The 60,948-nt window shown below is 44.9% G+C and overlaps 1 protein-coding gene across 1 annotated transcript; it reads right to left on the bottom strand.

Moving 5' to 3' along the window:
• Nucleotides 1–436: 436 nt before the first annotated feature.
• On the bottom strand, nucleotides 437–32,911 carry MMP23B (matrix metallopeptidase 23B). Its single transcript, XM_044278282.1, has 8 exons — nucleotides 32,444–32,911; nucleotides 17,274–17,389; nucleotides 14,941–15,080; nucleotides 14,437–14,604; nucleotides 7,875–8,039; nucleotides 7,685–7,795; nucleotides 6,234–6,360; nucleotides 437–1,434 (listed from the first exon to the last, which is right to left on the bottom strand). The coding sequence occupies exons 1-8, from the start codon at nucleotides 32,576–32,578 to the stop codon at nucleotides 1,260–1,262; spliced, it is 1,137 nt and encodes a 378-aa protein (XP_044134217.1). The 5' UTR covers nucleotides 32,579–32,911; the 3' UTR covers nucleotides 437–1,259.
• Nucleotides 32,912–60,948: the final 28,037 nt, after the last annotated feature.

The following is a 60,948-nucleotide window of genomic DNA, read 5'->3' as shown; positions in this document are numbered from 1 at the left end:
GTCATAGGTACAAATCTGCTGACAGATGTCCTTTAAGAACAAATCCGCAGCAGAAATTGGACCTGCGGTGTAGTTTTCATATCTGCAACATGTCAATTTATGCTAATGATTTCCACTCCAGATTTCACCCTTTAGAATGCACAGCGTCAAATCCGCACCAGAAACGCAGTAAAAAACCTGTAGCGGAAATTCTAGCCCTGTACTGTTACTTCTGTGTCGAGTTCTTAATGCTTGTAAGGGCTCATGCACACAACAATATGTATTTTGCAGTCTGCTAAACACAGATCTGCAAAAAATACGGATGATATCCGTGTGCATTCTGTATTTTGCAGAACGGAACAGCTGGCTCCTAATAGAAGAATCCTATCCTTGTCCGTAATGTGGACAATAATAGGACATGTTCTATTGTTTTTGCGGAACGGACATACGGAAAAATAAAACACACAGAGTAACTTTTTTTTTTTTTTTTGCGGACCCATTGAAATGAATGGTTCCGCGTACGGTCCACCAAAAAATGGAACTGACACGGAAAGAAAATACGTTGGTGTGCATGAGCCCAAAGTGTGGGGGTCGGAGCCTGAGGATCCTGTACTCGCTGCCGTAATCTTAAGACTACACTTGTTGTTTTGGTTTCTTAGGGACATTGCTTGAATCCAGATCACCATCCAGATCAGTGTCCACACAGACGCAAAAATAACTGCTGCTATTGAAGCCAGTTAAGTTGTGAACATTGATTAGGATGGCGATTGGGATCCATGACGTTATTTTGCTTGTTCACTGCCAGAGTGATAGGAGACAAATGATATGTGTTGTGTGGATCCCTTGTGTCCCCGTTCACAATGCTTACAGTCCCATTCCATATCATGTTACCGCATCCTTAGGCCATTTGTAGCTCTTCAGCTCCTGGGAAGTTGTGAAACCCTGTAGTGTCTCAGGGGTTAAGAATCATGAAACCAGCTGTTCACTATAGCTCAAGGCGCTGGTCTATGGCAATGTCAATAATATTCATCAATCCACCCCATTTAGGGGTTTTGTATCTTCCTAGCAAATGTATGTTTCTGTAAGGGTAATATGTGCAAAGCTTAACAACGTAAAAATACCCTCAGTAGATAGAAATGCATTGCATCATCACCAAGCATTGACAGGTTGACGAATCAACGTAGAAAAATGGCTACTGTCGAGAAACAGTGATGTGTGCATATAGTCCGTCAATCCATTGGTCCCCTGTTGTCCAAAATTCTATGTACCTACTGGATCCCTCACATTTGTACTTTTATATTCCATGAGTAGGTTGTCAGCACCCGATCCCTCTTCTTCACTATGCAGGTGTAGAGGCCTTCATTGATGGCGTTGGCGATTATACTCATGTGGTCATCACTGAGGAACAGATATCCAGGATATGAGTATTCCAGGAGCTCATTGTCTTTGTACCAGCTGTAGACATAGGAAAATAGGTAACAGCAATATTAGCTGGTCTTCATGACCATATAGTTTACCCCTTCAGGACCCTGTGATTTTTAATTTTTTGTGTTTTCATTTTTTTACTCTCTGCCTTACCGAAGCCATAGCTTTTTTTATTTTTTGTTCATATAAACATACAGTATAGACCAAAAGTTTGGACACACCTTCTCATTCAAAGAGTTTTCTTTATTTTCATGACTATGAAAATTGTAGATTCACACTGAAGGCATCAAAACTATGAATTAACACATGTGGAATTATATACATAACAAAAAGTGTGAAACAACTGAAAATATGTCATATTCTAGGTTCTTCAAAGTAGCCACCTTTTGCTTTGATTACTGCTTTGCACACTCTTGACATTCTCTTGATGAGCTTCAAGAGGTAGTCACCTGAAATAGTTTTCACTTCACAGGTGTGCCCTGTCAGGTTTAATAAGTGGGATTTCTTGCCTTATAAATGGGGTTGGGACCATCAGTTGCGTTGTGGAGAAGTCAGGTGGATACACAGCTGATAGTCCTACTGAATAGACTGTTAGAATTTGTATTATGGCAAGAAAAAAGCAGCTAAGTAGAGAAAAACGAGTGGCCATCATAACTTTAAGAAATGAAGGTCAGTCAGTCCGAAAAATTGGGAAAACTTTAAAAGTGTCCCCAAGTGCAGTCACAAAAACCATCAAGCACTACAAAGAAACTGGCTCACATGCGGACCGCCCCAGGAAAGGAAGACCAAGAGTCACCTCTGCTGCGGAGGATAAGTTCATCCGAGTCACCAGCCTCAGAAATCGCAGGTTAACAGCAGCTCAGATTAGAGACCAGGTCAATGCCACACAGTTCTAGCAGCAGACACATCTCTAGAACAACTGTTAAGAGGAGACTGTGTGAATCAGGTCTTCATGGTAGAATATCTGCTAGGAAACCACTGCTAAGGACAGGCAACAAGCAGAAGAGACTTGTTTGGGCTAAAGAACACAAGGAATGGACATTAGACCAGTGGAAATCTGTGCTTTGGTCTGATGAGTCCAAATTTGAGATCTTTGGTTCCAACCACCGTGTCTTTGTGCGATGCAGAAAAGGTGAACGGATGGACTCTACATGCCTGGTTTCCACCGTGAAGCATGGAGGAGGAGGTGTAATGGTGTGGGGGTGCTTTGCTGGTGACACTGTTGGGGATTTATTCAAAATTGAAGGCATACTGAACCAGCATGGCTACCACAGCATCTTGCAGCGGCATGCTATTCCATCCGGTTTGCGTTTAGTTGGACCATCATTTATTTTTTAACAGGACAATGACCCCAAACACACCTCCAGGCTGTGTAAGGGCTATTTGACCATGAAGGAGAGTGATGGGGTGCTGCACCAGATGACCTGGCCTCCACAGTCACTGGACCTGAACCCAATCAAGATGGTTTGGGGTGAGCTGGACCGCAGAGTGAAGGCAAAAGGGCCAACAAGTGCTAAGCATCTCTGGGAACTCCTTCAAGACTGTTGGAAGACCATTTCAGGTGACTACCTCTTGAAGCTCATCAAGAGAATGCCAAGAGTGTGTAAAGCAGTAATCAAAGCAAAAGGTGGCTACTTTGAAGAACCTAGAATATGACATATTTTCAGTTGTTTCACACTTTTTTGTTATGTATATATTTCCACATGTGTTAATTCATAGTTTTGATGCCTTCAGTGTGAATCTACAATTTTCATAGTCATGAAAATAAAGAAAACTCTTTCTGTACTGTATGAGGGCTTGTTTTTTTTTGTGGGACAAGTTGCACTTTCTAACGGCACCATTTAATATTGCATACAATGTAGTGGGAAGCTGGAAAAAATTCCAAATGAGGTGGAATTGGAAAAAAAAAAGCAATTCCGCCATAGTTTATGGGTTTCCTTTTTAGGATATTCTCTATGTGGTACAACTGCCCTGTTACCTTTATTTTTGGGGTCAGTTCAACTAGAGCGATATGATATCTACAGTTGCAAGAAAAAGTATGTGAACCCTTTGGAATGATATGGATTTCTGCACAAATTGATCATAAAATGTGATCTGATCTTCATCTAAGTCACAATAGACAATCGCAGTCTGCTTAAACTAATAACACACAAAGAATTAAATGTTACCATGTTTTTATTGAACACACCATGTGAACATTCACAGTGCAGGTGGAAAAAGTATGGGAACCCTTGGATTTAATAACTGGTTGAATCTCATTTGGCAGCAATAACTTCAACCAAACGTTTCCCGTAGTTGCAGATCAGACGTGCACAACGGTCAGGAGTAATTCTTGACCATTCCTCTTTACAGATTTGTTTCAGTCCAGCAATATTCTTGGGATGTCTGGTGTGAATCGCTTTCTTGAGGTCATGCCACAGCATCTCAATCGGGTTGAGGTCAGGACTCTGACTGGGCCATTCCAGAAGGCGTATTTTCTTCTATTTAAGCAATTCTGTTGTTGATTTACTTCTATGCTTTGGGTTGTTGTCCTGTTGCAACACCCATCTTCTGTTGATCTTCAGCTGGTGGACAGATGGCCTTAAGTTCTCCTGCAAAATGTCTTGATAAACCTGGGAATTCATTTTTCCTTCGATGATAGCAATCCGTCCAGGCCCTGATGCAGCAAAGCAGCCCCAAACCATGATGCCCCCACCACCATACTTCACAGTTGGAATGAGGTTTTCATGTTGATGTGCTGTGCCTCTTTTTCTCCACACATAGTGTTCTGTGTTTCTTCCAAACAACTCAACTTTGGTTTCATCTGTCCACAGAATATTTTGCCAGTACTGCTGTGGAACATCCAGGTGCTCTTGTGCAAACTGTAAACGTGCAGCAATGTTTTTTTTGGACAGCAGTGGCTTCCTCTGTGGTATCCTCCCATGAAATCTATTCTTGTGTAGTGTTTTACGTATCGTAGATTCGCTAACAGGGATGTTAGCATATGCCAGAAACTTTTGTAAGTCTTTAACTGACACTCTAGGATTCTTCTTCACCTCATTGAGCAGTCTGCGCTGTGCTCTTGCAGTCATCTTTACAGGACGGCCACTCCTAGGGAGAGTAGCAGCAGTGCTGAACTTTCTCAATTTATAGACAATTTGTCTTATAGTGGACTGATGAACAGCAAGGCTTTTGGAGATACTTTTATAACCCTTTCCAGCTTTATGCAAGTCAACAATTCTTAGGTCGTAGGTCTTCTGAGAGCTCTTTTGTGCGAGGCATCATTCACATCAGGCAATGCTTCTTGTGAAAAGAAAACCCAGAACTGGTGTGTGTTTTTAATAGGGCAGCTGTAACCAACACCTCCAATCTCATCTCATTGATTGGACCCCAGTTGGCTGACACCTCACTCCAATTAGCTCTTGGAGATGTCATTAGTCTAGGGGTTCACATACTTTTTCCACCTGCACTGTGAATGTTTACATGGTGTGTTCAATAAAAACATGGTAACATTTAATTCTTTGTGTGTTATTAGTTTAAGCAGACTGTGATTGTCTATTGTTGTGACTTAGATGAAGATCAGATCACATTTTGTGACCAATTTGTGCAGAAATCCATATCATTCCAAAGGGTTCACATACTTTTTCTTGCAACTGTATATAGTTTTATAGTGTTTTAATACTTTGGAAAAAAAATCTTTTCATTGCCGTATTCTGACCCTATTTACACCTGCGGAGCTGTGTAAGGGCTCATTTGTAGCTTTTATTGATACCATTTTGGAGTGTGTATGACTTATTGATCACTTTTTATTCCAACTTTTTTGGGTGGTAAAGCGATGAAAAAACAGCAAATCAGACATTTAGATGTTTTTTTTGTTATCCTGTCCACCCATATTGGATAAATATGTTTATATTTTAATAGTATGGGCATTTTGGGACATTGCGGTTCTAATGATTTTTTTTATAGTTTATTTTTAATATGGGGAAGGGGAGATGATTTTAATGTTAAATATTGTTTTTGTTTAACCAAATTTTTTTCCTTTTTTTATTTTTTTATCTTATTCAATTTTTTTTATACTTTTCACCATTTCAAGTCCCCCTAGAGGACGTTTACTTGTGATCATCAGCTCGCTTGTCCCATAGACTGCAATACATTTCCATTGCAGTCTATGGGAGGTTCTTTATGTTCCCATGGAACCCATTAGGAACATAGCTTTGGCAGACCTCGGAGCATTCAGAAGGCCCAAGGCTGCCACAACAAGCGAATAGATCCCTCAATCTCAGCGACGGGGAGCCATTCGGGCTCCAGGAGCGCATCGTTCTCAGGGAAAGCCCTTTTGAGATGCGGTGGTCACAATTGACCATGACATCTAAAGGGTTAAATGTCCATTATCGACAATCACAGACATTGCCTCTGGGTGTCTGCTGTGTAAAACAACAGGCACCCGGCGGCTATGAGCGGGCACTATGTTTAAAACCGTGAATTCCGCTGTACATGTTCAGCAGAGGTCAGGAAGAGGTTAAAGGGGTTTCGCCACCATTAAACATCATTTTAATTCAGCATGAAAAACTATTTACTGGTTCTAGTTTTATTAGAAAGAGATTGTTAGCTACTATGTACTACTCGTTGCCAACTAGTGTACATTGAGACAGAGTGAACTGGCTTATGGGGTCTCCCACTCCCACAGATGGGGCAACCCTTCCGATCTGTGGAGTAATATATAGAAAATAGCCATAGGCATCAGAATAAGATCTAAAATGAGTTCCAGCTTGATTGATAATAGATGATTATTTAGGTTTGGGGTGGGTTAAAAAAAAAAAAAGAACAGCTGTATTATATAATATACTTACTATACTTTGCCTTTCTTATGGATAATCTTTTTTCCACATCTGAAGGTTACATTTCTGCCTTCTGGAACCAAGCGCACTTTGGTTCTGGGTGGTATTGGTGTGGGCATCCGTGTTGGGAATGGGAAGTCTAAAGTGTACATTAATAAACAGCTGTCAGGTGCAGGATATCTACTAGATACATTGGTCAAAAGACGTAATCATCTTGTCCACCAGCCGGTATACCAGGGTTTCTAAACTCCGGTCCTCGGGACCCACCTACCAGTCATGTTTTCAGGATTTCCTTAGTATTGAGCAGGTGATATAATTAGTGTCCATGCATCAGAACTTACCAGAGGTATTTATTCTGTGGGATATTCTCAAATCCTGACCGGTCGGTCCGAGGACCAGAGTTGAGAAACCCTGCTGTATAGCATTATATTTATTATGTTCTTCAGAGCAAAAAGCATGCTTTTTTTTTTACTAAAAGTCTAGCTTTTAGCCAAACCAGTCTTTAGCTGACATCTAAGGCTACTTTCACACTAGCGTTCGGCTAGCGTTCGATCGGATCCGTTCTGAACGGATCCGATCATAATAATGCAGACGGAGGCTCCGTTCAGAACGGATCCGTCTGCATTATTTTAGCAAAAAAAAGCTAAGTGTGAAAATAGCCTAGTACGGATCCGTCCAGACTTTCAATGTAAAGTCAATGGGGGACGGATCCGCTTGAAGATTGAGCCACATTGTGGCATCTTCAAACGGATCCGTCCCCATTGACTTACATTGAAAGTCTGGACGGATCCGCACGGATCCGCACGCCTCCGAACGGCCAGGCGGACACCCGAACGCTGCAAGCAGCGTTCAGCTGTCCGCCTGTCCGTGCGGAGGCGAGCGGAGCGGAGGCTGAACGCCACCAGACTGATGCAGTCTGAGCGGATCCGCCTCCATTCAGACTGCATCAGGGCTGGACGGCTGCGTTCGGGTCCGCTCGTGAGCTCCTTCAAACGGAGCTCACGAACGGAAACCCGAACGCTAGTGTGAAAGTAGCCTAATGTATGGCCACTTTAAATCAGAGTTGGGAGCTAAGGTGGCTGCAAGTTATCTATAGATACAATCGTCTGTTCACTGTCAGTAGTGAGAAAGTCTGGTGGCCCCATTCCAGGTTTTGTCATGGGACGCTCCGGTTCCTAGCTAAGTTCCTTAGCATACTAATTAATTTTAACCAGAGATTTTCTGTGTTTTCTAGTGATTACTTGTTTAATAGTGATGAATGTGTGTATTAATCAGTCATGTCATGAAGTTATGAGTCATAGGGGTCCAGCTCATTGGACCTCCACTGGGTGGATTCTGTTCCATGATCAGTCTTGTATGGGCTGTCACTCTCCATCCACTGAAGTGAAATGTGAATATTAGAACATCTGTTGTCAATATATGAAATGTGACAGCTTCTGAAACATGGAATGATATTAAGATACCATAGCAGAAGTCACAGCTGTACGGACAATACTTCTTCATAGGCTTCCTCCTAGAGTCACAGTATCCTTTATGTGCCCAGCTGGCACACACCAAGTATCTGTCTCTGCATCCTGCAAGAAAAATAAAGAAGAATAATCATACCAATCCAATCTATAAGAGATTTACAGAACGTGTGTAATGTGTACACACCGTACAGACTGTGGATTCCCCACACGTCATCTTGGGAGATAGTGTTTTTCCCAGTCAGGGTGGCATTAATGTGCATCAGGGCGTTGCTGTTGAGAGAATGCATCAATCCCAGGGAATGTCCAATTTCATGAGCAGCCACATGGACCAGGTCTGTGAGCCACACTCCTACAGAGAAAGGACTCGGCAATTAGAAGATTTCTAATCATTACACCATATCTATGGGATTTTCTTCCCAAACAGAACATTTTTGCATTCAGCTTATTAGACAAAACTATTAAACTAAATGTCTTACGCCAGACAACTTATTTATAACAAGGAACACAAGGTCACGTGCCTAAGGTGTTAGGAAGAGAGGGGGGGGGGGGCACTTTTCAAAGAGAATTTATACATTATTTTATTTCTTGCCCCTTAGTGCTGCTGCTGGGTAACTATTTAGCATCAGCAGGTATGGAGGGAGGGCAGGGCCTCAGCAAGCTACTGCAAAGGCCATGTAGGAGGATATCTGAGAGGGATGCTGCAGCACTGTAAAACCAGTGGAGAGCTGCTACCCCATGACTTCACATCAGGTCCTGCTCCCAGTGTAATTCGGTACATACATGTCTGGCAGGGTCACACAGCATTATATATTATTATAATGCCATGTGATACGGCCAGAGGAGCAGAGGTCACAACTGGAAATCATACTTGCACATAAAGAAATAAATACATGTATAAAAATGTCTTTCTTGCAGGCAGAGAGGAGCTCTTTTCTCCCTGTCTCTACCATCTTTGGCTGGAGACTGACTGTGTGCACCAGAACAGTTCATTAAAGATTCCTTTCAACAAAATGGCCACGCTCACTGTGTAGACAAAGTATGAAGCCAGTCCCTTTCTCCTAAACATCCTGGCTCATTGGCACTAGCATCAGAGGAGAGAGGAAGGAGAAGAAGTCATGGCTGCAGCCTGAGAGAGCTATTGTCACGGCAGTGTCACAGTCTGTGTGGTGCGCCGTGACATGTTGCCCTGCATGCCGTTGCCAGGGGCAACGTGTAGTTATTGGCATGTGTGTGATCTGCTCCTGTTTCCCCTGTTCCTTCCCTGGCTGGTGTGTGAGAGGTTAACCACCTTTTGGGATGTGGCCACTTGGTGTTTATATTGCCTGTGGCTGGCAGGCTGGAGTCAGTTGTCCTCCAGCTTTGGTGTGTGCTGGAGCTTGCTCTTGTCCATCTTAATCCATCCTAATCCTTGTCCTACCATCCAGGTCCGCTCATACGGTGAGGAGTTAGGGCAAGGATTAGGGATGCAATAGGAGGTGACCTGCTCCCTTATCCCAGCGTCTGGCCTAGTTGCTTTTCCACCGGGTCCACATTGTACGGTGGGGAGTTCTCCTACTCCCCACCGTGACAGTATGTTTGACAAGGTGGCCCTCAAGCACTGGGCAGATGGAATAAGCTGGACAAGAGCAAGCTCTAGCACACACCAATGCTGGAGGACAACTGACTGCAGCCTGCCAGCCACAGGCAATATAAACACCAAGTGGCCACACCCAGAAAGATGGTTAACCCCTCACACACCAGCCAGGGAAGGAACTGGGGTAACTGGAGCAGATCACACACATGCCAATAACCACACGTTGACCCCTGGCAACGGCATGCACGGCAACGTGTAATGGCACACCACACAGAGACCGTGACACTGCCGTGACAGCTATGCACTGTTTTTCTATTTTATCTTCTTTGGTCTGCAATTGTGATATAGGACAGGAGAGGAGCAAGAAAAATAAGGAGATTATGTTACAATTTGTCTGTTCTTTTTATTTGTTTTGATTACATTTTAGTGTCCCTTTAAGTGCAAAGTGGGCGGCTTGGTGTGTGTCCACTGTGGCTGTATGGGTTTAGCATGCACTCAGTGTGTGTGTGCAATATGGATGTGTACATATATGTGTATGTACTGTGAGTGACATTTATTAGCATGTCCCTAACCAGCAATGAAGACGTGGGTCACAGTTGGGTGCATTTTTATCGTGGGGTCCTTAACCTGCCACAACTGCCCAGAAAGGAGAAAACTCTGAACTCAGCAGGTTAAACCCGTGCCTCAGAGATCTAAGGTTTAACAAAATCAGGGAGTTTCTTCTTCCTTGTGCTCCATGATGAAATGTCAGGTGTTTGTGGCTCACTGTGGCAGCCATGGGCCACAGTGTACTAATCACAGGCGCTAATTCCAAAACACTATTCAAGCGAACAAATGACCAATGCTATCAAAGTGCTGGGAGTCTGTTAAAATAATTTAAAAACTTAACCTTACCTCCCCGATCCAACACTGCCGCTCAATCCTCTTACCTGGGCTGCAGCCGTGACGTAATGTTTTATCTGCAGTGGTGACATCCTGTATACCACTGCAGCCAATCAATGGACTCCAAGCAGAATGTCATGGCTACAGCTCGACTGAGAGGACGGCTGGATCGGAGGGGTATGGTTACGTTTTTTTATTTTTTATTATTTCAACAGACTCTCAGCACTTTGTTAGCATTGGTCATTTGATGGAAAGGAGAGGGCTTGCTAAGGTAAAGTTTTCTAAGTAATTTACTAGGCTCCCAACACTCAGAAAATGTCTTTGAAATAGTGCCCCTCAAAAATAAACTCCTTTTTCCTTAGTATTTTACCTTTTAAAAAATGTTTTGTACTGATGCGAGGATGACGTGTTAGTGAAAAGTGTTCTTCAGGCTACAGGTATTAATGATTTATCCGGGCTGATCCAGAGCGATAAACCATTCACGGTACGGAATATACAAAAAATAAATAAAAAAAATGCCTTCATTCATGTGTGTGATGAATAAATGCATTAAACCAGAGGTAGGCAACCTCCAGCACTCCAGCTGCTGTAAAACTACAACTCCCAGCATGAACACTTGCTCTGCTCTTCTAAGATCTCACATAGAAATGAATGGAGCATGCTGGGAATTATAGTTTCACAACAGCTGCAGTGCCGGAGGTTGCTGATCACTGCATTAAACGGATGGTTATGTAAGAGTAGAATGGCTGCACTCCAAATACCGAGTAATATACCAAAAAAGGAAGGATTGAGCAAAAAACTAATTATGAAATAGGTAAAAAACATTTATTTAATATATCCCTAAACTAACACAAGACACTTGATAAAATGAGTCACACAGGACAAAACAAGGACACCGGAAAAGCCAAAAATGATGATAATACAAAACAGTAGAAGTATCCATTAACATTTATCCAAATGTCCTGAAAGTTAAAAGGTTCTACAAATCACAAAATCAACATAAGTGATACAAGTGATGTAATAATAAATTGAAAAGGCTTGCTGATACCACAAATTGGTCGCTCCTGCACTACCAAGATAATGTTAAAGGGAATGTGTCGCTGACATTTTTTTCTGCAGTTAAAAACAGATGCATTGGCCAATAGAAGCCTGGTCACGTGACTCTTATCAGCTAATAGAAGCTCACAGGCTCCACATACACACAGTTTTACACCAGGTTTCCATAACAACCCAGTCAGCTTTAAAGGGGCAGGGCGCTGTGGATGACACTGTTAAGGAAGCGCAGTGCTGTGGCGGTCACAGTTCAGGGGGCAGGTAGGATGGCCATTCAGGCCACCCTCAAAAGATGGACTTAAAAACCCTGCTCCCAGGTCCAGCTAAGCCACGCCCCTGATTCAGTTAGGCCACGCCGCAGCCAATGGGAATTGAGAAAATAAAGGTAAAAATCAACTTCTGTCAGCTGCAGGGGTGGGAGGAAGGGTGACTTTCTCCCTGCAGCTCACGCTCAGACAGCACCGTGCTGCTGTCAGAGAGTGAGCTGTTCAAAAGGACATCCCTGTGTCCGTCCAGGCCCTGCGCCAGACGGAGGACAGGGAGTCTGAAAGCCAGAGTGTCCGGCCTAAAACTGGACCTCTGGCCACCCTGGGGCAGGCTGCTGTGGAGGTAACATTTAAGGGGATGGTCCGCTATGGAGGTTAATGTTAAGCAGCAGATTGCTGTAGAGGCCACTGTTAAGGGGACGGGGTGTTGTGGATATCACTGTTAAGGAGATGGGGTACTGTGGAAGTCACTAATAAAGGGACGGCCGCTGTGGAGGTCACTGTTAAAGGGGTGAGATGCTGTGGAGGTCACTGTTAAGGGGGCAGGATGCTGTGGAGGTCACTATTAGGGTTGGCGCTGTGGAGATCTCTGTAAGGGGGCAGGGAACGGTGGAGGTCAAATTTAAGGGGACGGTCTGCTATGGAGGTCAGTGTTAAGGGGTGGGGTGCTGTGGCGGCCACATTTAAAGGGAACGGAGCTCTGTGGAGGTCACTGTTAAGGGGGCGAGTTGTTGTGAAAATCACTGTTAACGAGACTGGGTACTGTGGAGGTCACTAATAAAGGAGCGGCTGCTGTGGAGGTCACTGTTAAAGGGGAGGGCACTGTGGATGTTGCTGTTAAGGGGGCGGCGTACTATAGATGTCACTGTTATAGTGGATGCTGTCGATATCTTTTAACGACAGACATTAAATGAAATAGATGAAACATACCCGTGCGAAGCCGGGTCCTTCTGCTAGTCTGTGTATAAAGGTGATATGTGTTGTTCCAGTCCTTCCTATTAGGCCTCATCCACACGGGTGTTGCCGGTCGTGGCCTGTATTGCGGCCCACACACAGCGGGTCTGCAATATGAGGGCACTGTCCATGTGCTCACCGCAGCACGGATGCGGTTCCATTCAACTTGTTCTATCTTTTTGCGGTGTGGACGGATCATGGACCCATTCAAGTTGAATGGGTCTGGATCTGTCGCGGCAGCCGTACGCATGGTGCCCATGCATTGGGGACCACAAGTTGCGGTCCCCAATGCACGTAACGGCCGAACAACCTCGTAATCAAGAGGCCTAATGATAGGCAGATAAATGCAGCAAAGTGACATGTACAAATGAAAAAGTAAGCTCCAGCTCCCCAGTACGGTTTTTGTACCAGACAGACCAAGAAGTGGAGCCAATTATTAGGCTTAATGGCCAGTTCAAAAATTGCAGGATTTTTTTTTTTTTTTTATATAGGTATTTCCATGGAAAATTAAAAATAACGTCACCAAAAATTCCTTAAAATTATATTAAACAAAAAATGTCATTTAAATAATAGATCATTTTTTTATGACACATTCTCTTTAAATGGACAGTCCCTGACTATTAACCATATGATGCATATAATCCTCAATATTGTATAACAAAAAAAGTAGCAAAGTGCATGGATAGAAAAGGGAAAGAGACATCAAATAAACAGCATGACTACATCCTCCTAATGGCTGGCTGACATCCTCCCCGACACACATTTTGGCTAAAGAGCCAGCCAGTATGGGTATGTAGCCATGCTTAGGCCAGACAGGGTATCAGAGGACATGAGACTAGATAAAAAAAAAAAAAATACAATGCATAATCATAACCTATGAAGTTGTTTCATAAAAGGTCAGGTTGGCAGCAGGAAACCTATTTCATGTCTCTGGAAAATATCACTCAGATTTGTCGTCTTCTTTTAGTTCTATGCAAATTTAAGTGCAACCAGAAATATGGTTGTGGCCAAACACTTTTCTCATCTGGCTCCAATACTGCATGCAGGCTAAGTGACTAAGGCCTCTTTCACACTTGCGTTGTCCGGATCCGGCGTGTACTCCACTTGCCGGAATTACACGCCGGATCCGGAAAAACGCAAGTGTACTGAAAGCATTTGAAGACGGATCCGTCTTCAAAATGCTTTCAGTGTTACTATGGCACCCAGGACGCTATTAAAGTCCTGGTTGCCATAGTAGTAGTGGGGAGCGGGGGAGCAGCATACTTACCATCCGTGCGGCTCCCGGGGCGCTCCAGAATGACGTCAGAGCGCCCCATGCGCATGGATGACGTGTCCATGCGATCACGTGATCCATGCGCTTGGGGCGCCCTGACGTCACTCTGGAGCGCCCCGGGAGCCGCACGGATGGTAAGTATGCTGCTCCCCGCTCCCCACTGCACTTTACCATGGCTGTCGGGACTTTAGCTTCCCGGCAGCCATGGTAACCATTGAGAAAAAGCTAAACGTCGCATCTGGAAATGCGCCGAAACTACGTTTAGCTTAAGGCCGGATCCGGATCAATGCCTTTCAATGGGCATTCATTCCGGATCCGGCCTTGCGGCAAGTGTTCCGGATTTTTGGCCGGAGCAAAAAGCGCAGCATGCTGCGCTATTTGCTGCGGCCAAAAAATGTTCCGTTCCGGAACGGAAGACATCCTGATGCATCCTGAAGGACGGACTGTCCATTCAGAATGCATTAGGAAAATCCTGATCAGTATTCTTCCGGCATAGAGCCCCGACGACGGAACTCTATGCCGGAAGACTATAACGCAGATGTGAAAGAGCCCTAAGACATTAGAACTTTTTACCAAGTCCTACATATGTGGCCTCCAACCAGTGACTCTCTAGCTATCGGGGCATGCGGAGAGTTGTAGAGTAACAACAGATGGAGAGACACCGGTTCAAGAACACTGGTCTACATCTTAGACATCTTCTCAAAGCTTCATACAAAAAAAAAAAACACACACACACAACCAATACCTTTTTTCCAGCTGAATCTGGTGTTTCCCAAAAACCAGTATTCACTGTCATCAAAATGTATCTCCCCAGTCTGTGGAAAGTAAGCGTGAGCCAACTCCCCAGTCGTGCCGTCAAAGCAGTAATGAATACGAGACTCCAAACAGTCTGTGTGATTGATACCATAGAAGCCTGATAAGATAGAAAACAACTGTGTAAGTTAGGGATTGATAATCTACCACATGCTATGCCTAAAGCTTCCTTAGGAAGCATTCCTTCCCAAGAAGCGCCTGCTCGTCAGTGGAGGAGACCACAGCTATTACATGCAGTGATCTCCTCCAGTGTATGAGGAGCAGTTAATGCCATTGCTTGTGGCTCTTCCATTGGTTAAAATGATCAAATAAATCATTGTAAAACTGTCTGAGCAAATCTGTGTCCTCACAATTTTATCAAAAGCTGAAAGCTGATGGATATGAAACGTCATGCCCATAAAGTAATGTGATTTATATGATCGAGTTATCAACATACCAATCTTCATATCACTTTCTTGGTCTGCTGGGACTTCCTTGAAGTGGAAGGGCGTCACTTCACTCCACATGCGGTATGCTTCTGCTATGCCCTTTCTTGTATCACTCTCATTGATTATATTTCTTGGAAATGACACAATTCTAGTAAAACCATAAAAATTATGAATATTAGACAAATATTTCAAATGCTGTGTTGACTTCTGCAATCATTTTTTTTATATTGTTCTATTGCAAAGTTCCCCAATCTGTGGCGCTCTCCAATTGTTGCAAAACTACTACTCCCACCATGTCCTGACAATAGCAGACTGTTCTAATGCAAGAAAAAAACAAAAAAAAACTTGCGAACAGTCTTATGGTGCAGCTCTTATGGCCTGCAATTGGTCCATTCTGTCTGTCCCACAATGTGCCTTCAGGTTTATACCAAACAGAAACCTTTTTGCAGAATTTTGTGGACTGTAGTCATTTTGGAGTCTTTAGTCTGGAGTTTTGTGGAGTGTTTAATATTGATGCCCTATCCTCAGAATGGGTCATTAATATCAGATCGGCGGACCCCTGCCGGACATCTGTGTGAGGAGGCCACGGTGCTGTCCATTGGATAGCGGCTGTGCTTGGTATTGCAGCTCAGCAACATTCAACTCAGCTGAGCCTAGGCCATGTGACCTATGATGGTGTCTTCACTGGCCTAGGGAAAGGCCGCAGCACTCACTAGAGCCCCATGGCCTCTTTGTTCAGCTGATCAGCCAAAGTGCCAGGAGTCATCCCCCCACCAAACAGATATTGATGACCAATCCTGAGAACAGGTCATTGTTATGAGACTCTCAAACAACCTCTTTAATAATTTCTGCTCATTGTCACAGGACCATTATAACCATTGTCATAAGACCTTTACAAGAAGTAGATTTTGTTCAACACTGGGAACCCCTTTAAAGACCAGCTTTCAGTAGATGCAGCATTAATACAAATAAATGAATATAAAATTATTGACATCTTAAAAATAATTTTAAGTCTCAATAGATACTGAGATTAATCTCTCTCTGGTCATTAAGCTCTACATTATACACATTGTGGAATATGAGATAACATTCCTTCTATCAGATCCAGATGTCTAAAGAGCACCTTCTATAGAACATACATGTTTCTTTCTTTAAAACATGTCTTCCAGATCTCCTTCCACAAAAGCCTCTATTAAAGCGTTAACCTCACACCACTCACATACCGTTAATGACTGGATATGCCATATTTTTTAACAGTGACCATCTGACCACTGGTTCCAGGTACGGAGGTCTCCACATGTGTGGCCGCTCTTGATTACAGCAGACAGGAGATAAAAAATTAGCTGCGTGAGCTCACATGGCTGCAGGGACAGACAATCCTCTCTTTCTACAGGATACAGATGTTAGACATTGGGTTTGAGGAATTTGATTTCTCCGTCACTGTTCCACACTATTACTCAATTAGTCGATACTAATGAAACCACATGTAGCAGTATCACCAATGTGCTGCTGTCACTAATCACAATAGCATACCGTTTTTCCACAGTTTTTTGGCCACAACTGCACATCAGCTCGCTACTTATTGCCTTACCCTATTAAGTGCATTTGGGGGCTATTTGTAGTCCTAAATATGATGGAATTCATTGCAACTGCTGCTACTAACTCATTGGGGGTCTTCAAGAGACAAGCCATTATTTTAGTCGTAAAAATAGTTGCATGTCCCTTTTTTGACTGGCTGTGCAACAATATTAAGTTGAACAGCCAGTCTTAAAAAGTTTGGGATAGTTGGGCGGGCGTTTCAGGAAATGGGTACATGTTAGTGAATAACTACACAGCCTGGAGCTGGCGTCAGGGGTGGACTGGCTATAAAACCTACAGGGAAATCTCCCGGTGGGGTGATGCTCAGGGGGCTGTCTGAGCCCTTCTCACATATTCTGGCCAGGTACATAATGATCTGATGCTCTCCTCGGCTGACTTAGATTAGGTAAATATATCATGGAGGTGCACACCTAGTCATAAACTAGTCTACTTCTCCGGCTATGCAAGGGTTTGTAAATGTGCCCCATTGTATTACAGCACAGTCTGTTCATACAGTTTGGCTTCTTTATTGGCTTGCTTTGCGGGAGCATGTGCCGCTCATTGTTCTTGTGCAAGTACTTTTTATTACCTCTGGAGAGCTGATAAAGGGTGAGGTTGTCTGCAGAGAGAAAAGCCCAAAATGGTGAGGCCGCTTTGTTGAGAGGTCGGATTACAGTATAAAGGGCCACTGGAGCTTTCCATATTGTGCATGCAGGCACCTGGGTCTTCTAAATATATTATATATAGAAGTGTCTTCCCATACCTGTATGTCAAATTGTAATGGTCCCATTTCAGTAGTCCAGGTGTCAAGGTGTAGCGCTTCGCCCTTAAGTGATACGGCAAGCGAAGAACTGGGACTGGAGCCACCACCGAGTCTACCTTAGGAAGAGTTAAAATATTAGATACAAGAGCTTCCATGTAAGAATAGTCATGTGTAAAAGGTTTCTGCTGCCCAGCCCCAAAAAAATTAATCACAAGCCATAACTCTCCCTTTTCCCTAAATTTGTTCGCACAACTTTAAAGGGACACTGACAGGCCTTCTGAGCATAATTAGCTCTTTATATGCCCCCTAGGTCTTATAATAAGTTTCCAATTCATATAAGTATTATCCCTGTGCGCATTGTAAAACGTTAAAAATAATCTTTATAATAACCCGTCCTTTCTGCCCAAGGGGCGTTCTTTGTGCCGCATTTGTGCCCAGCCGCCTCCCAGCTGCCGGATCCTTAGACACGCCCATCTCATTAGTATTCACTTCGCTGGGCGGTATTTTCCTGTCCCAGACATTCGGAGATCCTGCGCATGCGCCCGGCACCCTCGCTCGCCGGGATCACATTGCGCCAAGTGAATACTAATGAGATGGGCGTGTCTAAGGATCCGGCAGTTGGGACGCGGCTGGGCACAAATAACGCCCCTTGGGCAGAAAGGACAGGTGATTATAAAGATTATTTTTAACGTTTTACAATGCGCACAGGGATAATACTTATATGAATTGGTAACTTATTATAAGACCTAGGGGGTCATATATAGAGCTAATTATCCTCAGAAGGCCTGTCAGTGTCCCTTTAAAGGGCATGTTTTTAAAGGGAACCTGTCACCTCCAACAAACATCCCAAGCCGGCAGCAGTACCTTAGAGTAGCCAGCAGCGTGTTTTTAACGATCATTCTCTTCCTGCAGGAAGTTGAAGCAAAAGCTGTAAAAACGATCTTTAATCCTCTGCCCGGCACGCTTCTCTAGTCACGGGGGACAGCGGCCTCCTTGCTTCAAGTCACGGTAACCACGCCCCCTTCCCTGCCCCTTCCATGTGACTGACAGGCGGCAGTTCGGCAAAGCCAGCTGAACTGTTGTGCATAAGCGCTGTCAGTCACAGCGAAGGGGCAGGGAAGGGGGCGTGGTTACCGTGACTTGAAGCAAGGAGGCCGCTGTCCCCGTGACTAGAGAAGCGTGCCGGGCAGAGGATTAAAGATCGTTTTTACAGCTTTTGCTTCAACTTCCTGCAGGAAGAAAATGATCGTTACAAACATGCTACTGGCTACTCTAAGGTACTGCTGCCGGCTTGGGATGTTTGTTGGATGTGACAGGTTCCCTTTAAGGGCATCTGTCAGCAGATTTGCACCTATGACACTGACTGACCTGTTCCATGTGCTTTTGGTAGCTGGAGGTATCTGTGTTGGTCCCATGTTCATATGTGCCCGCTGAGTAAAATGTATGCAAATGAGCTTCTAGGAGCAACAGGGGCGTTGCTATTACACCTAGAGGCTCCGCTCTCTCTGCAAATGCCGCGCCCTCTGCACTTTGGCAGTCAATGTAAAAGTGATCATGCCTGGCCCTGTCAGAGTGCAGAGGGCATGGCAGTTGAAGAGAGAGAACAGAGCCTCTTGGTGTAACGGCAACGCCCCCGTTGCTCCTAGAGGACTAATTTGCATATAATAAATCATCATTTTTCTCAACAATGCAGCACATATGAACATGGGGCCATGATGTCTTCAGCTGCCAAGCGAACATGTACCAGGTTGGCCAGTGTCATAGGTATAAATCTGCTGACAGCTGCCCTTTGAAGCCCCTTTACATTGCTCAATTGAGCAGACGAATGTTGGGAAGGAAGCGTTCCTTCCTGACAATCGGCTGTTGGTCAGTGAAGGAGACCGCTATATCTGCATGCAGCGATCCCCTCCTCAGTATGGAGATGAATGATCGCTAATGCTATCGCTCGTCCCCATACAGAATCATTGTTTGCCCACAGCAGAGACTGTTTAGATACTACTGTCACGTATCGGGGACCAGACCGGCCCACCGCGTCACGTGACAAGGGTTGCCCAAACCCTTCAGGCCGATTCACCTCACGCCCTCACACGCTGTTACGCTCTATGCCGGGCCGTAACTTGAGCATAAATCGCCACCTGAAGCCTGCAAACACACCAAGCACTAATACGAAACTTTTACTGCCACCACCTGCCCGTTATAAGGCCGACAGGACACCCCTGAGTGTTCCACTCGCAAGCAGACACCCACACGGTAAAAGCCTCACAGAAAAACAGCATACAGCCTCAGACTGCACACACACTCTTCATGGAGCTAACAGGTTCTTAAGGATACAAGACAAACCATCAAACTTTTAGGTTTAATGTATAAAAAATGGACAGCACTTGGTTACAAAAAATGACTAACAAGAGACATACATAAATGGCAAACAATTGTAAAATAAAAAGGAGAAAACAAAGAAAGTTCTGATACTTAGCAGTTGCGTGGTAAAAGTCTTTTCCTCCCAGGAGATATGGGCAGAGTAATGGGGCACAAACCAATTCGATTGGATCTCCCAGTTTGTGACACCAAATATCCCAGGAATTATATTTTTATGTCTTTCCTCCAGAGGCAGGCCTGAGGGGGCTTCTCCCTCACACCTCTGACTGATGCAGCAGTCGAAAAAAAAAAATAAATACTGCGCAGGTGAACTCTCGCCAGTGCATGCACAAGATTTTGGCCTCTTTCACACGAACGTGATGATTGGCTCCGGATGCGTTCAGTGAAACTCGCACTATTTTGAAAGCAAGTTCAGTCAGTTTTGTCTGCAATTGCGTTCAGTTGTTCAGCATGAGTGCAATGCGTTTTGATGCGTTTTTCACGCGCGTGATAAAAAAAAACTGAAGGTTTACAAACATCCCTTAGCAACCATCAGTGAAAAACGCATCGCACCCGCACTTGCTTGTGGATGCAATGCGTTTTTCACGCAGCCCCATTCACTTCTAAGGGGCCAGGGCTGCGTGAAAAACGCTGAATATAGAACATGCTGCAATTTTTTTTTACGCAATGCAGAACTGATCAGGACTGATGCGTGGAAAAAAAAAAAAAAAAACACATGTACACAGTGAAATGAATAGGTCAGGATTCAGTGCGGGTGCAATGCGTTCACGTCACACATTGCACCTGCGTGGAAAACGTTCGTGTGAAAGGGCCCTTTAGGTGTAGTCTGGTTGATGCTATCTAGGTTGATGTTTACTAGGGGATGCTATCAGCGAATAACGGATTCAGATGCCACCTCATATACCTGCATCCTCTGAACATGCCTGTGTCTGCTTCTATTACTGGTTTATGGTCCACATTTGCAGAGATCTTTGTTTTTAGCCCAGTTCTGTTATAGCCTTGTGTTTAAGGCAGGCCTGGAAAACTCTGATGTCGAACACTTTCATTCACGGAAATCGTGACTCAGCATAAAGCCTGATATCTGGAATATCATTCGGAGCAGAGAGGAGAGGCCTTGCAGCGGCTTCTACAAAACTGATTCAGTCTTACATATGTGCTACAGGCGTCCCATACACGTGATTTATGAGCAAGATCAGAGAATTCCAAGCAAAGCCAGTTCCATGACAAGTCTTAGCATCATTTCTTGTGCAACTGTTTCGTCCTTCTTGTTGCATAAAGGAAAATTCCTTCAGAAAGAGGAATATTCATCAATAGTCATAGAAAACACATTTTGTTTATTTTTTGTCTGATTTTTATTTTTCCTCCCAGCATCTATATCACCAAAAATGAAATACAAAATAGTGTAGGAGTCAAGGCAGATGAATAAAATTCCTACATAGTAAACTATTGCCAGTTTATTGCTGCTGTGAGGGGAAGATGTTATCTGCAAAGTAAGCCATTTTATAATAGTAGGTATAGAATTGGGATAACCGTATAACAGTTCTCTTGATAGACCTAGATAAAGATGCCCACAGAAGAGCACTGCATTGATTAATGTAACGTTTGATGCTGTTAATGACTTACTACAAGAACCCTCTCTCTGGCCGCAGTGATGGTCTGACTGAGAGAGTTAGGTGAGGTTATTTTACCGTGCTAAAATTCCAAACAAGGAGGGGGTTAAAGAGCGAAAACAGGAAGAAGAATATATGGAGCGACTTTCAAAAAATATATCCAGTAAACCATTTACCAATTTTTTTTATAAAAAAAAATACTTAGAATAGTCACATATAGGGTGTTAATAAGTGACAAAAATGTAGGAAGTGTCCCTTAAAGTAAGAAGGTTAAAAAACAAGTCTGTGCTGTTTGGACATTTAGGGGGAAAGTTCCTCTGCACAATCCTCATCATAGATTTGACACATACTCCACAAGGACGTGCACCAGACTTAAATCTATGGCAGCCTTCTAGTTGTCAGAGGTTTCTGTCTTCATTCAGGCCAGAAAACCGGCATGAGTGAAGATATAAGTGTAGTAGCCCAGAGAGACACTACCACTCCTACATTCCTATTGCTAGCCTGTTTGCCACCATTGTATTGGTGTGCACCAACAACTGTACCACCACTACCAAAGTGTCATTTTGTTATATGCAAAAACTGTTATGTTAATGTAATGTGCCTGGTTGTCCAGTAGGTGGCAGTGTATTTGGCAGCAGAAGTAGGCTGGTCTTGTTTCCTACCAAGGGAGGGGTCGCAGGAAGCTGTAGGGAGTTGAAAGTTGGAGCGAGAGAGTGAAGCAACATGGTGTTCTGAGGGAGCGTTTTCCACTCACTGCTGCAGGAGCTTTGGGGAAAGTAGCTCAGAGAGCAGCCCACTCATATATAGAAGGACTTAGTACCTCTGCCGAAGACCCCTACTCAACAGAACGGGTAGCAGGATACCTCACACTCATAAGAAACAGCAACTGATGCTGATGGAGACCAGACTGAAGCCAGAGAATAGCACAGCAGAGAGTGAAATCAAAGTATTCCGTTTTACCTGCCAGTTTACTCTTAGCCTGCTGGAGCCAAGAGAAAAATCAAGTACTGTTTGGATGACACTTGTTTATTTCAAGTTTATTTAAGTACAAATCATTGAACTTCCCCAAGTCTGGACTCCACCAACTACCCCGGGGAGTGACAGTATCCAGATAGGAGCACAGTGACACAAACCATTAAGGCTGCATTACCACTCGGCATTCCTAAACACTGGGACCCGATTTCCCCTGGGAGGCAGCCCGTTGCACAGGTACTGGGCATGCTTGCTCAAATGGTGGTCACCCAGAGAGGAAACCAAGTGGTTGCTAGGTGACCACTGCATTTATACTGTGCAAGATACATTATGGATATAGTTTCAAGAAGAGAAATAAACACAGATACTACAAAGGTATCTGATATTTTTTATACTATGTGTGTAGTTATTGAAGAGGAGTTCCACTTTAAATGGGAAATTTAAGGTTTTCTATGTCAAGGACCCCCATAAGGAGTAAGGCCTCTTCCACACAGTCAGTGACTTCCAACAGTGATTGTGTGCCAAAACCAGGTGCGGGTCAAAAACACAGAACCGGTGCAAATCCTATCTCTGTGTAGACTCCACTCCTGGCTTTGGCTCACGGTCACTGATAGAAATCACTGATCAGACACTGACCAAACACTGACTGTGTAAAAAAGGCCTAATAAGGCCTCGTGAATTCTGATACATCAAGCAGAAGTGAGGAGAAGGAGAGAGCAGACAGTTTATGTGCATTACTACTTCAGTGATGTCATCATTATCTTGGCACTGCACTCTGCCAGAATTTTACGGCACCTGTCGAGCTGTCGTTTCTCTTTTCCTTTTTCTCTCCTTAAATAAGTAATAATTGCTTGTCTCTTACTGGGGCACTGACACAGATCTTCAGCTCTGCAATTTCCACTAACATAAACATATCAGGGACAGCTCAGTCTCATCCAGCTGTGATTTCCCTTACAAGGGGATTACGTAATTGGCTGTGCGGAAACAGATTGCACATTCCCACTCATACGGACTAATTGCCTGATGAGCTTCAACAATACTATACAGCTATACCGTGCTCACGTAATACCTCTGACGCCTGTAATGAGTTATCGGATACAATACATTTTGCCATTGTATCCATTAACTTCTTATAGTGGTTCAGAAGATGCCACTGTTCATGTAAGTAGGACTAAGTTGCAATACCAGTCGCAGCCCCTGGACGAGAGTGGCGCTGTCTCTGTTATTGTCTAACCTTATACAGACCCTTTTAAATAGCACTGTGCTACCCCTAAAGATTTCTATTTTTCCATTTTCTATAAACTGGCCCTGACCTGCATACAGTGGTGTCTGTCCAGCTGAAACCTGGCATTTTTGCCACAAAAGCAGCTGAACACCGTATAAAGCAATGCCTAGATACTGTGAGGTCTGTTACCCTGATCCTCTGTCAGATCAGGGTACCAGATTACCAGTGCGACTGTAAACAAAGCCTAAGCCTGTTGGGTTGCTGTATGAAAGACTTTTGATGGAACCATGGCAGGTGCAGTATGTTGTACATTAGGTATACTAGAACAATATCCTAAAAAACACAAGCTGAGGGACAGACAACCATTGTTAAAATCCATCTCCATTACAGGTTGTGACCCTGGAATAAAATAGGTCAAACCACCAAAGCCCACAGATCTCCATCGTTTAAAGCAAGTGTTTGGTATGGCCATCTTCTTAGCTGATCCTAGGAACTTGGTTCATTGACCTGAGGATATGCGCTACTTAACATGCAGATGCATCATAGTCAATCTTGCAACAAGTAGCTCCACCATATACCATAAATTTATATCCACAAAGTAATAAAAAGAATAATGCCTTTAAAGAAACTGTTTTATGGTTAGGTAGACAAACTACCAGATGGTGGAATGGTCTCTATGAGATTTGAAAGCAAATCCAACACTTGAAGTGATCTCATAAATCTAACGTTTTCAATATGTATGGAGCTGTTCCTGAAAAGAGATCTGCATGTTCCTGTACAGTCAGTAATATCACAAGGCTGTGCATTGCAGTCCATGTTATTCATACCTGAAGGCAATAACATCACCAGTAAAGGCAGAATAAGAACATCTCTGTTGGACTTTTCAGTGTATGAACCAGATCTGCTACGTCTGCCTGATTCCTTCACTCCACCTTTTGGCCTCATGCACACGACAGTTTTTTTTCACGGCCCGCAAAAACGGGGTCCGTGGGTCCTGTGATCCGTGACCGTTTTTTCGTCCGTGGGTCTTCCTTGATTTTTGGAGGATCCACGGACATGAAAAAAAAGTCGTTTTGGCGTCCGCCTGGCCGTGCGGAGCCAAACGGATCCGTCCTGAATTACAATGCAAGTCAATGGAGACGGATCCGTTTGACGTTGACACAATATGGTGCAATTGCAAACGGATCCGTCCTCATTGACTTTCAATGTAAAGTCAGGAGTCCCTTTACTTTCACACTTGTGTTCATAATGCAGACGGTGGCTCCGTTCAGAGCGGATCCGTCTGCATTATATTGTTAAAACATTTCTAAAGTGTGAAAATAGCCTCAGACGGATCCGTCCAGACTTTACATTGAAAGTCAATGGGGGACGGATCCGTTTGAAAATTGAGGCACAGTGTGTCATCTTCAAACGGATCCGTCCCCATTGACTTACATTATAAGTCTGGACGGATCCGCTTGCCTCCGCACGGCCAGGCGGACACCCGAACATAACTTGAAGCGTCCCCATCACCATGGGAACTCCTCTATGTTAGAATATACTGTCGGATATGAGCTACATCGTGAAACTCATTTCCGACAGTATATTCTAACACAGAGGCGTTCCCATGGTGATGGGGACGCTTCAGGTTAGAATACACTGAAAAACTGTGTACATGACTGCCCCCTGCTGCCTGGCAGCACCCGATCTCTTACAGGGGGCCGTGATCAGCACAATTAACTCCTCAGGTGCCGCACTGTAAGAGATCAGGGCTGCCAGGCAGCAGGGGCAGCCCCCCCCCCCTCCCCAGTTTGAATATCGTTGGTGGCACAGTGTGCGCCCACCATCGGGCCCCCCCCTTCCTCCCTCTATAGTTAAAAATCGTTGGTGGCACAGTGTGCGCCCACCATCCCCCCCCTTCCTCCCTCTATAGTTAAAAATCGTTGGTGGCACAGTGTGCGCCCACCATCGCCCCCCCCTTCCTCCCTGTATAGTTAAAAATCGTTGGTGGCACAGTGTGCGCCCACAATCGGCCCCCCCCCTCTCCCTATAGTAGTAACAACCATTGGTGGCAGTGTGTGGCCTCCCATTCCCCCCCCCCCCCCATCATTGGTGGCAGCGGAGTTCCGATCGGAGTCCCAGTTTAATCGCTGGGGCTCCGATCGGTAACCATGGCAACCAGGAAGCTACTGCATCCCTGGTTGCCATGGTTACTTAGCAATAGTACAATTGTAGAAGATTCATACTTACCTGCCTGCTGCTGCGATGTCTGTGACCGGCCGGGAGCTCCACCTACTGGTAAGTGAAAGGTCTGTGCGGCGCATTGCTAAAGAACTGTCACTTACCAGTAGGAGGAGCTCCCGGCCGGTCACAGACATCGCAGCAGCAAGCAGGTAAGTATGAATCTTCTACTGTGGTGGGGGCGGGGGGGGGGGGATGGGAGGCCGCACACTGCCACCAATGGTTGTTACTACTATAGAGAGAGGGGGGCCGATGGTGGGCGCACACTGTGCCACCAACGATTTTTAACTATAGAGGGAGGAAGGGGGGGGGCGATGGTGGGCGCACACTGTGCCACCAATGATTTTTAACTATAGAGGGAGGAAGGGGGGGGGATGGTGGGCGCACACTGTGCCACCAACGATATTCAAACTGGGGAGGGGGGGGGGGGTCTGCCCCCTGCTGCCGGGCAGCCCTGATCTCTTACAGGGGAATATGATAGTACAATTAACCCGTTTAGGTGCCGCACCTGAAGGGGTTAATTGTGCTATCATATCCCCCTGTAAGAGATCGGGTGCTGCCAGGCAGCAGGGGGCAGTCTTGTACAAAGTTTGCAGTGTATTCTAACTAGAAGCGTCCCCATCACCATGGGAACGCTTCTGTGTTAGAATATACTGTCGGAAATGAGTTTTCACGAAGTGAAAACTTAGATCAGAAAAAGCTTTTATGCAGACGGATCTTCGGATCCGTCTGTATGAAAGCAACCTACGGCCACGGATCACGGACACGGATGCCAATCTTGTGTGCATCCGTGTTCTTTCACCGACCCATTGACTTGAATGGGTCCGTGAACCGTTGTCCGTCAAAAAAATAGGACAGGTCATATTTTTTTGACGGACAGGATACACGGATCACGGCCTCGGCTGCAAAACGGTGCATTTTCCGATTTTTCCACGGACCCATTGAAAGTCAATGGGTCCGCGAAAAAAAACGGAAAACGGCACAACGGCCACGGATGCACACAACGGTCGTGTGCATGAGGCCTTTCACTGCACTGATCTCCAGAGGGCGATGGCCTGAGGGAGTACACGTGACACAACATCTCATCAGGGTCACTACAACTCCCATCTTCTGCACCAGCTCCTCAGGGACTTGCTGCACATACTCTTTATTAGAGATGAGCAGTTTTGAAAAATTTGATTCAGCAACTCAGACGAAGTTTACCAGTGAAGAACAGTGCAGCCAATTAGCCCGCAGCTGCCTGTTCATTTAATAATGAAGACTGCACTGTGTAGTCGGTCTCCATTGTTAATGGCCACGCGGCACCTTTAATGTACCTTTAATCCGGGGCTGTATCCACTTCTCCAACCCCAGCTCTCTCCTGCCCTACAGGTGGGAGCACTTCTTCTGCCATCTGCTTTCCCTCCTTTTCCACATCATCTAATATCGATGAGAATATGTTATCAGAAACATCCAGCTCCTCCTCTCTCTGCATCTTGCTGACTTTTCTAGGAAGTAAAGCCAGCAAAAGATGAGGATGGTCATCAAGACCTGCCCCCCTACGGGGTGCAGACTAGATGGTATTGGTTGGCGTGCTGGCACCAGAATAATAAAGGCGTCAATCTTATTGTTATTGAATTACATATCTTAGTTTACGGCTGATGTAGGAATAAGGAAATGTAGGAATACATAAATAAAACTGACACAGAATAAGTCTCCCTGCAATCCATCTCCAATATTCTTCTACTAAAAGTTTTCAGCATCACTGTCCCTAGAGCATGAGTGCTTTCTCGCATCTCTCCCAATGGCGGAGACCGCGCGGGATGAGGGTTTTATAGGACTGTGACATCACAGGGGATGACTGTCTGCGGATTGGCTGGCTGCACGGCATTATGGGTGATTTTCCCGGGCTTGTCTCCTCTACACTTTGTTTCGCTTTGTAACACATGCAGTCGTCATTTTAGGAAAACCTGATTTGTTACCACAAAGTGCAAGCAAATTTGGATTTGTTTCGAATTGGAGTTTTCCAAAACTTTGGACCAAATTCTGCTTCGAATGCTTTGCTTTGACCAACATTACTCATTATCATAAAACTATCTGCAAATCTGATCACTATTGACAGAGCTTTTCACTTAAAGGACTTCTGTCACCCCACTAAACAGATTTTTTTTTTTGTGTACTTATAATCCCTGTCCTGCGATATTGCTATACCTTATGTTATTAATAATTTCCGTTCAGTAGATTTAGCAAAAAAATTACTTTTATGATATACTAATTCCTTTTCTACCAGCAAGTAGGGCGTCTACTTGCTGGTAGCAGCCGCAGAAAACCGCTCCCTCCTCTTGTTGATTGACAGGGCCAGCCGCGATCTCCTCCTCCGGCCGGCCCTATTAATCAACAAGAGGAGGGGGCGGTTTTCTGCGGCTGCTACCAGCAAGTAGACGCCCTACTTGCTGGTAGAAAGGTAATTAGCATATCATAAAAGTAATTTTTTTGCAAAATCTACTGAACGAAAATTATTAATAACATAAGGTATAGCAATATCGCAGGACAGGGATTATAAGTACACAAAAAAACAAAACTGTTTAGTGGGGTGACAGAAGCCCTTTAATGGCCTATTTGCGGTCTACAGAACAACCCAATGTGTCGGCACATGACATGGCTACAGGAGAAGACTTTCACAGAGATCAATGGAGTAGTTGCCGCTGATGGGTTGTCTGGGCTTTACTCAGGATAGGCCATCATTAGCAGAGCTGCGGAAGTCCACAACGCCCCAACCCTGACGATCAGGTGTTGCTGCTACACTGGAACTACACAGCTTCTTGTGGTGGACAGTGTTCATCACTGCAGCACTACTCCCATTGAATGTTGGACCCCTGCAGACCATCACTTAGTAAAGCCCGAACAACCCCTTTAGAGCGCAGTAACTGGGCAGCACAAGTACCATTAACCATTTATAATACTGGTGTGGGTTCTTTCTTGTGGGTTAGGGGACTTAACCAACTGCCACCTGCACATTCCCTTTAAATTTGCTGCTGCTACTGTTAGTATGGACTTAAAGGGGTTATCCCATGAAAATATATTGCAATATGCATGTAATAAAAATATTGCCTTTTTTTAATTACCTTACATTTTCCTCGCTGGTAGTGTCCCCTGCTTCTTCTCTCTGAAATTCTGGTCCTCGTTATCCAAAATTCAGAAGTGGACTACGGCCGAGTTCACACTTCGGTTATTTGGTCAGTTACTTCCATCAGTTAAGGCTCATTCAGACGGCCGTATGCCGCCCGCAAAAATGCGGATCAGTTTTTTTGCGGACAGTTCAGCATGTACGCAAAAAAAATGGATTGCATTCCGATTTTTGCAGATCCATAGACTTTAATGGGGCTACGTCCTGATTTTTATTGACAAGTTTAGGACATGTTTTATTTGTTTTGCGGAGTCGTAGAACGGAAGAAAAGGGCCCCATAGAAGTGAATAGGTCTACATTTCTGTGGACAGCATATGGCCATCTGAATGAGCCCTTATTTTGAGCCAAAGCCCGATGCGTGTCAAAAATACAGAACAGGTGCAGATCTTTCCATGATACCAGTAGGCTTCATTACTGGTTTTGGCTTACAATAACTGATGGAAATAACTGACCAAATAACTGAAGTGTGAACTCGGCCTTGCATGCTCAGTAGCTTCATCCTCTCAGTGTCGGCATAATCTCGAAGGCCCCTTTCACACGGGCGAGTTTTCCGCAAGGGTGCAATGCGTGAGGTGAACGCATTGCACCCGCACTGAATCAGGACCCATTCATTTCTATGGGGCTGTTCACATGAGCGGTGATTTTCACGCATCACTTGTGCGTTGCGTGAAAATCGCAGCAAGCTCTATATTGTGTGTTTTTCACGCAACGCCGGCTGCGTGAAAATCGCAAGCATCTGCAAGCAAGTGCGGATGCGGTGCGATTTTCACGCACTGTTGCTAGGAGACGATCGGGATGGAGACCCGATTATTATTTCCCCTTATAACATGGTTATAAGGTAAAATAATAGCATTCTGAATACAGAATGCCTAGTACAATAGCGCTGGAGGGGTTAAAAAATAATTTAACTCACCTTAATCCACTTGATCACGCAGCCGGCTTCTCTTCGGTCATCACATGATCCATCACCATGGTAAAAGATCATGTGACAGACCATGTGATGACCGGAGTGATGTCACCACAGGTCCTTTTCCTGCACACAGCAAATAAGAAGACAGAAGAGAAGCCGGGCTGCGCGATCAAGTGGATTAAGGTGAGTTAAATTATTTATTTTTATTTTAACCCCTCCATCCCTATTGTACTATGCATTCTGTATTCAGAATGCTATTATTTTCCCTTATAAACATGTTATAAGGGAAAATAATACAATCTACAGAACACCGATCCCAACATTCAGATTTTTCTCACGCGCGTGAAAAACACATTACAATGTTTTGCACTCACGCTGAAAAATCGCGCATGTTCCCGCAACGCACCCGCACCTTTTTCCGCAACTGTCCGTCTGAAAGAGGCCATAGAGAAGCAAGTGAAGCAGCCCACACACCTTTCATTCAGTCATCCCTTCTAAATTCATAGAAATCTCTAGCTCTATCTCTCTCTAGACAGTGGAGAAGACAATGGGGGAGCATTATAAGCTATTCACTAGTGGAATCGCTGGGGCCGTGTGTGAGGGACTATTTTCTATGCGGGAGAGGAATGGGTTAAGAATAGCTGATTGCAATGCACTCCTGGGGGATGCAGCTGCTTGATTGTTATGTGGGACCAGCTGCTGCCCACCCACAGAAAGGGAAGACACAGAAGCTGCAGATAATATGAGTAATCAAGAGACAACAGGATACTGAAGAGCAACATTTCTGCATTCCTATAGTTAAGACCGAAACGGTGTGCATGACTCCAGATTTCTTTATTTTTTATTTTTATGTGGGATACCCCTTTAACTTCACAATCATGATATCTTGCAGGGCCTGGGCGATCCTGCTCATGGTTGCTATAATCGTGCGCTTAGTTGTCTGCAATTATCTAATATTGTCTTATATCCCACAGTACAGCAGTTCAGGTTATAGGGCAGAGGAGGCTCAGGAATCCGAGAAGATTGGCGCAGTGATGGCCGTCAGCGCTATGTGACTGTTCCTCCGCTCCCTGCATTCACAGCACAGGGGTGCCAGAAATAACATCTATCCTCTGCTGACGATGTCATTTCCTGCAGCTGTTCTCCCCTATTACCAGACTTCTTCCTCTGTGTAACTGCTCAGAATGCAATTCCCTTCATAGCCTCCAAAGGTCGACCCAGCTGTGTTGGATTTCTTGTAACTGTCGCTGCGATCCCATGCATGTCTATGGGATGACCGCTACTCGGCGATCCTGACCATGACAGGTGTTGCCGTATAGCCCTAGCCTAACGGCTCATGCACACGACCGTATGTATTTTGTGGCTTGAAAAACACGGATCCGCAAAAATCCTGGATGACGTCCATGTGCATTCCGTATTTTGCGGAACAGAACAGCCGGCCCCTAATAGAATAGTCCTATCCTTGTCCGTTATGCAGACAATAATAGGACTTGTTCTATTTTTTTTGCGGAAAGGACATACGGAAACGGAATGCACACGGAGTAACTTTTTTTTTTGCGGACTCATTGAAATAAATGGTTCCGCATACAGTCCACAAAAAAAAACGGAACGAACACAAAAGGAAAATACTTTGTGTGCATGAGCCCTTACATGAAATGAATGCAGTTTTTCCATGACTGAGAAAAATGTTAAAGTGAAAAATTTCCCAACCAATTCTACAAATAATTGGTATTTTTTATGAGGAAGTTATACAATTTTCCATCATACTCTTTGTATCAATCCTTCATAGGTTTCAAGATCTCCGCTTGCTGTCATTCCATATTGTGTATTCATATGTAGTAGTTGAGGTGCTGTTAAAAATCAGTTTTCCATACAGTGAAACCCATTTATTTAACACGTTTCACCTGTAAAAACCTCAACGGCATCTAAAATAGTGGCAAAACCACGCAAGTTTTAACCACACCTCAACCTCTATGTGTGAATATACCCTTAGTCTTTGTTCCGTAATGGTCATGAGATGGACACACAAGTACATGGCTGGTTACAGTAAATTATAGGAGCTGTGCACCTGTAGGTCCATCACATGACAAGTACAGATTTTATATTTCCTGGAAGTAAATAATAAATATTCCTACTAAATGACAGCAAGCAGAGATCTTCTAAACGGTGATTAATTGATCAATAATGTAAATTGTGAAATTGTATAACTTTTCATCATACAAAAAAAAAAATCTAAATAAATTAATAAATAACATATATTTGCTGAATCTAGAATATCATAAAAAAATGGCAGGACATAAAAATGCTGAAAAGTTTCTTCGTATAAGGCTTCACGCACTCGACCGTATGTATTTTGTAATCCACAAAATCTGAACACTGGCCTTGTGCATCCCGGGCTTTCCTCAGTCTCTATTATAGTAATGGCTGCAAAAGGAGCAAGAATAGGACATCATTTGCGGAATGGCCATACGGAAATGGGCAGAACACGGATGTGATCCGTGTACTGTTTGCATTTTGATTGCGCCCCAATAGAAATGAATGGGTCCGCAAAAATGCGGTCGTGTGCATGAGGCCTTATCAAGAAATATACATCAAACATTTGTACAATACATTCACCCAAAGTGTCTCGGTCCATTTGACTCCATGATGTTCATGTTATTGTTCTTTTTTTTATCTGGGCCTGATTCTTACCTGGGTCTTCCGTGATACTAGTGATGAAGCAGTGGAAATCCCTGCCACCAATACCAGGGCACCAAATAATCCGAGCAGCGGCCAGGTGTATCTCCCTCCTCTGCCACCAACATCTGCATCTCTCTGAGAGTCCATGGTACCTGGATTTGATGTTTCAGAAATAAGAACTAATTCAAGAGCTGTCTGCTTCTTCTGTGAGCAGTTGACTAAATACTTTGCATAATTCGCAATCTGTTCTCTGCAGATTGTTTATTCTTGTATTTCCCTTATTTAATCCAGGGATCTCCTGCTGTTGTGTCTCCCTCGCTGGCTTGTTTTGTAGATTCTATCTAGAGATGATATAGTGGAGGGTGATGCCTCCATGGACTCCTAAAGTTACTGCCTCATCATCCTCTCTCTAAGTTTCCCTGTAACTCCTTTCTTTCTCTCACTTTCGTTAAAATCCAGGCTGGGAGTCAGAGCTGCCAACTATCCTTCCAATTGAAGCCAAATGTTCTCATCTTTCACAGTCAAAAGAGGGTTTGGTCTGGGACTGGGGCGAGTGTGGGGGGATCAGGAGCAGCAGACTACTTCCAGCTGACTGGCTCAGCAACAGGAGAAATAAATCTGCTCTTGACAGTTCACTGTACAGAGACCTAAAAATGGTAAAAAACACACAGTTCAGGGCATGAAATGCGGCAGATACATGACTTATGCAATCTATGCAGTGCATTGCTGTGGTTATGTGTACGTCTACAGATGTAGGGCCAGTATATGTACTGTTGTGGGCAACTCTCAGACATTGCTTTCAAGGAGAATTTATATTGGATACACAGCCAGAGTAACTGAGTGTCTCCAAGAACATACTCCGAGAGCCCCCATGAATAGAGTCATGCACCCCATGGACCTATGGACCATAAACTGAACCACTCTTAAATTGGGGAATGTGCTCAGTAAACAGTGCCAGAGTGGTGGCATAAACTGTGCTAAAGTGCCATCATAAACAGAGCTAGACTGCCCCCAAGAACAGCGCCAATTTGCAAACATATTCAGTATCATGTGCCCAGAGTGCCATATCATCTCCATGAACAAAGGCCTTATGCACACAAACGTTGTTTGTTTCCGTGTCTATTCAGTTGTTTTTTTTTTTGCGGATAGGATGCAGACCCATTCATTTCAATGGGTCCGCAAAAAATGCGGACAGCACACTGGATGCTGTCCGCATCAGTATGTCCATTCCGTAGCCCCGCAAAAATAAATAAATAGAACATGTCCTATTCTTACAAACGCAAAAACACAAATGCCCTGCCCTGCCTCTATACTGGATGTTGAATGAGGCATTAGTGTACATTTTGGCCAAAACGTAATAAGCCACTCACCACGTCAAGGTCGCCTCTATGACCTTAAAGTGGTGAGTGGCTTATTAAGTTTTGGCCACAATATACACTAATGCCTCATTCAACATCCAGCATAGAGGCAGGGCAGAGTGCTGGTTGCAGAGTGCCATTGCATTTGAGTTTTTGCGTTTGTATGTGTATTTCGCCATAGCAATGTGCGCCTGCATACATGGTTGGGCTGACTGAACCCCCCACATGTCCTATTCTTGTCCGTTTTTGCCATTGTTACAATAGATCCGCAAAAAAACACATATTTTGCAGATACGCAATTTGCGGACCGCAAAACACATACAGTCGTGTGCATTTAGCCTTAGTGAGGCTTTTTTTTCTGTTCAGAGTCACCAGTAGGTGCAGCGCAGGCCCGGGTCAGTAAGATCGTGCACGCACCTCATTACAGTGTTGGCGTCTAGAGACTGAGACCAGGCCTGTAGTTAGTTAGGATTTCTGTTTGTGTCAGGCCAAAGTGCTGCTATTGTTTATTGCAAGGACTCACATTGGAGAGCTGAAAAACTTCCCACAAACTCAAGCCAGGCTGGTGTTTTGCTCAGAAGGAATACTCAGGCACGTGCTACAGGACCAGGCTGGTGTTTTGCTCAGAAGGAATACTCAGGCACGTGCTACAGGGCCAGGCTGGTGTTTTCCTCAGAAGGAATACTCGGGCACGTGCTACAGGACCATGGGAGGGGGAATACTGTACAACACTGTAAGATTGTAAGCTGTTGTGCTAAACAGCAGGCTAGCCCCTACCACACACTCAGTTGTTCTTGTTTTTTAGGGTAATAACAGGTAAGGTGTGGCAGTTTAGTCATGCCCGCCAGTAGGTAAATTACCACGTTTTCCTCCTGCATCGGAGGGCGCCGCGCTGTGCAGCACAAGGGTCTAAGCCTTCGGGCTAGCTGTATGTAAATCTATTAGAGGTTTCCAGCATTTGTGGTTGTGCTCATTACCACATTTAAGTAAAATTCTCTTTTGGCAAAAGCTGGTGGTGGAGTTGTTTTCCTCATTCGTGACTCCGCTGTATCCTGGGGAGCCCACCCCGGTACATGGCTTACACCACCAGGAAATTTTTCTGTAAGATCTATGGCCAATCCTCCCCTGGTCACCATTAACAAAAAAATGCCCATACACTCATTCTTCATTCCCATGTCTATGCACATTTTTCAGTGAAAGGGGTCAGACCTCATGTAGGATATTTTTGTTCTCAGAGTTCATGGCTTCACAATCAAGAATGATGGAATAAAACTGGTAAACACGGTTGTAACTAGGCACGGTGGTTTTGCTGAACTCGTGTGAGGCAACAAGCTTGATTGGTTACAAACATCTCACAAGAGGCAACTGTCTCAGTGGTTACAGTTGTTACAAGAGACAACTAACTTAGTGGGTATGAACAGTCTCTTTGGAGGCAAGAGACTTGAAGAGAACAAAATTTCTAATTGAGGCAACAAGCTTACTTTCTCCTCCGACATTGAATACAAGATGATGGTTGTCCACAAGATGGGTGACCAGATTCAGATGGACCAGATGGAAGGCTTCTAATGGGAGGCTTGAAAAAAATCAGGATTGTTCAGCTTGGAAAAAAAGATGCCTTAGAGGTGATCTCATTGACACGGGTAGATACATGTGCAGTTGATACAAAGAACTGGCTTGTGATTTTTTTTTACCTAAACTCTTTACACAGGTCCGGGGGACTTCATTGTGTGTGAAGGGAAGGCGATTTAGACATCAATGGGATTTAGACTTTACAGTAGTCAAACTTTTGAATACCATGCCCCCAAGAAGTAGTGATGGCAGATACTGAAAATGAACTGATATCAGTGCTGCTGTCCCAATGGAGTCCAGAAACTATGATGGCATCCATTTATTGCCAGTGGATAAAAATGATGTTTTTTGGGACTGTACCAGTCCCTTCCTCAGGCACTACACATTTTAGACGAGGCACTGTGCTGGTCGCCTCTCCAGTCTCCTCCCTGGCAAAAAAAAAAAGCGTTTGTTTCTAAGTAAAGTCCTGAGCTAGTTGTCCGTCTCACTCTCAGGTAGCTGGTACCCTGGTCAAAGGCTGGAGACCCAGGGTCTGTGGCAGAGTGTTCCCATCTCAGCGTCTTCTTTTGGTCACTCAATAGTCTGACAGAGTCTCTTCTTCTACGGGGACGAGCCTCCCTAGCATCACCCAGAGAAGCAGCTGCGATGGTGCGGGGACCAGGAGCAGCGCAGAGAGCGGAGAGCCAGATAAGTAGAATCAGTGTAAGGGGCTCAGGCATATGGGGGGAATTTTTTAGGGTCTTGGATAACCCCTTTAATTTTGAGCTGAGCAGTGTCCACACGTGGCATAAAACGAGCACACGGACCAAAAATTCACTGATGAACATAAACAGATTTTTCCATAGACATCATGGACACGGAAATGTGAAGGAAGTCTTAGGCAGGCCTGTCACGTTCCCTAATCTGATTTCTCTGTGCAAATCCTCTATATTCTAACTCTTATCCCTTCACACCCTTCTACATTATTCCTCAGAAATTAGAATCAGATTTCTTTATCCAAGATGGACCCCAGGGTCCTTCTACTCTAATGAACTTCATACTTCGTAAATGTGCTTATTATATCGAGGTTGTGCAGCAGAGGCGTAGCTTGAAGATGGTGGGTTCTGAAGCTCGGCCTCTGTGTCCTGAAGCTCGGCCTCTGTGTCCTGAAGCTCGGCCTCTGTGTCCTGAAGCTCGGCCTCTGTGTCCTGAAGCTCGGCCTCTGTGTCCTGAAGCTCGGCCTCTGTGTTCTGATGCTCGGCCTCTGTGTTCTGATGCTCGGCCTCTGTGTTCTGATGCTCGGCCTCTGTGTTCTGATGCTCGGCCTCTGTGTTCTGAAGCTTGGCCTCTGTGTTCTGAAGCTTGGCCTCTGTGTCCTGAAGCTTGGCCTCTGTGTCCTGAAGCTCGGCCTCTGTGTTCTGATGCTCGGCCTCTGTGTTCTGATGCTCAGCCTCTGTGTACAGCCTCTGTAGTGCAATGTATAGTGAGGCAGCTTTGTCTAATGTGACTCATTCTGGGCACAAGCAGCATAAAATGAAAGTGTCGAGAGACCCCGGTATTCCCAGGACAGAGGCCTAGTTGTGTCTGCAACCTAAGAACCTACTATAGCTACTCCATTCTTCCACATTACACAGCAGATCAGGATGCCAAACGTACAATACAAGTGCAGTGTTACAGACCTTGGGGCATTTGCCATGTTTGGTTTGTAATACAATGTTCTGGTTTGTAAGTTATATACAGACTTTTATTAAACCAAATAATTACAGCTTGTTCAGAGGCGCAGCTAGCAGAGGGCTGGGGACAGCGGCCCTGGGCCCACTTACATGGTGGCGCCCACCCACTGTGATGCCTCATACTTACCAACTGGCTCTGGTAATTTATTTTCAATTTTATTTTGCCTGAATGTGTTGAACATTGCGCTGCACCACAGTATTGGTGCCCTCCTGGCGGACGTATACTGTGTGGTTAAGCAGCTCAGCGGCCCAGCAACTTCTCTCCCGGGGGTCTGGCAGCCTTCTGCGCTGTACGTGTTTAGAGCATCATTGCTTGTGTTTGGCTTAGTCTACTGTCAAATATCAAGTTGGCTTGGCTGTGTATCTCCTTATAGACTGCTGGCCTGGTATCATAGACTGCTGCTATATGGAATAAAGATTACAATGCGTCTCTAATGTTGTGGTGGCCACCATTTTTTGCTCTCTTGTTATTCACGCTTAATATAGTATACCCTCTTTTTTTTTCTGTTATGCATGCCTCACAGCAGTCCCAGACCTAGCAGGACACTACCAGATTTTGGGTACTGTTCCGCTGGGGGCATTTTACTGCATGGGGAGGCACTAAGGGGACATTGTACACAGGGGCATCCTGACTGTTTTGGGGGATGGGTGGAGTTGTCTCAGTATGAACCTGGTACAAGTAAGTAAAAGCTGGTTAATCTGTCATAGACCTGAAATCTTCACTGAAAGTAGACACGATCAAGTAGGTGAACTTACAGGGTACGGAAAAAGTCTTGGAAGTTACAAGAACAAAGTTAAAGGGAACCTGTCATCAACTATTTGCTGTCCATACTAACGGCAGTATAAAGTACAGACAGGTGAGTTGATTTCAGCGGTCTGTCATTTAAAAGTAAGTGGTTGCCGAAAACCAACATCACAATCATTGCAGACTAGGCCTGGAAAAGAGTCCCGGCCACCTGAGAAGAGTCCTGGTTATTCACGAATCTCTGCTCTCCTGCCACCTGCTGATGTCTGACAGTCTAATACCTAGTTTTCTCCCTTTCTCTCTAGGAGAGAACTGCCAGTCATCAGCAGATGGCAGGAGATTATGTATAACCGGGACTCTTCTCAGGTAGATTTGACTCAAGGCCTGGGCTAGGCATTTCTGTCACTATTATATGCTGCCCTCAGTGAGATCAGCATAAAGTTGATGACAGGTTCCCTTTAAACAGTTGCCTAGTAATTAGATTTTTATTAGATTTTATTATCACATGGGGTTTATATAATTTTACTTTTTAGAATTAGTGACTTTTAAAAATACCTTTATTAGTGATTATCTGGGTATAGGTATGTATATACCAACAGAGTGTGCTACAATTTCACAAGAATTTATATATACATATTTCTTATGACCGGGGAGTAGTAACCCCTATACAAAACATTTACTAGCGATACAATACGTCAGTAGGTTTAGGGAATTCGAGGATCCAGTCAACAAAATAAAGATAATAAATAGTAATGAGACAGGGTCTGAGGAAAGGGGCAGGGCAGACAAACTGCTTACCCTACAAGGCCCTCAAAAACTGCTCAGCCCAGGGTGACCCCCTGATGGTGGGGGTTCCCTGTCCCCGAACCTAAAAACTAAACAAATCCCTAGGTTGACCCTAGCCAGGGAAAGATATAAGATAAAGGATAACTATAATCACGATAAATCGGGAATGGAGGGTGGTTTAGTATAGATAGGGTCACCACCTACCCCTTCCTATAAAGTTGATGACAGGTTCCCTTTAAGCAGCAAGTTGTGAAATAAATTCTAATCAATGAAAATATAAAATTTTAGTTGCATGAAACAGTCAAGATAATGATAGCAGTCATATGAAGTGAGAAAGTCAAAGAAGAGGAGAATTTGGAGATTTAGAAACAGCTGTGCAGATGTGTTGTAAAAACACAGGGAATCTCCTCTGCCAGCTACACACAGAAATAGCCAGTAGCTTCCCGATCCGTCTTCTGTCTTCTGCTGTTCTCCTTAGATCACTTCTCTACCATGTGCTCTGGCTACATCTTACAAATAAAAAAGTAAGACAGCACTACCTGCTAAGGCGTCTCAGTAAGCCCAATAAGTGGCGGTGTCTGTGGTGTCAGATCCCGGCCTCTAGGATCCCCCAAGATGCAGAAACAGAAGAAAAAAACGCGGCACCCCAACTTCTCAAATCAAATCTGTGTTTATATCTCACCCAATGTGCGACGTTTTGACTCAAAATGAGTCTTTATCAAGTTCAGTGTAAGGCCTAATGCACACAACAGTATTTTTTTGCGGTCCGCAAAAAGAGGTTCCGTGATCCGTGTCCGTTTTTGTTTCCGTGTGTCTTCCTTTATTTTTGGAGGATCACCAGACATGAAGGAAAGTAAAAAAAAACATTTAAGTCAAGTTTGCCATGCAAATGATAGGAAAAAAACGGACGCGGACGCGGATGACAATCTTGTGTGCCTCCGTGTTTTTTCACGGACTTATTGACTTGAATGGGTCCGCGAACCGTTGTCCGTGAAAAAAAATAGGACAGGTCATATTTTTTTCACGGACTGGAAACACGGATCACGGACGCGGATGACAAACGGTGCATTAACCGAGTTTTCCACGGACCCATTGAAAGTCAATGGGTCCGCAGAAAATCACGGTAAACAGAACAACGGACACGGGACACAACAACGGTCGTGTGCATGAGGCCTAATACAGCAAATAAAGAAAATATATACAGTCCTGGCCAAAAGTTTTGAGAATGACACAAATATTAGTTTTCACAAAGTTTGCTGCTAAACTGCTTTTAGATCTTTGTTTCAGTCGTTTCTGTGATGTAGTGAAATATAATTACACGCACTTCATACGTTTCAAAGGCTTTTATCGACAATTACATGACATTTAGGCCTCATGCACACGACCGTTGTGTGCACCCGTGGCCGTTGTTCCGTTTTCTGTGATTTTCTGCGGATCCATTGACTTTCAATGGGTCCGTTGAAAACTCGGAAAATGCACAGTTTGTCATCCGCCTCCGTGATCCGTGTATCCTGTCCGTCAAAAAAAATAGGACCTGTCCTATTTTTTTGACGGACAACGGTTCACGGACCCATTCAAGTCAATGGGTCCATGAAAAAACACAGATGAACACAAGATTGGCATCCGTGTCCGTGATCCGTGGCCGTAGGTTACTTTCATACAGACGGATCTGAAGATCCGTCTGCATAAAAGCTTTTTCAGAGCTGAGTTTTCACTTCGACAGTATATTCTAACACAGAGGCGTTCCCATAGTGATGGGGACGCTTCTAGTTAGAATATACTACGAACTGTGTACATGACTGCCCCCTGCTGCCTGGCAGCATCCGATCTCTTACAGGGGGCTGTGATCCGTACAATTAACAACTCAGGTTCCGCACCTGAAGGGGTTAATTGTGCATATCATAGCCCCCTGCAAGAGATCCGGGGCTGCCAGGCAGCAGGGGGCAGACCTCCCTCCCTCCCCAGTTTCAATTTCATTGGTGGCCAGTGCGGCCCCCCCGGCCCCCCCTCCCTCCCTCTATTGTATTAATATCATTGGTGGCACAGTGTGTGGCCCCTCCCCGGCCCTCCCTCCCTCTATTGTATTTATATCATTGGTGGCACAGTGTGTGGCCACCCCGGCCCCCCCTCCCTCCCTCTATTGTATTTATATCATTGGTGGCACAGTGTGCGGCCCCCCCGACCCCCCTCCCTCCCTCTATTGCATTAATATCATTGGTGGCACAGTGTGCGCCCCCTCCCAGCCCCCCCTCCCTCCCTCTATTGTATTGTATTTATATCATTGGTGGCACAGTGTGCGGCCCCCCCCGGCCCCCCCTCCCTCCCTCTATTGTATTATCATTGGTGGCACAGTGTACGGCCCCCCCCTCCCTCTATTGTATTTATATCATTGGTGGCACAGTGTGCGGCCTCCCCTCTCCCCCCCCATCATTGGTGGCAGCGGAGAGTTAAGATCGGAGTCCCAGTTTAATCGCTGGGGCTCCGATCGGTAACCATGGCAACCAGGAGGCTACTGCAGTCCTGGTTGCCATGGTTACTTAGCAATATTAGAAGCATCATACTTACCTGCTGGCTGCTGCGCTGTCTGTGACCGGCCGGGGGCTCCTCCTACTGGTGAGTGACAGATCATTAAGCAATGCGCCGCACAGACCTGTCACTTACCAGTAGGAGGAGCTCCCGGCCGGTCACAGACAGCGCAGCAGGTAAGTATGATGCTTCTAATATTGCTAAGTAACCATGGCAACCAGGACTGCAGTAGCGTCCTGGTTGCCATGGTTACCGATCGGAGCCCCAGCGATTAAACTGGGACTCTGATCGGAACTCTCCGCTGCCACCAATGATGGGGGGGGGGGGGGGAGGCCGCACACTGTGCCACCAATAATATAAATTCAATAGAGGGGGGCCGGGGGGGGGCGCACACTGTGCCACCAATGATATAAATATATAAATACAATAGACGGAGGGAGGGGGGGCCGCACACTGGCCACTGTGTCAACGTCAAACGGATCCGTCCCCATTGACTTGCATTGTAAGTCAGGACGGATCCGTTTGGCTCCGCACGGCCAGGCGGACACCAAAACGAATTTTTCCTTCATGTCCGTGGATCCTCCAAAAATCAAAGAAAGACCCACGGAAGGAAAAACGGACACGGATCACGGACCTACAGACGCCGTTTTTGCGAACCTTAAAAAAAAAACGGTCGTGTGCATGAGGCCTTATGCAAAGAATCAGTATTTGCAGTGTTGGCCCTTTTTTTTCAGGACCTCTGCAATTCGGCATGCTCTCAATCAACTTCTGGGCCAATTCCTGACTGATAGCAACCCATTCTTTCATAATCCCTTCTTGGAGTTTGTCAGAATTAGTGGGTTTTTGTTTGTCCACCCGCCTCTTGAGGATTGACCATAAATTCTCAATGGGATTAAGATCTGGGGAGTTTCCAGGCCATGGACCCAAAATGTCAACGTTTTGGTCCCCGAGCCACTTAGTTATCACTTTTGCCTTATGGCACAGTGCTCTATCGTGCTGGAAAATGCATTGTTCTTCACCAAACTGTTGTTGGATTGTTGGAAGAAGTTGCTGTTGGAGGGTGGGGCAAAATTGTGAGTGAGCCCACTCCCTTGGATGATAAGCAACCCCACACATGAATGGTGTCAGGATGCTTTACTGTTGGCATGACACAGGACTGATGATAGCGCTCACCTTTTCTTCTCTGGACAAGCCTTTTTCCTGATGCCCCAAACAATCAGAAAGAGGCTTCATCGGAGAATATGACTTTGCCCCAGTCCTCAGCAGTCCATTCACCATATTTTCTGCAGAAGATCAATCTGTCCCTGGTGTTTTTTTTTGGGAGAGAAGTGGCTTCTTTGCTGCCCTTCTTGACACCAGGCCATCTTCCAAAAGTCTTCGCCTCACTGTGCGTGCAGATGCGCTCACACCTGCCTGCTGCCATTCCTGAGCAAGCTCTGCACTGGTGGCACTCCGATCCCGCAGCTGAATCCTCTTTAGGAGACGATCCTGACGCTTGCTGGACTTTCTTGGACGCCCTGAAGCCTTCTTAACAAGAATTGAACCTCTTTCCTTGAAGTTCTTGATGATCCTATAAATTGTTGATTGAGGTGCAATCTTAGTAGCCACAATATCCTTGCCTGTGAAGCCATTTTTATGCAACGCAAAGATGATGGCTGCACGCGTTTCTTTGCAGGTCACCATGGTTAACAATGGAAGAACAATGATTTCAAGCATCACCCTCCTTTTAACAGGTCAAGTCTGCCATTTTAACCCAATCAGCCTGACATGATGATCTCCAGCCTTGTGCTCGTCAACATTCTCACCTGAGTTAACAAGACAATTGCTGAAATGATCTAAGCAGGTCCTTTAATGACAGCAATGAAATGCAGTGGAAAGGTTTTTGGGGGATTAAGGGGTTAATTTTCATGGCAAAGAAGGACTATGCAATTCATCTGATCACTCTTCATAACATTCTGGAGTATATGCAAATTGCTATTATAAAAACTTAAGCAGCAACTTTTCCAATTTCCAATATTTATGTAATTCTCAATACTTTTGGCCACGACTGTACACTTCACCCAAAACTGATTGGGTCGGAGGTCATCCCTAAAGTGCCAGCCTCTCCCCCATTTTAACTTAACCCACATATCCTAAAGGGGTGACATCATCAATATACCATTAATTCAATCATCCACTTACTTGCGGGTGAAGGGGACCATACATAGACTTGCCAATGGACAGTGTCTAGTAGCATATGGTGCGCTTGCCGGCTTCTCCTATCCACATTCGGTTGGAGTTTCCGGCAACCGCGCTGATGGACTTCCGGTCACATGATACACGGAGCGTCCCGTTGCCAGGCTACCTTGTCCACTTATGTAAAAATGTATTAGCAAACGGGAGGTGTTACTGTCACTGTCACCAGAAACTGCTTTTTATATTTAATCTATACTGTCCATCTTTAATCCTATTGTCCACACTACCCACAACTCTGGTGTAGATGCCATATATTGTTACAATAGGAGAGTGTATTTTGAAACACGATCATTCATGACGGACCGTTTGCCAATACATTTTTACATAAGTGGACAAGGTAGCCTGGCAACGGGACACTCCGTGTATCATGTGACCAGAAGTCCGTCAGCACTAGACTAAACAATGGTCTGCTGTGTCAGTTGGTCGCGTGATGCAAGGGGAACACATCACCACTGTGGCCAGCGAAGAAGATGTTGACAGCGGAACAAGGCAGGCGAGTCCAGAGAGTGAAAGAACCAGAACCAAGCAAGAGGAAGCAGGTGAATATGCTTCCCTTGGCAGGTCTGTCCAGGAGAAAAAGGGAAGTCTGGCAGATGGTTTGAAAATTTGAGTCCAGGAGAGATGGATGATGGTGTAGATACAGAGACCAAAAAGCAGTTTTGTTTTCCTGGACTGGTAGATGAGGGACAAAAGTGGCCTCCATGGGGACATAGCAAAAGGGGAAAAGCTCTGTGGAGAACAGCAATGCTTACCTGTGCCCAATGCAAATTTTTCCAGACACTGTAAAAGATTTTTGATGCACTGAGGGACAGCAGGGGCCTCGATGTGACTTATCTCTTCTTCTGTGCATTATTTGCCACTTCCCACGCCACTTGATTGAAAGGGCCAAACATTTCGACTGGCCCAGTAGTCCGACATCTGCACCGTTGATTACATTATCGGTGCATGTGCAGTACATCTGTTTTCCCAGCAGAACAGATGACTACTGTTCATGCGCCAATGATGTCACCCTGAAGAGGATATGCTCAGCACAGGTCACCATCCTTCCTACTGTAGTGGAGTCTTCTCCATCTGTATCCAGGGGGTGATCTATAGAACCTACAAGAAAATTTCCAAGTGGGCTAGTGCCTAGGGGCCTCCCCGAGCCCTCCTCGCTGCCGCTGGCTGGGTACATAACAATCTAATGCTTTCAGTGGTAATTAACACTGGGAACATCAGGTACCTATGTGCCTAGCCGGTGGCCGCATGTTCCCTCCTGAGTTCAATTGTATGGCTGTCCTCAGGACTGTGATACAGTTGAATACCGCTTCCTGCCGTGCTGTTCTTCTTCAAAGGCCACAGGCCATTATATGAGCATACAATGTGGGGGCAACTTTTAGATTTCTTTCAGGGCCACTTTAAGTCCGAAGTCTGCCCCTTCTGCTTCCCCAGCAGTGAAGGAGACTACTGCGCATGCAGTAATGATGCCGTCATTCACCTGGAAGAAGAGACACTTGGCTCCCTTAGGAGAAGACATCTGGGATTACTGAGCAAGGCAAGATGCCTGGCTCTGTCAATCAAGGGAAGAAGCAATTGAAACTAAGGTACATTTCCTGCATAGACATACAGTTGCAAAAAAAAAAGTATGTGAACCCTTTGGAATGATATGGGATTTCTGCACAAATTGGTCATAAAATGTGATCTGAACTTCTTCTAAGTCACAACAATAGACAATCACAGTCTGCTTAAACTAATAACACACTAAGATGTGATGTAAACATTCACAGTGCAGGTGGGAAAAGTATGTGAACCCTTGGATTTAATAACTGGTTGAACCTCCTTTGGCAGCAATAACTTCAACCAAACTGGCTGGTGGGCTGTGCCTTTTTTTTTCTCCACACATAGTGTTGTGTGTTTCTTCCAAACAACTCAACGTTTGTTTCATCTGTCCACAGAATATTTTGCCAGTACTGCGAACATCCAGGTGCTCTTGTGCAAACTGTAAACGTGCAGCAATGTTTTTTTGGACAGCAGTGGCTTCCTCTGTGGTATCCTCCCATGAAATCCATTCTTGTTAAGTGTTTTACGTATTGTAGATTCGCTAACAGGGATGTTAGCATATGCCGGAGACTTTTGTAAGTCTTTGGCTGACACTCTAGGATTCTTCTTCACCTCATTGAGCAGTCTGCGCTGTTCTCTTGCAGTCATCTTTACAGGAAGGCCACTCCTAGGGAGAGTAGCAGGAGTGCTGAACTTTCTCTATTTATTGGAAGAAAAAACATCCAGCTCCACGTCTAAGCAGGAAACACTTTTTATTGATGCGATTAAAAATCTTCATACAGGATAGTTTTGTCAAATTTATAGACAATTTGTCTTGCCGTGGACTAATGAACAGCAAGGCTTTTGGAGATACTTTTATAACCCTTCCCAGCTTTGTGCAAGTCAACAATACTTAATCGTAGGTCTTCTGAGAGCTCTTTTGTGCGAGGCATCATTCACATCAGGCAATGCTTCTTGTGAAAAGCAAACCCAGAACTGGTGTGTGTGTGTTTTATAGGGCAGGGCAGCTGTAACCAACACCTCCAATCTAATCTCATTGATTGGACTCCAGTTGGCTGACACCTCACTCCAATTAGCTCTGGGAGATGTCATTAGTCTAGGGGTTCACATACTTTTTCCACCTGCACTGTGAATGTTTACATGGTGTGTTCAATAAAAACATGGTAACATTTTATTCTTTGTGTGTTATTAGTTTAAGCAGACTGTGATTGTTTATTGTTGGGACTTAGATGAAGATCAGATCACATTTTATGACCAATTTGTGCAGAAATCTATATAATTCCTAAGGGTTCACATACTTTTTCTTCCAACTGTATGTCATGCGGGAGACTTGCAGCCATAACCTAAGGGAGCTTATTGCAGTTCTATGTATAAACCTCCCTGCACTGGGTATTGTGTGGCACAAGCTGCCATCGAGCCCTGGCCCAAATATTGTTTCTGCCTTTATTAAGTTGTATATGCATGTAACATATGTTTATAGCCACATATATATATATATATATATATATATATATATATGAATAATCATCACCACCATCATCTAGGAACGACACCAAGACAATCCCCGGAGCCCTGCATTACTGGAAAGGATACAGTAGCTTTTTCATTCTTGTGAATTAATATTTGCACAGAGCTGAATCCCAATTCCTTATGTAACCGGGCATAGCACTGGCAAGGGCACAAAGTGGAACTTCTTATTCATTAACTAAACATTTGTACAGCGGCAAAGAGGGCGACCAAGGCTAAACTCGCTGCTAGTTGTTATGGCAGTGACCCAGGCAGTCAGGTCAGCTTCTTTCAGACACCAAAGAATCACAGAGTATGGATTACACTTACCTGATTTGTGTTTATGGCCTGGCACCATGAAGCGCACTGTAAAGAGAAATCAGAGGTTAAAATGAAAGCAACGCCCAAAAATGTGTGGTTCAAATATGAGTACCCGAGTACGGTATATATGATATACTATGTAATAGAAAAAATATATATAAAAAAACATGAAAGAAATATTAGGCACCAGCAGAGTACCATTGCTATACATAAACGGGGGGGGGGGGGGACTAAATCTTACTCTTGAATATTACACCATTTATGAGACTTATGATATTAACCCTTTTTATTAACCCCATTTATTTTATATATTTATATATTTTGGTGCTCTGTTTAGTACTTTCATTGCCCCCCATCCTTTTGTTGTACTGTAATACAGTCAGTAAATACTATCATTATATAATACAGTACCTAATGATAACCGCCATACAGTAAACTCCCATATAACAGGAGTAAATGTTGCCTAAATAAAGCGATACAATGCTGCCACCTCCATACAGTGCAAAAATAATATCCTGCGCAGAGCCCAAGTAGCAGTGCCATACAACATCTAAATACTACCGTACAGTTCCCATCATTAGGCTGAAAAAACAAAACAAACCCATCAGAGAGATAGCAAAAACATTAGGCGTGGCCAAAACAACTGTTCGGAACATTCCTCAAATGAAGGAACGCACCGGTGAGCTCAGCAACACCAAAAGACCTGGAAGACCACGGAAAACAACTGTGGTGGATGACCAAAGAATTCTTTCCCTGGTGAAGAAAAAATCCTTCACAACAGTTGGCCAGATCAAGAACACTCTCCAGGAGGTAGGTGTATGTGTGTCAAAGTCAACAATCAATAGAAGACTTCACCAGAGTGAATACAGAGGGTTTACCACAAGATGTAACCCATTGTTGAGCCTCAAAAACAGGAAGGCCAGATTAGAGTTTGCCAAACTAAAAAAGCCTTCACAGTTCTGGAACAACATCCTATGGACAGATGAGACCAAGATCAACTTGTACTAGAGTGATGGGAAGAGAAGAGTATGGAGAAGGAAAGGAACTGCTCATGATCCTAAGCATACCACCTCATCGGTGAAGCATAGTGGTGGTAGTGTCATGGCGTGGACATGTATGGCTGCCAATGGAACTGGTTCTCTTGTATTTATTGATGATTATGTGAGCAGCAGGATGAATTCAGAAGAGGAGTACATCCACCCCAACGGTGAGCTCCGGGCAGGCCTCGTCCTCTGGTGGCGTTTTATTGATGATGTGATATTTATTTGGAGGGGGGATGAACAAACTTTAAATACATTTTTAAATTATATTAATAAAAATTAGTTTTATCTGGAATTCACCTAGAATTATAGTTTTAAAGAGGTTAACTTCCTGGATCTCATTATATATATTGAAAAAAATAACATTTATACAAAAACCTACGAAAAACCTACTGATTCCAACAGTTATATTTCAAGGACAAGCTGCCACCTCCCCCGGTGGTTGGATAATATTCCCAGAAGCCAGTTTATGCGCTTAAGGAGAAAACTGTACAGATGTCATAGAATATGATATGGAAGCTGAAAAACTACAGGACAAATTTGAAGATAAGGGTTAAGATACAAACATACTAGTAGCGCAAAAGGGGGAAGTTGGAATGATAGAAAGAGAGCAGCTATTGGGGCGGAATAATAATAAAAAGGGAGCAGAAAAACAAAAGGACGGAAATAAAGAAATACCACCTATTATAATTTCATTTAACTCACAGACACATATGTTCAGGAAGATAGTGGACAGGCATTGGGATATACTGAGGGAAGATAAATGGATTGGGGACTTGATACCAGCAGCACCTGCATTCGTATATAGGAAAGCAGCAAACATTGGAAATATAATTGCATCCACGAAAAAATGCGCAGCAATAACGAATAAAAAACAATTAAAGAACCCACTGACAGGTTTTTATCCCTGTAAAAAATGTGCAGGATGTAGACATACACAGAATAAGAACCAAAAACAGGAAAATAAAAGTGGTACATATAAGTACCAAATAAAAGATCACATATCCTGTAATACTAAGGGTGTCATTTACGCTATTGAATGCCCATGTCAAAAAATCTATATAGGCCAAACAAAGAGACCATTGAAGAAGAGAATAAATGAGCACATATATAATATAAAAAAGAAAGTAGATGATCACCCGTTGTCTAGGCGTTATAGGGAACAGCATAATGGTAGATTCGAAGGTTCCTCGTTTTGTGGTTTGGAAATAGTTAAAGTGGACATACGCGGAGGAGATTACCTCAAATATATGCCAAAAAAAGAAACACAGTGGATTTTCAATATGGACACACTAGAACCGAGGGGGTTAAATAAAGAAATCAAGTTATTCGGGTTTGAGTTATTTACAGCAGAGGAAGGGTTAAACAGACAGGGATCGTAGCTGATAAAAGGTAGACAAAGAAGGCACCTAAGTGAATCCCTGACGAAGAGCACCGTAGTGCTAGAAACGCGTTGATCCCTTTTGGTGTCTGTGAGGAACCGTAGCTCTGGTCACGTCACCCGCTCCATTATGTGAGCGTGAGCGAAAAAACGAAAGTAGAAGCTACGCCACCGGACGGGGCGAGCTTTGAAAAACTTTGCCTACAACCAGCGAGGATCCCTGTTGAGCTCTTCAAAGAATACAAGTAAAACGACTCCACACACAGACTATCAAGCAGCTGCGAGGAGGACCAATAAAGATAATAATTTTGGTATCTAGTAGCGGTCTCCCAATACAGTGTGCAGTAGTTCAGTGGAGGTGCGCGGGGCCCCTACACTTATTTAGAAGTTGTTTTTTATATAGTAACCACAGCGGAGGTACGGGGCTGTTTGTGGAGCACTGCTGCAGAGTTGTAATGAGATAGCGCCGATGGATGGTGTTGTTGCTACACAGTAGATATGAATTCTGAAGTGTTTCGGGCAATATTATCTGCTCATATTCAGCCAAATGCTTCAGAACTCATTGGACGGAGCTTCACAGTGCAGATGGACAATGACCCAAAGCATACTGCAAAAGCAACCAAAGAGTTTTATAAGGGAAAGAAGTGGAATGTTATGCAATGGCCAAGTCAATCACCTGACCTGAATCCGATTGAGCATGTATTTCACTTGCTGAAGACAAAACTGAAGGGAAAATGCCCCAAGAACAAGCAGGAACTGAAGACAGTTGCAGTAGAGGCCTGGCAGAGCATCACCAGGGATGAAACCCAGCGTCTAGTGATGTCTATGCGTTCCAGACATCAGGCTGTAATTGACTGCAAAGGATTTGCAACCAAGTATTAAAAAGTGAAAGTTTGATTTATGATTATTATTCTGTCCCATTACTTTTGGTCCCTTAACAAGTGGGAGGCACATATGCAAACTGTTGTAATTCACACACCGTTCACCTGATTTGGATGTAAATACCCTCAAATTAATGCTGACAGTCTGCAGTTAAAGCACATCTTGTTCGTTTCATTTCAAATCCATTGTGGTGGTGTATAGAGCCAAACATGTTAGAATTGTGTCGCTGTCCCCAAATTCATGGACCTGACTGTATATTAAAAACACAAAATAAAATAAGTATATGATAAAAACATGGATAACGAAATCCCCCCAGAGACAAAAAAGGGGCAAAGGCCCAATCAATACACAATAAAGCGCTTTCTACATTGGTTGTGTGTATCGTGTATGAGAACCGACAGAAGTTTAATATATGGCCAACTCACATACATTCTACATATATCACTATTTAGGTAGGTCAAGCGGCAAGATCCTTCTTGCACATATATATAGTATAGCTGCTGTACACATATATATCCCCTATTGATCCAATGGTATATCAGAATTTACTAGTTTGTTCTGTAGTTATAATATAGATGTAGTCGCTTATAAAGATGTAGTCAAAGTCCATATATACTAATCTTTTTGTATATATTCATATTCTCAATCCAACAGAATATATGAGGGAATATAATATCCAATAGATCTGTAACAGAATGTGGCATCCAGCAGGATCGATGTGAATGAAGACACGTTGCGCAGTAAGTATTCAGTGCCACAATAACGTTCCAGGCAGTGTTACTCCATATAGTAGTTTCACTTACAGTAATATCGCAGTTACCTGCCTTTGAGCATCATTCCTGAGGACAAATATTTACCTCATATGAGGCTCTTACCCCACTCTTGTATGTAGTCTCTCCTTGTCTGGGCCAGACGCCAGGGATCTGAAAAAACGCAACAAAAAAGCATCACTCTTTTTTAGAACAATATCACAATTAGGACACTAGATCTACATAGGTGATATTGGAAGCACTACGTGCAAACAAAGGGACATTATTCCATGTGATGACAAAATCCAGTTCAGGCCTTATATCCAACTCTGAAGATTCTGATTCCGTGTTTTAGACCTGACCCACATTGAACCCTATAAAAGGGAACTGGAAATGACACAGGTTTTAAGCCACTGATGAAGGCTTAAGAGGCTCCGAAACGCGTCTGGCGCTATCCTGTGTCATTTAACCAAAGATTCTCTGGACCGGACCAAGTGAAGTAAAAGGTACCCCCAAAAGAATAGCGCTTTATATCTACAACTCAACCTCTGTGCACGGAGGTTTGAGGATGGAACTTTGATCACCTGACCTCCTGCTTTGCGACCACGTGGTTTGGTCGCGTGACCGCTTCAAACAGCTTGTGGAGATACAGGAACGAGCTTCTGCCCCGGACAAGGAGAGACTACATACAAGAGTGGGGTAAGAGCCTCATATGAGGCAAATATTATTTGTCCTCAGGAATGATGCTCAAAGGTAGGTAACTGCGATATTAAAGGGAACCTGTCACCTGAGGACATGGGTTGCTAGATGGCCGCTAGCACATCCGCAATACCCAGTCCCCATAGCTCTGTGTGCTTGTAAAAAAACGATTTGATACATATGCAAATTACCCTGAGATGAGTCCTGTACGTGAGATAAGTCAGGGAATAGGACTCATCTCAGGGTAATTTGAATATGTATCAAATCGGGTTTTTTTTTACACAATAAAAGCACACAGAGCTATGGGGACTGGGTATTGTGTATGTGCTAGCGGCCATCTAGCAACCCATGTCCTCAGCTCTATACACAAAATCCCAGTGACAGGTTCCCTTTAAGTGAAACTACTATGTGGAATAACACTGCCTGGAACGTTATTCTGGCACTGAATTCTTATTGTGCAACGTGTCTTCATTCACATCGATCCTGCTGGATGCCATATTTTGTTACAGATCTATTGGATATTACATTCCCTCTTATATATTCTGTTGGATTGAGAATATGAATATATACAAAAAGATTAGTATATATGGACTTTGACTACATCTTGATAAGCGACTACATCTATATTATAACTACAGAACAAACTAGTAAATTCTGATATACCATTGGATCAATAGGGGATATATATGTGGTACAGCATCTATACTATATATATGTGCTAAGCAAGAAGGATCTTGCCGCTTGACCTACCTAAATAGTGATATATGTAGAATGTATGTGAGTTGGCCATATATTAAACTTCTGCCGGTTCTCATACACGATACACAACCAATGTAGAAAGCGCTTTAGCCTTTTCCCCTTTTTTTGTCTCTGGGAGGATTTTGTTATCTATGTTTTTATCATTTACTTATTTGATTTTGTGTTTTTAATATATATGTACTGTGAGACAGTGACAGGTCTCACGCAGGTTAGAGGCAAGGAAGGGGTGGATAGTTCGGTCCACACCCCTGTTCCACCACAGGTGAGAGAAGCTGGAGGTAATCAGCCTAGCACAAAGCACCTCCCAGAGTGTCAGAAAGGGGGGAGTGTGGTACCTGTGGACAGAGGCCTGGAGGCTCTGTCTGTGTGGTCTCAGCTTTGCAAGGCTGAAGGACCACAAAGCTGGGTGATAGCCTGGAGTTGGGGGAGGCAGCGACGCCTGGGAGGGTCGCAGGGCCATAGTCAGGCAGACTACTGAGCCCCAATCCCCCACAAGAAATACTGAACTGGAGACAGTGGGAGTACTGTGCTCTGTACCGCCAGGAGGCTGTGGGACATTGGCTGACAAAGCCGCACGAGTTCACAGGGTGTGAACTGGGACCCAGGTGAGTCAGGAAACTTTATGTTTAGTTAGAGCCTGGACGGGCGAGTGTTTATTATTTTGTCATTTTATTGTTGCTGGTGTTGAACAATAAATACACTGTTTGGACCTGAAACCTGGTGTCCTAAAGTCGTATCTGTGAGAATGACCCCCAAATAAGAGGCGATCCCTTACAGTACCTAGTGTGTATTTGATCAGAAAGGAGGAGTGAGGAGTGGTTTTACTTTAAATAAATTCTGTCTTTTTCAGCACCAGTAGTGGGTGTTCCTGCATTATTCTTATACTTAGTTTGTTTTTCTATGATTGGAATCTGGGTGATCCAAAAAGGCAGAGATCTACTAAATATCCAATTTTCTCAGTGTGAGCCCCCTCTTCTAATATCTCTATTTCTATTAATTTAAAAAAATAATCTATGTAATACTACTATAATATAACCCATATTAAGATACATGGTGGTCACATGATTTTGGTGACCCCTTTAGCACATCCTTAATTCTGGAATAATAAAAATAAATATACATAGTACATAACAGTGTACACACAGATTCGGAACAATACATGGCTGTGAATGTTTGGCATCCACAGATACACAGGGAGGATTTCACAAAGAATAAACCTCTTTTGATCTGGCCAGATGTTTATTGCAGGATGGTGGTTATGGGACCTTGGTAACTCAAGTGTGACTTCTGACACACTGGGCCTGAAGACAGGCTTTTTTTTAAATTCAAAATGAACATCCCCCTTCTCCTACATTGAATTAAAGAAAAATTAACAATTTAGTATTCAAATCATTACCTACTAAACAATTATAACCCACACTTCTGCCTAATAAATGAATGGGAAGTTCAGAAACCTGAGCCAAGGAATTAAACAATTAAACATGTTTTGAGCGTTAATGCTGGGTTCGCATTTGTGGGGATCAGCCAGGACTAAGGTTGTTCACTTGTGCCCCCTGCCAGGGGTGGACTGGGAGCTAAAAGTGGCCCCGTTTTGTTGTTAGGTCCAAATTGATGGAAGGCAGGGCCAGCAATACTATATTGTGGCACATTATACCACCCCAATAGAGCCAAAGAAGACAGTCCATCACAAAATACTGGCAGCAGCACAAAATACATCCCCAAAAACTTCCACTGGCCGGCCATGAGGAGGGCCCAGGCGGCCCCCTGGGCATTGGCCCACTGGGAAATTTCCCTGTAAGGTCTATGGCCAATCCGCCCCTGCCTTCAAGAAAGCGGAAAAGACCATTAAGGCTTGTAAGTGTTAGGGCTTTCTGTGATGTCTCCTTTTTAAGTTGTAACAGTTTGTTTTCTATGTAATTTCATTATGTCTCCCCTTTTACTTTTATAGGCACTGTATCTTCTCTATTGAAGCTTAACCTGTTAATATGTTTGGTCCTTGTATACTCAAGAATTCATAGCCTTTTAGATAGTATATGCAACGGGCCCACTGGCCACGCCTGGGGTATCCCTTGCCCCTTTGGAGGTTTCTATGAAATATATCCCTCTTATAGAGCAAGTAATCATGACGCCAGCGGCCGTTAAGCAGCGAAGACTTGAAATCCCCTTTGTAGATGGTAGTGTTGGTACCCAGGGTAGGATTGCCAGAGTGGTGCAGAGTGGGCTACACTTTCTGTAGATGTTGTATACACGTGTCACGGCGATCATACCTGGATATCTTTGGATCCCAGACGTGATGTGGTCCGAAGCAGTGCAAAAAAAGGTAGGTGAACTTGGATCATGAATAAGTAGAATAAATGGAGTCCAGACTTTCAGTAAAGTTTAACAGTTGCTTTTACTTGGCATAAATTGTAATCCAAACAGTCTCCAAGCAGTATCTTGGTCATCAGCAGTTATTGGCATAATCTGGCATGCAATTTCTTCTCTGCAACAATCTCAGTTCTGCTATGCTAGCTGAAGTAAATAGGAACATTCCTCTTCTGCTGAAACTTAGTTTAGCTGTAGTCTGTCCCTTACTTGAATCCTAGGAACATCTTGTCCTGACTTTAGAGTACCTGAAGCTTACTTCTGGTTGGGTGTGCACAACTTTCAGTGATAAGGCTGGCATAGGACTAACAGAACCTGTGCAGTCAGGACCAGGCCTGCTGCCTTCCCCTAGCAGGGGTTAAGTCAGATGAACTCCTCACACAACCTCTCCCCACGAGGGTGTAGGGTAGACTGACCTACTCAATAACTAAACTCCTCCCTCTCTAGAGAGGGCTGGAATGGAATCAAACCTCTCACTGTGTCACATACCCCCCCCCCTTTGTTCAACCCTAAGGGAGTGAACATACACCAGACAGTGTACCCGGGACAGGGCATCCGCGTTTCCCTGTAACCAGCCTGCCGTTTTCCACCGAAAACTTAAAGTTTTGTAGGGAGAGAAACCATCGGGTGACCTGGGCATTTCTGTCCTTGGCCTGGCTCATCCACTTGAGAGGGGAGTGGTCAGTCACCAGTGGAATTTTCTCCCCAATAAATAACAGCAGAGAGATTCTAGTGCCCACTTGATAGCCAGGCACTCTCTCTCCACTATACTGTACCTGGTCTCGGCTGGGGTGAGCTTACGGCTGAGGAAGACAACAGGATGCTCCTCCCTGTTGACTTAATGAGACAGTACAGCACTAAGGCCTACTTCGGAGGCATCGGTCTGTACTAAGAACTCCCTATTGAAGTCGGGTGTCACCAAAACCGGTGACCCGCACAGGGCCGACTTCAAAGTGGAAAAAGCCTCTTCCGCCCGCTCAGCCCAACGAACCATCACTGACTTGTGTCCCTTCAAGAGTCCTGTCAAGGGCGCAGCTAGAGTAGCAAAGTGGGGAACAAACCTCATGTAATAGCCCACCATTCCCAGGAATGACCTTATTTTCCTAGTGGTGACAGGTCGGGGCCAATTCTGTATCGCCTCAATTTTGTTCACTTATGGTTTGATGATGACTCCGCGCCCAATGACATGCCCCGGGTACTTAGTTTCTTCTAACTCTATCGCACATTTTTTGGGGTTAGCGGTTAGGCCATCTTTCCGAAGGGAGTCCACTACAGCCTGCACTTTGGGTAGGTGACTTGCCCAGTCGGTACTGTGGATGACAATATCGTCCAGGTAAGCCGAAGCGTACCGACGATGTGGACAAGGCACAATGTCCATTAGTCGCTGAAAAGTGGCGGGGGCGCCATGCAGACCAAAGGGTAAGACCTTAAATTGATACAGCCCCTCCGGCGTGATGATGAAGGCAGTTTTCTCTTTGGCAGCCTCCGTTAAGGGCACCTGCCAGTACCCTTTTGTGAGGTCTAAAACAGAAAAATACTGGGCTTGTCCTAACCTCTCGATGAGCTCATCCACCCGAGGCATGGGATACTCATCGAATTTTAAAACCTTGTTAAGTTTTTGAAAGTCGTTACAAAACCGCAATGTCCTGCTTGAGTAGCAATACTATAGGACTGGCCCACTCACTTTTTGACTCCTCAATGACGTCTAGCTGCAGCATTAGCTGCACCTCCTCTGATATCGCTTGTCGCCGAGCCTCAGGCACACGGTATGGTTTTAATCAGACTTTTGCCTGAGGCTAAGTGACAATGTTATGCTGGATTATGGAAGTACGTACAGGGAGCTCCGAGAACACATCCGTATTCCGACTAACGAACTCCCTGACCTCCTGAGTCTGTTTAGAGGAGAGGCTGTCAGCAATTTTTACTGTGGCAGCCGCCTCTCTTGCATCAGACAGAGGGGCCAGTACCTCTTATCCTAGAAAACCCGGCCACGGGCTGTCTTCCGTACAGGTTTCCCTATCTCTCCACGGTTTGAGTAAATTCACATGGTAAACCTGCTTTTGCTGCCCTGGCTGGTGTACCTTGTAGTTTACATCTCCAAATTTCTCGAGTACCTCGTAGGGCTCCTGTCACCTAGCCAGGAACTTACTGTCCACAGTCGGCATCAGAACCAAAACCCGATCACCCGGGTTAAAGATCCGGACCCGAGCTGCCTCCATATGCTCCCTAACAAAAGGCAACACTGTCGCTATCCAATCTTGCATCTGGGTAACGTACTCAATGACACTTTTATGTGGAGTGGGTTGTTGTTCCCACACCTCTTTGGCCACGTCCAAGAGACCGCGAGGGTGTCTGCCATATAGCAGTTCGAAGGGCGAGAACCCAGTAGAGGCCTGGGGTACCTCCCCCCCTAGCGAACATGATATAGGGCAGAAGGAAGTCCCAGTCCTTCCCATCTTTAGAACCTACCTTTTTCAACATATTTTTTTTAATGTTTGGTTAGACCGCTCTACCAGACCGTCCATTTGCAGATGGTAAACGGACGTCCGTAGTTGTTTTATGTGCAGCAACTACCGAGTTCCCTCATCACCTTTGACATAAAAGGGGTCCCTTGGTCGGTCGGTCAGAACCTCTTTAGGTAGTCCTACTCGGGAAAACATCTCCATTAACTCCTTAGCTATGAGTTTGGCTGAGGTATTTCGCAGTGGCACCGCCTCCGAGTACCGAGTGGCGTAGTCTAGAATGACTAAGATGTGTTGATGCCCTCTGGCGGACTTTGGTATTGGCCTATGAGGTCCATAGCTGTTCGGTCAAACGGTACTTCGATAATCGGGAGAGGTACTAAGGGACTACGGAAATGTGGGGGCTAGTTATCTGGCAGGTCGGGCAAGACTTACAAAACTCTTCCACTTCTTTGAATATGCTGGGCCAGTAAAACCGCTGTATAATACAATTCTGAGTTTTCTGCAGCCCCAGGAGACCCCTGAGAATGTGTTGGTGGGCTAGATCTAACACAAGTTTGCGATAAGCCTTGGGGACCACCAACTGTTCAATAGGTTCACCCCATAGTTGGTTTACCCGATACAACATATCTTGATGAACCACAAAACGGGGAAACACTGACTCTGCCCCAGGTTGTTGTGGTTCACCATCTACTATTAATACATTTTATTAGGCGAGGGATGGGGTTGGGTCCTGACGTTGGGCGGTACCAAAATTATCCCCGGAGACATTGAGGTCTGCCAATCCCCCGAAGTGGGGGTCATCCCTACCGCTGGCCCTTTGGTCCCAGGTTCCCAGGGTTCTGGTCTCCCCCCCGAGCCAGGCCACTCTGCTAGGGTTACCCCTGTCTCACGGGTATCAGTCACTCTCATAGCAGACCACAGGGCTGGGAAGCCTGGGAAGTCTCTCCCTATTATGAGTTCATTATGTAAATTGGTGGCGATGGCCACCTCGTGAGTCCACCTGCCGGCCACCGCGGACAGAGACACCAGGGCGGTGGGAGTGCCCCCTCCCTAAAGAACCCCTCTGTAGAGTCCTGATAGCCCCATAGCGCTCCACCAGGTTGACCATCTCAAGGGCATTACCAGGAGACACCTGGCCGATCCAGTGCTAGAGAGGGTACGGCAAAGACCTCCAGAATACATCAGCTAATAGATGGTTCAGCATAGCAGTGGAATTCAGCATGTCAGGCTGCAGCCATTTTTGCAACCGGTGTAACAGATCATAATACTGACGTCTCGCAGGTTCAGCCGGGTTAAACTCCCACTGATGCACCCCCTGGGCCCGGACCAACAAATTCACCCCCAGTCTTGCCAGAATCTCACCCTTTACTGTCGTGTAATCGGCCACTTGATCATCTGGTAAGTCGAAAAACACCTGCTGGTGTCCGGATGCCAGGTACGGAGTGGCGACCTCAGCCCACTGATCTCGGGGTAGTCTCTCCCTCACGGCCACCTTATCGAACACCGCCAGAGAGGTCTCGACGTTGTCCGAGGGGGTCATCTTAGGGATCGCCGCATGGACCGCTTTTCGGGCATCGTGGGCACTCTGGGATGCTGCTGCCGCTTGTAAAGCCATCACGTGTTGCAATAGCTGGTTGGTTTCCTGCTGCTGCTTATTAGGCTCCCACTGTTGAAGGTTAGCCTCCACGAGGGCTTTCAAGACAGCTTCTATTCAGGAATTAAAAACGGCACAGCCGCCCCATGCCAAATTCTTGACCTAACCCTTTCCCTCCAGTCAGAGGTCTAATTTGAACAACATGCACTTTCATTAAGGCCTCATGCACACGACCGTTGTGTGCATCCGTGGCCGTTGTGCCGTTTTCCGTTTTTTTTTCGCGGACCCATTGACTTTCAATAGGTCCGTGGAAAAATCGGAAAATGCACTGTTTAACAGCCGAGGCCGTGATCCGTGTATCCTGTCCGTCAAAAAAAAATGACCTGTCCTATTTTTTTGATGGACAACGGTTCACGGACCCATTCAAGTCAATGGGTCCGTGAAAGAACACGGATGCACACAAGATTGGCATCCGTGTCCGTGATCCGTGGCCGTAGGTTACTTTCATACAGATGGATCCGAAGATCTGTCTGCATAAAAGCTTTTTCAGATCTAAGTTTTCACTTCGTGAAAACTCATTTCCGACAGTATATTCTAACACAGAGGCGTTCCCATAGTGATGGGGACGCTTCTAGTTAGAATACACTACAAACTGTGTACAAGACTGCCCCCTGCTGCCTGGCAGCACCCGATCTCTTACAGGGGGCCGTGATCAGCACAATTAACCCCTTCAGGTGCGGCACCTGAAGGGGTTAATTGTACTATCATATCCCCCTGTAAGAGATCAGGGCTGCCAGGCAGCAGGGGGCAGACCCCCCCTCCCCAGTTTGAATATCATTGGTGGCCTGTGCGGCCCCCCCCTCCCTCCCTCTATTGTAATAATTAGTTGGTGGCACAGTGTGCGCCCCCCCGGCCCCCCCTTCCTCCCTCTATTGTAATAATTCATTGGTGGCATAGTGTGCGCCCCCCATCAGCCCCCCCCCCTCTATAGCATTAACAACATTGGTGGCCAGTGTGCGGCCTCCCATCCCCCCCCCGATCATTGGTGGCAGCGGAGTTCCGATCGGAGTCCCAGTTTAATCGCTGGGGCTCCAATCGGTAACCATGGCAACCAGGACGCTACTGCAGTCCTGGTTGCCATGATTACTTAGCAATAGTACAATAGTAGAAGATTCATACTTACCTGTTGGCAGCTGCGATGTCTGTGTCCGGCCAGTAGCTCCACCTACTGGTAAGTGACAGGTCTGTGCGGCGCATTGCTAAATGAACTGTCACTTACCAGTAGGAGGAGCTCCCGGCCGGACACAGACATCGCAGCTCCCAGGTAAGTATGAATCTTCTACTATTGTACTATTGCTAAGTAACCATGGCAACCAGGGCTGCAGTAGCTTCCTGGTTGCCATGGTTACCGATCGGAGCCCCAGCGATTAAACTGGGACTCCGATCGGAACTCTGCTGCCACCAATGATTGGGGGGGGGGGGGAGATGGGAGGCCACACACTGGCCACCAATGTTGTTAATGCTATAGAGGGAGGGGGGCCGATGGGGGGCGCACACTGTACCACCAACGAATTATCACAATAGAGGGAGGGGGGGCGGGGGGTTTGCACACTGTGCCACCAATGAATTATTACAATAGAGGGAGGAAGGGGGGGGCGGAGGCCGCACACTGTGCCACCAACCTATTATTACAATAGAGGGAGGGAGGGGGGGCCGCACTGGCCACCAATTATATTCAAACTGGGGAGGGGGGGGTCTGCCCCCTGCTGCCTGGCAGCCCCTGATCTCTTACAGGGGGATATGATAGTACAATTAACCCCTTCAGGTGCGGCACCTGAGGGGTTAATTGTGCTGATCACGGCCCCCTGTAAGAGATCGGGTGCTGCCAGGCAGCAGGGGGCAGTCTTGTACACAGTTTGTAGTATATTCTAACTAGAAGCGCCTCTGTGTTAGAATATACTGTCGGAAATGAGTTTTCACGATCTAACTCATATCCGACAGTATATTCTAACATAGAGGCGTTCCCATGGTGATGGGGACGCTTCAAGTTAAAATATACCATCGGATTGGAGAAAACTCCAATCCGATGGTATAAAAGGACTCCAGACTTTACATTGAAATTCAATAGGGACGGATCCGTTTGAAATGGCACCATATTGTGTCAACGTCAAACGGATCCGTCTCCATTGACTTGCATTGTAATTCAGGACGGATCCGTTTGGCTCCGCATGGCCAGGCGGACACCAAAACGACTTTTTTTTCATGTCCGTGGATCCTCCAAAAATCA

Source organism: Bufo gargarizans, chromosome 2, assembly GCF_014858855.1.
Source record: "Bufo gargarizans isolate SCDJY-AF-19 chromosome 2, ASM1485885v1, whole genome shotgun sequence".
NCBI classification, from domain to species: domain Eukaryota; kingdom Metazoa; phylum Chordata; class Amphibia; order Anura; family Bufonidae; genus Bufo; species Bufo gargarizans.
Note: the sequence above shows the minus strand (reverse complement) of the source record. Positions and strands in the feature narration are given on the sequence as shown.

Bases quoted from the DNA above. Each gene is read 5' to 3' on its own strand.
- MMP23B (XM_044278282.1), bottom strand. From the start codon at position 32,578: ATGGACTCTCAGAGAGATGCAGATGTTGGTGGCAGAGGAGGGAGATAC. The intron at 8,040-14,436 runs GTATTGGTTGTG...CTTTCTCTGTAG, and splicing joins CAGATTCAGCTGGAAAAAAG to GAGTGTGGCTCACAGACCTG. The intron at 1,435-6,233 runs GTAAGTATATTA...CTATGTCTACAG, and splicing joins CATAAGAAAGGCAAAGTATA to CTGGTACAAAGACAATGAGC.